This window comes from Arachis hypogaea, chromosome 16 (assembly GCF_003086295.3).
Source record: "Arachis hypogaea cultivar Tifrunner chromosome 16, arahy.Tifrunner.gnm2.J5K5, whole genome shotgun sequence".
In the NCBI taxonomy this organism is placed as follows: Eukaryota; Viridiplantae; Streptophyta; class Magnoliopsida; order Fabales; family Fabaceae; genus Arachis; species Arachis hypogaea.
The window spans coordinates 137,289,266-137,361,354 of record NC_092051.1 but is presented as its reverse complement, the minus strand read 5'-3'; the positions used below and the strand labels follow the sequence as shown (position 1 = coordinate 137,361,354).

At 37.8% G+C, this 72,089-nt stretch overlaps 2 protein-coding genes, 1 long non-coding RNA gene and 1 pseudogene across 3 annotated transcripts; 2 read left to right on the top strand and 2 right to left on the bottom strand.

The window, feature by feature from the left end:
* The first annotated feature begins 15,284 nt into the window (after positions 1-15,284).
* On the top strand, positions 15,285-16,001 carry LOC140180270 (uncharacterized). The gene is made up of 2 exons (XM_072220727.1): positions 15,285-15,541; positions 15,701-16,001. Exons 1-2 carry the CDS (start codon positions 15,285-15,287, stop codon positions 15,999-16,001), a joined length of 558 nt encoding a protein of 185 aa, XP_072076828.1.
* A 17,953-nt stretch (positions 16,002-33,954) lies between these two features.
* On the bottom strand, positions 33,955-36,210 carry LOC112754059 (uncharacterized). The gene is made up of 3 exons (XR_003178350.3): positions 36,009-36,210; positions 34,751-35,127; positions 33,955-34,644 (listed from the first exon to the last, which is right to left on the bottom strand). It is a non-coding gene; the product is annotated as an uncharacterized lncRNA (long non-coding RNA).
* Positions 36,211-51,420: 15,210 nt separating this feature from the next.
* Positions 51,421-51,511, top strand: LOC112761410 (small nucleolar RNA R71; annotated as a pseudogene).
* Positions 51,512-63,728: 12,217 nt separating this feature from the next.
* On the bottom strand, positions 63,729-68,855 carry LOC140180269 (uncharacterized). The gene is made up of 3 exons (XM_072220726.1): positions 68,453-68,855; positions 66,576-68,368; positions 63,729-66,320 (listed from the first exon to the last, which is right to left on the bottom strand). Exons 1-3 carry the CDS (start codon positions 68,853-68,855, stop codon positions 63,729-63,731), a joined length of 4,788 nt encoding a protein of 1,595 aa, XP_072076827.1.
* Positions 68,856-72,089: the final 3,234 nt, after the last annotated feature.

The window sequence follows — 72,089 nt, the reverse complement described above, 5'->3', positions numbered from 1 at the left end:
GTATAATATTTATATGCTTTAGAATTTTGAGCATATCCTATAAAAGTGCCTTTTTGTTTTTTGGCTCTTGTCCCAATTTGGTTCTCTTTTGATCAGGAACTCGATAAAAGGCTAAACACCCCCACACTTTAAGATAATTTAAATTAGGTTTCCTTCCTTTCCAAATTTCATAAGGAGAAACCTTTCTATGTTTTGATGGTATCCTATTATGGATATGACATGATGTCAATAATGCTTCACCCCACAAATTGTAAGGCAATTTTGCATTTCGTAACATTGAATTAACCATATCCACTAAGGTACGATTTTTTCTTTCTGCCAAACCATTTTGTAGCGGAGTATATCGAGCGGAAGATTCATACACAATACCATGTATTTCACAAAAGTTATCAAATTCATTAAAAAATTATTCTTCACCTTGTAGTGATTCAGGGATCACCACTCGAAGATCACGAACTCTACTTACAAGGATTTGTAATTCATGAATTTGATCCATAATATTATTCATAATAAATTCAAAATATTTATCATAATAAACTTATCTGTTCCTTGTCGTTTAGTATTGTACTTTTCTTCCAAAGATTTTCAAATCTCCAATGGTGATTGAATTAACATATGACCTCGATATACAATAGTATCTTCATCACGTTTCTTCTTCAATTGAACAATCTTTTCTTCCTCTTCCAGTGTGGAATTTCCAGCAGCATTGGCAATTTGTGTAATCTTTGAGTTAATCACATATGCAAGATTGATAACTGAAAGAAGAAACATCATTTTGTGCTTCCAACTATTGAAGTTCGTTCCATCAAAGCGATCTAACTTGACAAACTCTTGATTCATGACCTTGAACGTGGTGTTTTGATCTTGTGCCATCTTCAACTAATATCTCTCTAAAATTGTTGGGTTATATGGTATGAGAAGATGACAAAATCTTATATTTGTGTAGTGGTTTCAAGGCACGATTAGATCGCTTTTTTTAGAGAGATATTTGTCCCCACACTTAGTTGCTATAGGGTTGATTACAATACTCTCCCAGGATACAATGAAATCTAAGAATTTATTAATTAGCAATAGTAAGAAATTCTCAACTCTCTTAAACAAAGAAAATCTCTTAATAGTTGAGTAAATTATACACTTAGTATTTCTTTTTTTTTGAAATAGTGGACAAGGACTTATTTATACATATTGCACGTAGCAATTATGATTAGTTACGTATACAAATGGTTGTGTCTTTTCTATTGTCAATAGATACAATATTTTGAACGTACACAACTCTTAAAGAGTTGTATCCCTTTAGCCAATAGACACAATGTTTTGAACATACACAATCCTTAAAAGGTTATGTCCCTTCAACCAAATGATACTAAACGATTAGTAACCGTTTATTAATATTAATAATATTAATTAATCAAATTTGTAAATATCCTTCAGAGACACGACATCCCAAAGATCAGGGTTGGAGCGCGACCTTATTATCAGAATATCATGCTTAAGTCATGATATCGCTAATGGTAAAGATATTTTGTGTATCCACTATATTATTTATTTACATATCAATAGGAGCCTTTAAAAATTAAGTTTAAAATAGAATAATATTATATACGTTAACACGTGATGGTATTTAAGTATATCCAAATATGTATGGAGGAGTATTTTTTTATTAAAGGACAGTTGAAAGATAGAACATATACGTACGAGACAACTATAAACAAGAGCGGAGTCTCACTATGAAAAAGAGGGTAATCGTCCATTGGTCTCCTTAAATTTTAATTTTTCATATAAAATATATATAAATTTTAGTTTAGTCCTACCAATTTTTTTTATATTAGTCCTATTTTATTGTGAAATAATTTTTAGTCCCTCCTTTATATTTCATCTAACTCTAACTCTGTCTATAAAAGAATTGTCATGTTTAAAATGTATCTAATATATAAACACGACAATTTAACAAAATATTTGTACTTTATTTGAATAAAATTTCATAAAATTTTAAAATGATTTTATGCGTTATCTTACCAATTTATTTAACATATAATATAGTTTCGAGATCATAAGTAAATGTATGTCGAATATTAGATAATGAATTTATTGGTATTCAAATTTTCTAAAATTTGCTATGTTTGATTATTATGATAATATAAAGTAATTCAATACTGAGAAGAAATTCAAAATCTTTAAGAGGTTATTTAATAGCGTACGTCACCAACACTTTACATAGTTTGTGCGAGTGGAATTTTTATTCATCATATTTATTTTATAATATTTAAAAAATAATAAAAAAATCAATCTAAATAACTAAAAATTATTTTATCTAATATTTATTAATTATTATTTAAATAATATTATAATTTTAAATATAATAAATATATAATTATAAGAATATATGTATAAAATTATAAATATTAAATCAAATAAAATAACTTTAATTATTATTGTGTCCCGAATATTTATTATATTATTGATTGAATCCTCATTAATTGCACATTTGAACTTTAATAACCATATAACAACATCATAACACGAAGTTTGGCTAATTAAATTTAGGATTAATCTCTACATACAAGTGTTTTGTGCTTACAAGCTTTACAAATCTGAAAAGAACGAAACCCCTAAATGCGCTGCTTATGTTACGTGCCTCTTTAACAGACTTTTAAATCAATCTAAATCAATTAACGCGCGAATATATAACTTTCATTTTTTAAAAGATTTCGTTTCCTTTTTCGAATTTCTTGCCAAATTTGTTCGATCTCCTTCGTGTGTTCTCTCTTTGCCTTTTCATTCGTTGTTTTACCTGCGTTTATCACTGGTTTCTTCTTCGTCATTTACGTGCGTTTCTCTCTCTATATTCTTGCTTCATTTTTTTTATTTTCATGGTTTATGAAATCAAGCTTTGAAATCGTTTTGAAGATAATGGAACTTCAGAAATACACCCAAACGATTACAGAAATACACCCAAACGGTTACAGAAATATACCCAAACAGTTACAGAAATACACCCAAAGGATTACAGAAATACACCCAAAACAGGGGGAGACAGTATATTTCTGCTTGAAATCTTTTAATATTTTGCTGGTTAAAGATGAGGCACATGGCACAGATAATCTAGAAAAAAAAACCTAGAAGAACATTAAAACAGTACCTTGAATAATGTTTCTTTGATTTTTCTGGTGATTTTTGATGGAGATTTGTATCTTTTCTTCTTGATTTCTTCAACACTTCGCGAGGAGTTGGAACGTTTCTTCAAAATCGTAGTTTGTTTCGAATGTCGCTTGAATCTTGATGGTTTGCGTTTTGATTGAGGAAGAAGAGGAAGAGTGTGGCATAATGAACGTGTTGTGGAAAAACGCAACGGGTGATTAAGGCGCGTGTGTTGGACGCTCGATTCTAAAGGAGTGGTGTGCGTGTTTTTTTCTTGGACTTGGGCCAACTTGTATAGCTTGTAAGCCAAAAGGCTTGTATGTGTAGCAGGCCCCTTAAATTTATCAATTTAATGTTATTTATTTCTATTTTTTTATAAACTATTATTATTATTGCATCGTTCTAGTATACGAGAGTAAATTGTTATTTCTAACCATAAAAAATTTGAATACTGACAAAACTAACCATAAAAAATTTAAATTAACGTTATACCCATAAAAAATATATATTATTTGACAAAAATATCCAATTATTGAATTTGGTATTGACTATTTTATACAATTTCCAAATTGCTCTTTTTATTATCTTCTCCAAATCAACTCTTCAATTGCTTTCCAGAATCAAATTCAAAACCAAAATAAAAAAAATCCAGGATAAACAGCAGAGCAGGGTTCAGATTTCTCCTTTTTCACCCCTTCCCAGGCCAAAATCGGTTTCAGAGAGCCAACCTCCCCCCTTTTCTCTTCTCTCTCTATTACCTACTATTGTTCTCTCTGGTGGTGTCGTCGTCATCCGTGGTCTCGCGTCTCATCTTTCCGGTCCCAAGGGAAGACCGCCGTTGAAAGGTAGTGGCATAGCCATGATCAGAAGTTTGCGGCGGAACCCATGAGATCCGAGATCTTCGCCCTTCTCCATTGTTGCTCCATCAAGGTAAATAGAACTTGTTTTCGTCTTCTTTGCTCTGCTTCTCCTTCACAACGGCGCTGTTGCTGGCCGTTTGTCGCATGACACTGGTGTTCAAAGGGATTCTATTGTCGCCTTCTTCAGCCGAGTCTATTTCGCGCCGCCCACAACCGCCTTTGTCCAGAGAGCTTGATTCTACATCCAGGGAGGTTGGTACTAGATCCAAAAGCTCCGATTATAAATATGGAGTTTTTCTTTCTGAATGTTTTGAATGGATGTCGAGTAGTAGAAATTCTGAATTAGAAAATGTCTTGAGTTTATAACGAGAAGGAATAGATCTGGCAGGGACTAAGCTGGCGGCGACGATCTGGGGGAGTTGGAGATCACTGGAGGTGGCTTAGGGTGGCGTGCGAGGGAGGATGAGGGAGGTGATTATGGTAAGTGAGGCCGCCTCTGTGACTGAGAATGAGGTTGAGCCAGCGAGAGTAGAGATTAAAAAGTTAAAAGGATGAGAACGGTGAGTGAGGGAGGTGAAGGGGTTGAGGATTATTATTAGGGTCGTACGTTTGATTCAGTTATGTTAAAGAGGACTGTGATAGATATATTCAAGAGGACCGTGATAGAGAAGATAATAAAAAGGGCAATTTGGGAATTGTACAAAAGAGTCAATACTAAATTTAATGGTTGGATATCTTTGTCAAACAATATATATTTTTCATGGTACAACGTCAATTTAAATTCTAAATTCTTTATCTTTAATTTTATCAACGTTCAAATTTTTTATGGTAAAAAATGACTATTTATTCACTATACAAATATGAACTCATACAGATATAGAGATTGAGTTAATAGTCAAAATCGTCTCTAAAAGATACCCCGATCTCTATTTTCGTCCCCGAAAGGTAAATTTAATCAAAATCGTCCTCGAAAGATTTAAAATTACTCACGTTAGTCCCTCCGTCTATTCTGTCACTAACAACATTAATTTTGCTAACGTGGTACGTTAGTTTTTTTTTTTTTTTTGTCTTTTTGGTCATGGGCTGTTAAGTCCAAAAAACACAAACAGAACCCTAACTACCCGGAACCCGACCCACCCGTACCCACCCCGAGAATCCTCCTCAACCCATCTGAGTAGCTTCGAGCCTCCATTCCCGTCAAGCTGCAACACAATCCCCGCAATGAAAAGTGATAGAAAGAGAGCAAAAGAGTGTTACCTTTCTGTGATATCTGGCACGGATCCAAGTGGGAGTAACATGAGGCAGAGGGCTTCCTTCCACTGGCCTCGTCATCAAATGTGTCGACGGCAGCACCGAAATCACTCTCACGTCGTCGAAGAGCACGCTCTTAAAGTTCTCCAAATCAAAATATCACCGAATTCACTGCGCATCAATGGTCAAAATAAAATCACCATTCTAATGCTATAACAGGGAACAATATTTAATCAATACCAACAATGGAAAGAAATTGATTCCTATGTAGATACCTTTCATCGCCCCAAATGACATTGACTTGCAAAATGGGAACAACCACAGCAGCACCCAGAATCCTAGCATTAACAACAGCATCAACAATTTGATTCTTCTGTTGATTCATTTCACCAGAAACCACCACCATAAGATACTTTCTTCTGTTCTTCATAATCCCTTCATTCGCTCTTCTATAATCTCTTGAGAAACTCAAACATGGCTTGTATCCCAACCCATCCGGTTGCTTCCAAAACTCATTACTATCACTATCACCATTACCAATAGGCTCTTGTGCTTGTGCTTGTTCTTCTTCTCGTCTCTGCAAGATAACACCAACGTTTGAATTTGGATGAAGACTCTAGAGTGAGAGGTGTGATTTTTGTGATGATGTTATTGTTGTTAAGGGACATGGGTATGTTGAAAATGGGGTGAAGCCGAACTTAAACATGCTAATGAGTAGTGCTCTATGATGCGGCTAACCGAATTGGATTGGGGGTGGAAAGCGAGCACTATACCATTGATGCGGCAGTGGCAGCAGATGTGGAGCAGGGGCTCTAAGACGCTTGATAGCTGGCGAAGGTTGATGTTCAGGCAAGGCGTGGTATCTCTGCAACATCCGGCGACAACAGCGGTGGTTACTGGAGACAGTGCGCAGCGTGAAGCTTGAAGAACCACCATTGCGGGGGTTGTGTTGCAGCGGGACGGGAATGGAAGCTCGAAGCTACTCAGATGGGTTGAGAAGGGATTTTCGGGACGGGTACGGATGGGTCGGGTTCTGGGTAGTTAGGGTTCTGTTTCTGTTTTTTTGGCTTAACAGCTCATGGCCAAAAAGACAAAAAAAATTAACGTGCCACGTCAACAAAATTAACGTTATTAGTGACAGAATAGACGAAAGGACTAACGTGATTAATTTTAAATCTTTCGAGGATAATTTTGATTAAATTTATCTTTTGGAGACGAAAATGGAGATTAGAATATTTTTCATGGACGATTTTGACTATTAACTCTATAGAGATTCCTTTTTGTATAAGATACAATATATTGTATCTTATTTTAATACGTGTGATCTTACTTTTACAGATGTAGCAGTGTGTCAGGCATAAGGGGACGCTCATGAGAGACTCTCAGGCTCCGCTCCGCTGAGCTGAGTCACCAAGCTACATTCAAACGGTGAATTTTAGCCTGTGCCTGTTCAAAAGAGGCGTCTGAAACGTCTCGTATTTTCTGACATAGGTTTGTCGGTCATTTGTAAGTTTATATTCATTTTCAGTTTTGATCACTAGATATAGTACTTTTTGAATTTAGACCAATTTTATTATTAATAGTTAGAAAATAGCCCCACAATTTCATGAAGCTTTTTTTGGACCGTGACTTGCTCTTCTAGTTTTCTATAATAACGGGCCAGCCAAATTTTTTGCAACATTAAATAACTATTAAAAGTCTAGTTTGTACTTATCATAAAAAAAAAAAAGTCTAATTTGTACTTAACCAAAAAAAAAAATAGTCTAGTAGTATGTGAAAAAATATACTTCACATTAGTTATATGAATTTTATACATATAATTATATAACAGTCGTGCTATATGAATAACAATTTTTTTAAAAAAAATCATGAAATATATTATTTCTTTTTTTTTTAGAATTTTGCTATCATAGATTCTAAAAACAGTAGTTAAACATATAATAAAAGAAAATATTTTAATATTATTTATTATAATTTTTTTTACATTTTTAATATATTAAATATATCAAAAATATTAAAATATTTTTTTTATGATATACTTAACCAATGTCCATAAGATATAGGATAGCAAAACCCTTTTTTTTAAAACATGGAAAATGAAAATTAAAATATTGACATGCATTAATAACTAACTGGGTTTTATTAAGTAGACAATGGCTTTTGTAAACAATGCAAACAATAAGCTCTAGCATTGACCCAATAAAGTAAAAAAACACTCCACCCCAAATTAGCTCTTAAACTTTAATATTAGGATAACCATCTGCACACTTAGTGAATTGAACATCCAACTATTGTTAACTGTGCATGAGTAAATCGAATAAAAAAATAACCATCTAATTAAAAATAATGAACATAATCATCTGCATACCTATTGAATTGAACATTCGACATACCTATTATTCACATTATTTAGTATTTTCATTATCTACCTAAACTTTTCCTAACTAAAGCTAACCATTATTTGAATGCTTTCATTACATCAAATTGTTTTCATTTGCTTCATTTCCTTTAAATTTGATGGCTATAAATCCGTAGTACAAGAGTTTAGTTAGCATGTCTTATTAAGATTTTTATTAATAAAAAATTAATAGTCTTTATTTAAATAAATATAAAAATTTTTCAATTAATAAGTTTAATATATGTAATAAACGTTCGCTAATATAATCTTGGTGAAAACTATTTAAGGAAGTGGACAATTACTAGTTACATTTCCCGTAATAATTAATGTGTCGTGATTTCACTAATGCATTTTGGACGATAAAATGTTCTAATAAATACCATGCTCAAATTAGTATTCACAAATTCATGAACAAAAAAGGAGTTGATAACTACATAATATTGTTCTATAGAATTAGAATCAAATTTCATAATTGTTAAAATCATTTTTTTAAGTCAACTCCAAAATATAACTTATTAAAATATTTTATTTTTCGGTACTGAATAAATTATTTAAATAATTCTGCATTTTTTAACAAAATAACTTTGTTTTTGGTTAACATAAAACAACTAAATTTGTTTATGGCTATACACACAACAATCATTTAATTCTTAATATTTGCCTATGGTTCACTTTGTTACAATTTATCTTGTCCAATGTGCAAAAATATTCTCACAAAAAACGTATCACTTTTCTAATATATTCACACATTTTTTTTTTTGATTAAGAATATATTCACACATTTAAAGGACATACCTTACCAACCAAAAATGTATTCATACATTTAATCAGCCCAACTAAAAATTTTATTGGACCACCAAAAACTGAAAAATATGTTTACACATTTAACATCTAATATATGTATATTGCATTTTCACCACAAACACAAGAAGCCATAATGCAATTATAAAAATACAGAATGAAACTAAATGGAAGTTACATAAATACACGTTATTGTCGGGTTAATACTCAAATTCGTCCCCGAAAGATTACGCGATCTTCATTTTCGTCCCCGAACGATTTTTTTAATCAAATTAGTCCCTGAAAGATAAAAAATAAGTCAAATTAGTCCTCTTGTCAGTTGGGCGATGACGTGGCACGTTAAGTGCCACGTGGCATGATGACTTGGCACGCCACATGGCAGGTCAACACCACGGTCAACGCCACGTGGCATGTCAGCGACACGTGGCACGCCACGTGGCATGTCAGTGCCACGTGGCAGGTCAGTGACACGTGGCATACCCAGGTCAACGCCACGTGTCACTTGACATGTAAAAAAGATTTTTATAGTCAAAATAGTCCTTGAAAGTTCAGAAATAAGTCATTTTCATCCCTCAAATTTTAAAAATTAGTCAAACTAGTCCTTATATAATTTTTTTTTATTTTTTCTTCATAATATTAAATTTGAAATATTTTTTGATACTACTAATTTTAATAGAAATGTAATTGACAAACAAAACATTAGTAATTGTATCTTTTCTTCTTAAAAAATTTTTCCAATAAAATTATCTATCTCCTTTAATTCTTCTCAAAATCTCTCTTATTCTTTTCTATTCTAAAACATTTTTCTTACATACATTTTGCTGGAATATATATATATATATATATATATATATATATATACTCAAAATTGAAATGTATGTATTTATTAACCTAAACAAAGTTATATGCTCGAAATCAAAATTTATGTATGTTAACCTAAAAAAATAGTGGTATAACTTTGTTTAGCTTAACATACATGTACAAGATGTCTCTGGTACGGGTTGAAGGATGGATCGGGAACCTGCGGGTCGAGGTGAAGACCGGATCGCGTGACTGGAGCGATGGGGGGAGGTATCTGCAAAGACACTCCGACGCTCAAGTCAGAATGGATCTGAGAGGTGTAAAGTGTATGGAATGAATGAATACCTGGAGGGACCTGGGTTTTCTATTTATAGGTGATGGTGAATATCTTATCTTATCTTATTTGGCTAAGATAAGGGAGACGTTTGAATTCGAAAGTCGGTTAGGAGTTCTAGAGGGCCGTTTCCGGGCCTTCCGGAAGAAGGAGATGGGTCGGACCCGAGGAACCGGGTTCGGGTTTAACCTTGGGTCCAGGATCCGTGGGCCGGATCCGTAACAATACATAAATTTTGATTTCGAGCATATAACTTTGTTTAGATTAATAAATACATACATTTTAATTTTGAGTATATATATATATATATATTCCAGCAAAATGTATGTAAGAAAAATGTTTTATAATAGAAAAGAATAAGAGAGATTTTGAGAAGAATTAAAGGAGAGAGATAATTTTATTGGAAAAAATTTTTAAGAAGAAAAGATACAATTACTAATGTTTTGTTTGTCAATTACATTTCCATTAAAATTAGTAGTATCAAAAAATATTTCAAATTTAATATTATGAAGAAAAAATAAAAAAAATTATATAAGGACTAGTTTGACTAATTTTTAAAATTTGAGGGATGAAAATGACTTATTTCTGGACTTTCAAGGACTATTTTGACTATAAAAATCTTTTTTACATGTCAAGTGACACGTGGCGTTGACCTGGGTATGCCACGTGTCACTGACCTGCCACGTGGCACTGACATGCCATGTGGCGTGCCACGTGTCGCTGACATGCCACGTGGCACTTAACGTGCCACGTCATCGCCCAACTGACAAGAGGACTAATTTGACTTATTTTTTATCTTTCAAGGACTAATTTGATTAAAAAAATCGTTCGGGGACGAAAATAAAGATCGCGTAATCTTTTGGGGACGAATTTGAGTATTAACCCCGTTATTGTCACATAAAAAATATGTGTCTGTTGCATAGAAAGCCACAATAACAAAAAAGAACAGGCGTTCCAAACGCCTCTTTTAAACAGAAACAGGCTAAAATTCACCCATTCAAACAGGATTTTATTTTATTGGGTTTCGTCAGTGACTCAGTGCCATCTTTATGTCTCGGGCCTTATTGGTCGTTGGGCCATTTGATATAAGGACTCATACATTGATACCCTCAACATGATCTGGCCATTTGATTCAAACGTGGACAGAAACTTTTTATCTTCAATGTCATTAGTCATTACTCATTACTAACGAGTTGGAGAAAATCCATAAATTTAATATATTTAAATTTAAATGTATTACCTAAAATTATAAGGATTTATTATGTTTTAACTAGCGAATAAGCATGCACAAATAATATATTAAATTATTTTTAATAATTTTGCTACAAACAAATTAATATTTAAGAAATAAATATTAAAATATCTTTTCATGATATTTTATTAAATAATTTAATTTTAAATAATATAAAAAGAAAATTAATTTCTTGTTTTTTCTTTCAAATTTCAGATAAATTTAATTCCTTTATCATATTACCTTTAAAGAAGTAAATTAATCTTGTCGTTATTTAAAACATACTATAACTGATTAATTTTTTTATTAGAGACTAATATATATCTAATAGTCTAAAAGATTAAAAGCTAATTTGATATTTCTAGAGATTAATTTTTTCAAAAAAAATTACAAAACAATTTTGGATAATACTTTCTTATTTTCCTAAATATATGAAATACGCATTAAGATAAAACATATAATATTAAATATTTGATTAATAGTGCCATCCATTATTCATTAAACTACTTAAATTGTATAATTTGTACTTCAAACTGTTCTGGCCCAGTCCAATACGCTCAAGGTCCAGGTCCGGGCGCCCGCCTGACCCGGCGGTCTGTCCACAACCGATCGGAAGACGATCCGCGTTGTCACCCCTTCTGCATGATCACGGACAGCTGGAAAGGAAGTTTTCAAGAAAGAGGGATTGTCCATGAGGGGCCCACACACGTACAGGCTATATAAGGGGAGGGCCCTACTCCTCCCCAAGGTACGTCACTCCTTTTACCCTAATTGTCACCTCTTCGTGGACTCTTACTTGGGCGTTGGAGTCCTTGCAGGTGGCACACCCCCTACTCCTCAAATCCTCGGCTCGGCAGGACCTCTGTAACACCCTACCACACAGAGCTTTACACCTAAGATGTAAAACAGAGGTGGTGAGGCGCTACGACTGCTAAAATAAAATACATACATATAGAAAGAATATAATAAACTAGGAGCTTTGAAAAATGGGTAAAACAAAACTCGTAAAATAAAAAGCGCCAATGCTCCGGAACGGAATAACTTGCGTGCGAAGAAACCTGAAGATTACAGATATGAATAAGCAAAAGAATAAAAGAAAGCCAAGAATACAGTGAAACTAGCTCCTGACTCAGCTTGCGAAGCCAAGACTGGCCGGAGAATATTTACATATATATACATAAGTATCCCAACACCCGAAATACAGAAACAAGTCACTAACTCTCCTGTAACCTCTATGAGGAACAAAATAATCAAGTTTCTTGGAGAGCAAGCCAGTACATATACACATACATATACAAACTAGAAACCCAAAATACATCGGGGACTACTCCGCTTCAAGGAATCCAGACGCCTAGCGAGGAGCCTCTCGACCTGCATTTAAAAACAACAACACAGTATGGGATGAGAACCGAAGGTTCTCAGCATGGTAAAGGTGCCACGCGTATAATAAATAGGTCCTGGGAATGCCAGAGGCAATCCTAGAACTCCATCATTTAGTTAACAAACTTAGTTTCTAAACAGAAGCCATAAATAGGGGTAGCTAACCTAAACATCCCTGAACTTACTCATTTTCTAATCCTAACATAACTCCAAATCATCTCACTCTTCCTCCGTCCCTCCGTCATCCATAATTCAACAGAGACAAGCAACCAAACAAGTTCACGCACAAATAGTAAGCAGATAGTGCAAGTAGCAAGTATAACAGGTAGCAGGATGTATATATTCAGTTAGGCAATCCCAAGTAATGCATAGCAATCAAAACAAACAAATGCATATGATGTATGCCTATCCTATTGCTGATGAGGCTCATCTGTCGGTTATCCAGCCAACCCGACAAGTTCGAAAACCTTAAACTGTCCCCCGTCGCGCATCTCCAAGAGTCTATGCATAGATTTCACATTCATTCATTATTTAAATCACTCAATGGGGGCTATCCATACCCGGGAATTTATACGTGCCTGGTCACCCTTACGACGTAGAGTCAACAGAGTATCGAGGTTCAACCTGGAACACGTGGTGGCAAGCCACAGTTCTTACCCAGAAAAACTCGTGTCTCACATATCATTATTCACAAGACATTTCATTTTCACAATCAATATATAATCATTTATCAAGCCATGGCATAAAACTTCATTTAACATCCTCATCCTTTCATATAACTCATTATTTTACCTCTTACTTCATCTCTCATATCCAAGTTATCTTATTTTCCTAGCTCCAATTAGCTGCTGGACTTAGTACTATACCCTAAGTCTAAAAGAGAGAAAAATGGAGGTTTAGAAGTGAAAATCTGGTTTAAAACACCAAAAATCCAGTTTTGCAGCAAACAGAGGTCACGCGTGCGTGTGGGTCACGCGCACGCGTGGTAAGAATAGCACGTTACGCATGAGTCATGCGTACGTGTGATCATGCGCATTGGCTTCTCACGCGCACGCATGGCTACTCGCGCATGCGTCGTTAAAATGCCATGCCACGCGTACGTGTGGATGTACGTTTTTCAAAAATTGGCAGAATGCCCAGAAAGCTGCAAAACCAGTAATTCAGCACCTGCATAACACAATTTTCACACCAAACTTCCGTCGTCCATAACTTTCTCTACAAAATTCCGTTTTTCACAAAATTGATATCGTTCAAAAGCTTATAAAACCATCTTTCATTTGAAACAACTCGCATTTCCATCCAAAATTTGAGAAGCAAGTTATGGACTTCCAAAGTTCACCAAAATTCATTTTTTACCAAATAACAGCCAAACCTTATTTTCACCAAATTCATACTCCTTACCCATAAAACCTGCATATTCATAATATATCAAGCCCCATATCATTAATACTATCCACTAATACCTTAATATTCACACTAATACATGAACTCATACATTAATCATAAATCCACTCTTTCCAATCATAAGCTTCCATTTTAAAATTTATTAACCTATTTCCTCCATTCATTAATAACCACTTATAAATCACCTTTAACTAACTCAACAAGCCATAATCACCGATTTCCATTTACATATATCAATATCATCATCAACCTTTCATTAGCAATTCCAAGAACACATATCCAACAATGTCAACATCTCATGCTAAACATTTTCAACACAAGCTCAAGCAGTACTATAACCAACATCATCACAAAGCTAACCATTTAATACATTAATTTATCCAACATCACCACGAAGCTAACCATTTAATATATTGTACCATTTCAACTTAACTTATGGTTCCCTAGCCTAAGTTTTCACAAAACCTTATATGTTAAACGCGCGAAACCTAAACCATACCTTGGCCGATCACTTTATTTAATCCAAGGCAGCCTTACAAGCTAGAACACAGCCCCTCAAGCTCAAAGAAACCAGCCACAATCTAAGCTTCAATCACCAATAAGCCTCCAAATACTCACTTTTCAATTCCAATGCATGTCTATAAACCTAATTCACACCCAATACACATATATATTCCAAATTCAGATTTTACCTAATAGAATCAAAATTGAATTAAAGTTTAAGGAATCCTTACCGCTCCCACATGCGTAGCAACTCAAACCCAGTAAGCTCCACAAGCTAAATCGAATCTAGAACATCAAATTGGCAAAATCTCACTATAGGGTTTCAATTTCAAGAATAGAAAAGGGGATAGTAATTCTGAAATGAAAACGAAGCTTACCGATGAAATTGATTTGATAGAAATGTAGAGCTCGACGCGCTGGACGCGCGGCCGCGAACGGTGCGGCGATTGGAGCTCGAACGGAAAAGTTATGGTAGTGAGAAGATTTGATGAGGGTTATGGAGTTTCCCTTCCTCCCCAATCTGTTTGGCGTTGTGTGTATGAAATGGGGAAGAAGAAGCTGCTGTTTCTTTTAAGTTATGGGTCCGGTTGGACCCACAAACCCGATTTGGGCCCCGGTTCAACCGATTTGGTTCTTCCGGTCCAATTTTGGGCCAAATTTTTCAAAATTAGTATCAAAATTCTCGTTTTGAAGAGCTCTATCTTATTTTGATATTAGTTTTGCATTTTTAGTTTTCCTAATTAAAATTTGATTTATTGACTAATTATTTACTGATTTTTAGCGGGGTTTACAACCTCAATCCCGATCCAGCACCAGCTGCACTCCTCAATACCCAAAGATCTTGACCCGTTTGGCACACGACTGAACACAAACCATAATTAAAGAAAGCATATCTATAATGAATTTGACTTTATTATGTTTAATTAGTTTTTTAATTTAAAAAAATTTCAAAATTATAAATTAAAATATTATGTTCGATCAGCACGAAGGATGCTGTGGACACCATATCGGAGGGAAGGCGTTGGCCTGGAAGCTCGTCAGAGCTGGGTACTACTAGCCATCCATGATGGCGGACGCCCAAAAATTCGTGAAAAGATGCAAGAAATGCTAGGAGAATGCTAACTTCCACAAGTCCCCGGCAACGGAGCTCAGTGCAATGATGGCCACCCGACCTTTTGCCCAATGGGGAATCGACCTCCTGGGCCCATTTACCTCCTGGGCCCATTTCCAATTGGGCCAGGCCAAGTCAAATACTTAATAGTAGCCATCGACTACTATACCAAATGGATCGAGGCAGAGCCATTGGCAAGTATATCATCGGCTAATTGTCGAAAGTTCATGTGGAGGCAGATAATCTCCAGATTCAGAATCCCAGAAGTCGTCATTTCTGATAACGGGACTCAGTTTGTGGATAGGAAGTTCGGAGAGTTCCTCTCAAGGTTAGGAATTAAGCAGAAGTTCTCTTCGGTGGAGCATCCACAGAGCAACGGACAAGTAGAAGCAGAAAACAAGGTAATCCTTCAGGGCCTAAAAAAATGATTAGATAAGAAAAAGGGCTCCTGGGCAGATGAGCTGGCCTCGGTCTTATGGTCATACAGGACGACACCCCAATCTTCAACCAATGAGACCCCGCTTAGACTCACCTACGGGGTCGACGCGGTGATCCTGGTCGAAGTCGGGGAACCAAGCCTAAGGATTCTCCTCGGGGGCTCGGAGGAAGCTGTTGAGAAAGACCTAATTGACGAAACCAGAGAGATGGCACATCTCACAGAAGTTGTGCTAAAACAAAGGGTATCCTTGAGATACAACTCTCAGGTGTTGAAGAGGGATTTTGAAGCAAATGACCTTGTCATACGACGAAACGATATAGGGCTCCGACTCCAGGGGAGGGGATGCTAGCAGCCAACTGGGAAGGCCTGTATAGAGTAAATGAAGCACTCGGCAAAGGAGCTTACAAATTGAAACGCTTGAATGGGACCGAGATACCTAGGACATGGAATGCAGCGAACCTAAAGAGATTTTACCCCTGAGACAACCCTCGGAACTCATGGGTCCACTTTCCGTCATTTGCTAGTTTATTCCTTTCATTTTATTATCATTATCCTTGCATCATCTCGTTTCCTTTGTTATTATGGAGTTCGTTATTTAGGTACCTCATTCCATTATAAATACCAGTGCAGTACGGTTATCCTATTCATTCTTAGCGTTTACTTTCTTTCTTATACGGCAGACCGGGATTGATCACCCCGGTGACCCAAATCGCATTAAAGATACAACAAGCAAAGTCTACAGCCTACCTGGCCAAACCACGAAGCTAGAAAATGGCGAATCAAATATTTTGCAAAGGTAACTAATCGGCTTATATACGATAAAATAATAACACATGCCAACTACACGATAAAGCGAGTAAAGCAAAAGCTTTGTCATAATTAAAAGAGGCAATGCAACGACCCAATAAGTCAGTATTACAATCAAGGCAACACATCGGCCCAATAAGTCACAAAATATAAAGATACAATTTAAACTAATAAAGCTACTGATGAGCGGATAATTTATACCCTTTTTTGCATTATTTTTACATAGTTTTTAGTATGTTTTAGTTACTTTTTATTATATTTTCATTAGTTTTTAAATCACAATTCTGGACTTTACTATAAGTTTGTGTGTTTTTCTGTGATTTCAAGTATTTTTTGGCTGAAATTGAGGGACCTGAGCAAAAATCTGATTTAGAGGCTGAAAAAAGACTGCAGATGCTGTTGGATTCTGACCCTCCTACACTCAAAATGGATTTTCTAGAGCTAAAGAAGCTCAATTGGTGCGCTCTCAATTGCGTTGGAAAGTAGACATCCTGGGCTTTCCAGTAATATTTAATAGTTTATACTTTGTTCGAGATTTGATGGCCCAAACTGGCGCTAAAAGCTAGCCTAAAACTTTCTGGCGTAAAACGCCAGAACTGGCACCAGAATTGGATTTAAACGCCCAAACTGGCACCCAAGCTGGCGTTTAACTCCAAGAACAGCCTATGCACGTGAAAGCTTCAATGCTCAGCCCAAGCACACACCAAGTGGGCCCCGAAAGTAGATTTCTGCACTTAGTTACTTATTTTCTGTAATTTCTAGTAGCTAGTTTAGTATAAATAGCACTTTTTACTATTGTATTAGGGAGCTTATGCCATATTTCACGTTTGGAGACTGGCCATACGGCCATGCCTAGACTATTTTCACTTATGTATTTTCTATGGTGGAGTTTCTACACCCCATAGATTAAGGTGTGGAGCTCTGCTGTTCTTCATGAATTAATGCAATTACTACTGTTTTCTATTCAATCACGCTTGATTCTATTTCTAAGATACTCACTCGTACTTCAATTTGGAGAATGATATGATCCGTGACACTCATCATTATTCTCAATTCTATGAACGCATGTCTGACAACCACTTCTGTTCTATCTGAGCTCAACGTAGTCATTGGGCGATAGCTTGAGGGCGTATCTCTTGGGTATCTAATACACGGACCGAGTCCGTGAGATTAGTATCTTTGTGATAGAGGCTAGAACCAATTGGCAACCATTCCTGAGATCCAGAAAGTCTAAACCTTGTCTGTGGTATTCCGAGTAGGATCTGGAAATGGATGACTATGACGAGCTTCAAACCTGCAAATGTTGGGCACAGTGACAGTGTGCAAAAGGATCAATGGATCCTATTCCAATGCTAGCGGGAACCGATAGATGATTAGCCATGCGGTAGCTGTGCCTGGTATTTTTCATCCGAGACAAGAAATCCGACAGTTGATTAGCCGTGCAGAAACCGTAGAGGACCATTTTCACTGAGAGGATCCTACAACTTGCCATGGAAGGGAGCACGCATGGTTGGAAGAAGACAATAGGAAAGCAGAGGTTCAGAAGCAACAAAGCATCTCCAGACGCTTATCTGAAATTCCCACCAATGAATTACATAAGTAACTTTATCTTATTTTCTGTTTTATTTATCTTTTAATTATCAAAATCTTATAACCATTTGAATTCGCCTGACTGAGATTTACAAGATGACCATAGCTTGCTTCAAGCCGACAATCTCCATGGGATCGACCCTTACTCACGTAAGGTTTATTACTTGGACGACCCAGTGCACTTGATCGTTAGTTGTGCGAATATATGAAAAGTGTGAATTACGATTTCCCACACCAGCTACCACTACTGAGGATGAGCACCTCCCTTCATTGGAATCTCCACGATCTTGCCATCTAGGACCATCTTAAAGGCCCCAATCAAAGAGGCATCGAAATCGGGAGCCAAAAGTGCGATCTGGGCCTTGATCCCATCCTCAGTAACCTGAACAACCTTCTTGGCATTCTTCACAACGTCCTTATTTCTCCTTTTTAAAGCAACAACCTCCTGCTTAGCTGTCTCGGCCGACCTCTCGAGCTCTTCCTGCTGCTCCGCCAGCTTCTTCAATTTTCCCTCCAAGTCTTTAACCTTGGCCTCGGCAGAAGCAGCCCGGCCTTGAGCAGAATTCAAGTCCTTGGAAAGAGAAAGGTCGCGCTCCACCAGTTGATTAATCTTAGAAGCTTCCTCCTCAGCCTTTTTATCCTTTTTAGTAAGGCTGGTCATGAAGGCCTTCTCTTGGGACTTCAGGTCGGCAACCTCCTTCTATGCAACCCGGCGTTTCCCCTCCAAAACTTGGCACTGCGCCAGGATTGGTTCCACCTTCTGAGCAATAGTAGCGGCACAGAGGAGGCTACGATAGGTCCACTTCGCCTCGGCAGCAAGGTCTTCCTCCAAAAAGAACTCCTCGGTTCCCGGGAGAAAATGAGACTCGATGAAGCTTCCGGCATCGTAACTTTTCTCCATCACAGTCAGAACCTTCCTGGAATCCAGTTTTCGCTTCTTGGGGTTGGTGACAATGGACAGCTCGGGATCGATCTCAAAGGGAGATTCCCACCCCGGGATTGTTTTGTCATTAACGTCGGTCGGGGGGTTCTCGGGTGGAACCTCCCAGAAGGCTGGGAACCAGCATGATCCTCGGCAGCATCCCGACCACTGCCTTCCCTGGAAACCTCAGGGCCCAGACCCTCAGAATGAGTGGCAGAGGAGTCATCGTCGTCACTCTCATTAAGAAAGTGAGCCATCAAATCTGCCATAGTAGTTTTTCCATTAGCCATGGAAAATGCGGAAAAAATGCAAGACAAAGAGTCAGAAAACCAGTTATAGAGGAAAACAGAAAACAAGTTATCAGGAGGATGGTATAAGTTGAAGTGGTGACCTACCTACATGGACCTGACCGATTTCCCAGTCCCCTAACACTAGGTGGGGATTCAGGTTTCTAGAACCAAAGATCGCCAACAATACATCGGCAATCCGGCGATTCTGTTCATCCATACACTCATAAGTATCTTTTATTAAATAATTTGATCCCGCCCCGAAGGTCCAATAGGTCGGGATCCTTCTTACCCCCTCCAGCGTAAGCCAGAAAGGGTGGTATCCAGGGATGGATCTCACTTTGAAAAAGAAACTTTTAAAGTTGTGGAAAGAATCTTCAAAAAGGCCAAAAATCCTAGGGCCCTGAATAGCCCGAAAGGACATATAACCCTTTTTTGTTTTTCCATCACGAGAAGGGTTGGTGAGAAGGAAGAGGTACAAGAAGACATTCACAGAGGCAGGAATCTGCAGGTGTTCGCACACCAATTCGAAACAACGAATGGCGGCCTAGCTGTTGGGATGAAGCTGTGACGGGGCGACGTCGTAGCGGTTTAACAGAGACATCTCGAGAGGGAAAAATGGGAAACGGACGCCTAGGGTGGTAAACTTGGGTTTATACACCCAAAGCCAGTCAGCCACCCGAGGAGAAGCCAAGTTCTTATGACACACCCGCTCGCGATCTCCGAGAACATACGTTTGATAATTTTCTTCCTCGGGACCCCCCACACACACACACGAGGCGCCAGAATCCCGGAGAGCTTGGAGCTCTTCCTTAGTTACCCGGGACGGTGTATCCTTGACATCCGCAATTACCCAGGCATACCAATCGATTACGTTCAGAGCTGGAGGACGAGCCATACCTACAGGGGCACCACCCAAATTAACCCAAGAGGTTGCTAAGTCGTAAAATAAGCAAAACGGGAGATCGCTAAATTGAAAAAAATAAGCAAAATGAATCTACAACTATGTATGCCGCTAATCTACGACGCCTACAGCAGCGAATTCGCTACGAACACCTGAATGGAACCCCCCGGCAACTATCTACTATACCTATTCAACAACTGCGGATCGCAGCAAAAAGGCAAAAAGGTGTGCATGGCAAAAATAACAGTCACGGGGCAAGATTTCAGAATAAGAAGGTAGTAGAAGAGTAAGGAACACTTACCAAGGGATGCACAGGGAAAGGAAGTTGTGTAAAGCCTTTTCCAAAGATGATCCAGAGAAAGAAAAGTAGACAGGGGCGAATGCAAGAGTGTGCAAAAGAAAAATAGAAAGGAATAAGAAGGCCAGGGAGTTTTTAGAGTATGGGAATAGTAACCGTCAAGGAAGAGGCGCGAATGGGCAAGGGCTCGAAGGTCTTTTCCCTGAGCTTTTAAATCAATCAGTCATAATGAGCATTAAACGCTCCACGCGAGGATCGAGGCAGCGATTGACGTCCCCTAGGAACGGGTAAATAAGGCTAGCGCGTAGGGGGTACGCCTCGATGGCGAGCGGCCGACCTAGGGCCCTACTGAAGAGGAGTCGAAAGAACGCGCCACCCACGGCGATCGCGGCCGTAGTTGACGCATTGGGGACACTGTTCCGACCCAGCCTAACACGCTCAAGGTCCGGGTCCGGGCGCCCGCCCGACTCGGTGGTCTGTCCACAACCGATTGGAAGACGACCCGCATTATAACCCCTTCTGCATGATCACGGACAACTGGAAAGGAAGTTTCCAGGAAAGAGGGACTGTCCATGAGGGGCCCATACACGTACAGGCTATATAAAGGGAGGGCCCTACCCCTCCCCAAGGTATGTCACTCTTTTTACCCTAATTGTCATCTCTTCGTACGAACTCTTACTTAGGCGTTGGAGTCCTTACAGGTGACGCCGGGACCTCAATTCTGATCCAGCCCCAGCTGCACTCCTCAATACCCAGAGTTTCCAACCCGTTTGGCACACGACTAAACACAAACTGTAATTAAAAAAAGCATATCTATAATGAATTTGACTTTATTATGTTCGATCAATTTTTTCAATTTAAAAAAAATCCAAAATTATAAATTAAAAAATTTGTCAAACTTAAAATTTGTACAAAATATAATTTTAATATATATATTTTTTCTTCGTTACAAGTTATATACATTCTACCAAAGCATTATTTGAAAGTACAAAGTATACGAAACCATTATTTTAAAATTTAAATTAAAAAAGTTAAGTTCGACTTAGCAGAATTAAGTATCCTATCATATGAATTTAGCTTTGTCAATTTTAAACTCTCAATGTTATTAGGGTCAATTGCACCTATTTAGTTGCTAATTTTTTTTAATAAAATAATTTTACTGTTATATTAGATATACACTAAGCTTATTGTGATTCAATTTTTTTCAATCTATTTTAGATATCTATCTTCGAATATCATGTTAGAATTGAGGTTGAGTTGGTCCTTAAAAGGAATAACAAATCTATCAAGTATAATGATATTGAGTTAGAAATAGAAAATAAATACTCAACTATTTTTTTAATATAAAATATTTTTAATCAATGACATATGAATTCTAAACATTATGTTTGACGTAGAAAAACAATAGAATATACGCTTTTATGAATGAAATTGTTATCATCATAGTATTCATTTAATAGTAATATTTGCTAACAGATTCAATTATAATTTCTACTGAAAATCATCAAAGTTTGGTTTTTTGGTTATTGATAGCATCTAATTTATATAACATAATTATTTAAAGGAAAAGTTTAGGGGTCAGCAACTTTGTTAAATTCTTGCTAGCATATAACCAGCAAAGAAAAGTGAGCCATTGGATGAAATCTCACATCCATCTCACACCATTAAAACCATCATTGATGGCTATTTGATGGCTACAAATCACAAAGTTGCTGGCCCCTAGCATTCCTCTTATTTAAAATTTCAAAATATTGATTGCACTAGTAGTTTTCTTTTAACTTTAAAGACATTTTTAATAGGAAAGACAACACTACTCGAATTCGTGGATACCTATCCCGTTCTTATCCGCTTTAACAAAGTGCAAATGTTAGTTATTCAAAAAATGTTAAGTTAAAATATAGTGTTAGAAGGAAGTCTTTAATTTAATGATATTTTATACCTAATTTGTTGTTTGAACTTTTTTAAGGAGGCTATAGATAATGAGAGACTGAAAAATGCACTTACAATATTCTTAATTTAGTTTATTTGTAATATATTATGTAGGTGTTGTCTATGATGGCTTTATTAATTTGGTGACTATGGTGGCTAAGGTCCAGCAACCAATCCAAACTTGACATGTGGAATGTTTGAAATTATGAGAAGGAGAATTTGACTAGATGTAATGACCGTAAATGCATTAATGAAGCAAGATAAAAATTTTGAATCAATAAACAAATACTAATTAACATTTTGAGGAGCTTAGTAATTCATTATGAAATTTCAAAAACCAAAAATACAAAAATTGGATAAACTCAAAAAATTGAAAATTCTTCGATCCCAATTTCCAACAGTAAAGGTATAGTTTTATGAACCTGGAGAAACTAGAATTCCATCTGTAATTAGTGGATAAGAATTTGAAGGCACTCGTCGCTCGCCTCGCCTGCAGTTTTTGGCGGCCAGTTGTTCTCTGAGTTTGCTTCCGGGAGTAGTAGGGGAGGTCCTCGTTGGTGTTGAAGGTAGGAGGAAAAGCTGATTTCTCCATGGCCATTGAAGGTGAGAAGGATAGGTGGAGTCTCCGTTGGCGTTGAAGGTGAGAGGTGCAGCTAAGGTTCTCGTCGGCTGTGAAAGGGTGTGATCCTCACTACAAAGGAAGTGGAAAATAGCGGCGGTTATTGGAGTGATTTGCGGCGGTTTTATGTAACACCCTACCACACAAAGCTTTACGCTTAAGTCGTAAAACAGAGGTGATGTGGTATTACGACCTCTAAAATAAAATAAGTACATATAATAGCAGAAGAGTTATAATATGCTAGGAGCCTTGAAGAAAAGGGGGAAATAAAAATCGCACAATAAAGGCGCAACGCTCAAGGAACGAGTTAACTTACGTGCTAAGAAAACCATAACTATCAAACATAAGCTAACAGAAGTGGGAACAGAGTGCCAAAGATACAAAATATCAAGCTCCTAACTCAGCCTGCGAAGTCAAGACTGGCCGGAGAATATTTACACATATATATACATACATATCCAAAACCCAAAAGTACATATACACAATCCTGCCTCTCCATAAACCTCTAAGAGGATCAAAAAGAATAAGTCATGCGGAGAGAAAACTAAGTACATATATATACATCATAGCATAACAAAATGTCCCAGTAACCACTCTGCTTCAAGAGTCCAGACGCCTAACGAGATGCCTCTCGACCAGCATCTGAAAAACAACAACATAGTATGGAATGAGAACCGGGGGTTCTCAGTATGGTAAAGGTGCCACACATATAATATATAAGGTCCTGGGAATGCCAGAGGCAATCCTAGAACGCCGACACTCAGATTATAAAGTTTAAAGTATTAAACAGAAGCCATAAAAGGTGGTTTACTAAGGATATTTAGACCTAACTTAACTAAACCTTAAATCTAAATCCCATTTTTGCCATTCCTCCATACCTCTAACTCCATCATGCATTTCACAGACAGATAGACAGATAAAGGCAAACACAAGAAGGTTACAACTACTGCAGGTAACAAATACACATTTAGCATGGCAAATACAGATAGGCACACCCAATTAGAGCACAAGCAAGTAATTCAAGTAATATGCATATGATGCATGCCTGTCCTATGGCTGATGAGACTCATCTGTCGGTTATCCAGCCAACCCGACAAGTCTGAATTGTACTTAGACTGTCCCCCGACGTGCATCCCCAAGAGTCTATGCATAGTTTTTTCTCAAATAATCAATAATACTCAATGGGGGTAACATTCCCGGGAATTTATATAGTGCCCGGTCACACACTTACGTCGTAGGGTCAACAGAGTATCGAGTTTTCAACCTGGTACACGTGGTGGCAAGCCACGACACTTAATCCAGGAAATCTCGTATCTCAGATTATTCAAATTCATAAGCTATATAAATAATTCAATTATAATTCATCAGCATCAACATCATTCTCAATCGCATTTCATTCATCATCATACATCAATCATATTCAATCCTTATCCTTCATTATCACACCTCTCATTCCGTCCATCAATAGTTCCAATTCAAAACATAATTCATTCTTTTCTAAATGAATCAAACTTAAAGCATGCTCATTTTCTTAATAACTCTAAATCAAACCATATAACCTTTGAATCTAAATCTTTTTAAATAATCATATAAACAAAATCTCTAATCTCTAATTTTTATAAAATTTCGGCAGCATCTCCTCTAAAACTCGGACTTTGCCACCCTGTTCGGGTCCAAACCTGCATTCTTTTCAATTCAACATTTCCTTCCTCATTATCATAACAATCTCCACAAAAAATCTATCTCAGATCAACAATTAAACTCATACAATATTCAAATCCAACAACCAAAATTCAACTAAGAGTCATAGTTCACAAATCCTAGGCTTTTAACACAAAATACCTCAAATCAATAATTCATCGAATCATTAATTAATCAACAAGCACCAAACCAACCATGTTCACCAACAATAACATTCAACTATAATTCTCTCCAAATTAACATAACAACATTCACCATCCAAAATTAATAACTAATTATCCAATAAACTTCAACCAATTATATTCATCGACAAATTACTAAATATTAAATATACAACTGCATTCCAACTTATCCTATGGTCGTCTAGCCTAAGTTTTCACAGAATATTATATATTAAATGCAAGAAACCTAAACCATACCTTAGCCAATTCCCAAGTATTATTCCAAGAAAATTTTCCTAAAAGAACATAGCCCTCAAAACCTCAACTAATCCTCTTCCTCCAAGTTCCAGTATTCACAATTTCAAGCTCCAATTATTTATTTTAAACCTAATACACATTCATAACACATATATACCCAATTTAATACTCAAAGCTCAAATTTAATGAAATTAAAATAAAATTATCGTATCATCACCTTACCCAAGCTTCACATAAGCAAGAGCGAACGTTTTCCTCAAGCTAATTGGATCCTAAAACATCAAAAATCAAAGAAATTCAACACCCCTTCTCAAAACTCGAAAATTGGGGAAAATGAAGGCTGTGTATAAAATAACGAGTTACCTATGAAATTGTTCCGGTAGAAACGTAGAGCTCGACGCGGTGAACGCGTGGCCGCAAACGGTGCGGTGATCGGAGCTCGAACGGAGGAGTTACGGGATTTGGAACTTTGCCGTAAAGGTTCGGCGTTCCTTTCCTCTCCCTGGAGCTCAGCTGCGTCGTTGAGGAAATGAGGGAAAAAGAGCCCGTGGCTCTTTTTAATGGGCTGGTCCGGTTGGACCGACGGCCCGGTTTGGGTCCGGTTCAACCGGTTCGGTCTATTTGGTCCAATCTTGGACCGATTTCTTCGAAATTAGTGTCAAAATTCTCGTTTCGATGAGCTCTACCCTATTTTGATATAATATTCGCATTTCTAATCCTCCTTATTAAAAACTAATTTATTGACTAATTATCTACTAATTTAACCGGGGTTTACATCCTACCCACCTAATAAAGAATTTTGCCCTCAAAATTCAAATCTAGTTACCTGAAAAGAGATGTGGGTAGTTCTTTCGCATATCTGATTCGAGTTCCCAAGTATGTTCCTCGATACCAGCTCGACTCCAAGCTACTTTTACCAATGATACTTCCTTTCCGCGTAATCGTTTAACACTGGTGTCATCAATCCTCACCGGAATTACTGGGAGTGTTAGATCTTCTCTCACTTGGATTGGTTCTGGTTCTGGAACATGACTTGCATCAGGAGTATACTTCCGAAGCTGTGATACATGAAATACATCGTGCAAATTTGAAAGGTATGGCGGTAAGGCAATTCTATAAGCCACTGGTCCAATTCTTTTCAGAATCTCAAACGGTCCAATATAACGGGGATTCAGTTTCTTGGTCTTAATAGCTCTTCCCACTCCAGTGGTTGGTGTTACTTTCAGAAAAACATGTTCTCCTTCCTCAAATTCCAAAGGCTTTCGCCTCTGATCAGCATAACTTTTCTGGCAGCTTTGGGCTATAAGCATTCGACTACGAATCTTCTTTATCTGCTCAGTCGTTTCAGCTATCATTTCAGGCCCTAATAAACTCCTTTCTCCAGTTTCATACCAACATAGTGGAGACTGACATTTTCTGCCATACAGAGCCTCATATGGAGCCATTCCGATGCTCGCATGATAGCTATTATTATAAGCAAATTCTATTAATGGCATATACCGATCCCAGCTCGCAGGCTGGTCCAAAACACAAGCCCTTAGCATATCCTCCAAGGCCTGAATAGTTCTTTCTGACTGACCATCTGTCTGAGGGTGATACACAGTACTCAAGCTTAACTGAGTCCCAAATGCACGCTGAAAAGCTCCCCAGAACCTTGATGTAAAACGGGGATCTCTATCAGATATAATAGTAGAGGGCACACCATGCAACCTGATAATCTCTTTGATATACATTCGAGCCAATTCCTCCATTGTGCAACTTATTCGGATAGGAAGAAAATGAGCTGATTTTGTTAGTCGATCCACAACCACCCAAATAGCGTCACAACCAGATCGGGTTCTAGGCAAACCTATCACAAAATCCATTGCGATACTCTCCCATTTCCATTGTGGAATCTCCAAAGGCTGAAGGGTCCCTGATGGTCTCTGATGCTCAATATTAACCTTCTGACACGTTAAACATTTAGATACATGCAATGCCACATCATTCTTCATACCTGGCCACCAGAACATCGCTTTCAGATCCTGATACATTTTAGTGCTCCCTGGGTGAATTGAAAACCCGCTCTTATGAGCTTCCTTCAAGATACTTTATCGCAGGTCTCCAACATCAGGCACAATAATCCGGTTCTTGAACCTCCATAAACCATCCAGACCTTCTGACACTCTCCACTGTTTTCCCTGTTCAACTGCTGGTAATACCTTATGTAACGCTTCACTATCTCGATGAGCCTTCAGAAGTTATGATTTAAAATCACTTGAAATCTGCAACTGACTCAAACACAGGATTCCAGATTCTTCTCTAATTCCCAAATTCAAACCTTGAAATGCCTTTAGTAATTCTTCTTCCCGTAGCATCATCCAAGCTGCATATAAAGATTTTCGACTCAAGGCGTCCGCCACAACGTTCGCTTTTCCTGGATGATAATTCAATTCAAAGTCATAATCTTTCAGAAGCTCCATCCATCTCCTCTGACGCATATTTAATTCTTTCTGCTCAAAAAGATACTTCAAACTCTTATGGTCTGAGAAAACATGAAACTTAACACCATAGAGATAGTGCCTCCAAATCTTTAAAGCAAACACAACATCAGCAAATTCCAAATCATGTGTCGGATAGTTCATTTCATGCGGCCTTAATTGCCGTGAGGCGTATGCTACAACATTCTGGTGCTGCATCAGAACGCACCCCAAACCTTTCAGAGATGCATCACAATACACTTCAAACGGTTCACTTGGTTCAGGTAATACCAATACAGGTGCAGTAGTCAACTTGTGCTTCAATGCCTGGAAACTCTCTTCACATTCCGGAGTCCAGATAAAAGGCGTGTCCTTCCTAGTCAACTTAGTTAAAGGTAAGGCGAGCTGTGAAAATCCTTTAATGAATCTGCGATAATACCCCGCCAAACCTAAGAAACTCCTGATCTCTGTCACTGAAGTTGGTCGCTCCCAATTCATCACTGCTTCCACCTTAGCAGGATCCACAGCTATCCCCTGCTTACTCACCACGTGGCCGAGAAACTTCACTTCACTCTTCCAGAACTCACATTTAGATAACTTAGCATATAACTTCCTATCTCTCAAAATTTGAAGCACAATCCGCAAGTGATCAGCATGTTCCTCTTCAGTCTTAGAATAAACAAGAATGTCATCAATGAAGACAATAACAAACTTGTCCAGATACGGTCGAAAAATCATGTTCATATAATCCATAAATACTGCCGGGGCATTAGTTAACCCGAAAGACATCACTGTATACTCATAATGACCATAACGGGTTCTGAAAGCAGTTTTCGGAATATCCTCGTCTCTAACCCTTATCTGATGATATCCGGATCGCAAATCAATCTTAGAAAATATACCGGCACCCTGTAACTGATCCATTAGATCATCGATTCTAGGCAACGGATATTTATTCTTCACAGTGATCTTATTCAACTGCTGATAGTCGACACACAACCACATACTCCCATCCTTCTTCTTTACCAGTAACACCGGCGCTCCCCATGGAGAAACACTTAGTCGGATAAAATTCTTACCCAACAGATCTTCCAGCTGAGCTTTCAGTTCAGCCATTTCTAAAGGTGACATCTTATAAGGAGTAATTGAAATCGGACCGGCTCCAGGCACCAACTCAATTGCGAATTCCACTTCCCGGTTAGGTGGAAATTCATTAATATCATCCGGAAACACATCTGGAAATTCACATACAACGGGAATCTGCTCTAAACTCTGATCATCACCTGATACTCCCGCAGTTAATAACATAGTACCCTGACATTCGGTTCCAGAACAGTTTACTATCATAGAATTCAAATAGTAACTATTCACCACAACCGGTGCTTCTGACCCTTCCGGCATAAACTGTACTGACTTCTCAGAACAATCAAGCAAAACATGATTCTTGGATAACCAATCCAATCCCAAAATGAGATCAAGACCAGTCATAAGCAAACAAATCAAATCATGCACAAATTCACGCTGTTGCACTCGAAAAGGAACTTATGGACATTCTATCCTAGTCACCATAGCTTCATGAGTAGCATTATATACTTTCAAATCATAACCTAGAACCACCATTCTCAATCCTAATTCATGGGCCTTTTCAAATGCAATAAATGAATGACTTGCTCCTGAATCAAATAAAGCATTTAAGATTTTACCAGCCATTTCACAATTACCTCTAATCAGTGTCTCAGATCCCTCAGCACCAATGGTAGAAGTGGTGTATACTCTCCCCGGCTGCTGCACCCTACCAGTCTCATACTTCTTCTTCTCAGGGCAATTACTGGCTATATGCCCGGGCTGTCCACAGGAATAGCATACTCCAAGTCCGAATCTGCACGGAACTCCAGCGTGATACCTTCCGCACTTCTGACAATTCAGATCTTGCTGTGGCTGCTTCCCAAACCTTTTTCCTTGACTAGCATTGGTATTCGGCCTTCTGTAATTACCTTGACCCTGAGTCTGCTGCGAAGCAAAACCTCCACGCTTGAAATTCCTACCTCTCGGAGCAAAGTTCCTCCCTGAAGGCCTCTGAAAAGGCACCCTCAAACTCCCTTTCTCTGCTGCCGCCTTCCTCACACAATCCTCAGCCACCCTACTCTTATTCACCAATTCAGAAAATACCCTGATCTCCATTGGGGAAACGAAGCTCAGAATATCGCTTCGAAGACCTCCCTCATATTTAATACACTTCTATTAAGTAAAATCTTCAGGCGCACCTTGACAGATACGAGAAAAGTGACATAACTCCTCAAATTTGCTGGTATACTCAGCAACAGTCATCTGTCCCTGCTTTAACTGTATTAATTCAAGTTCCTTGGCATTTCTAGCTGAATTAGGAAAGTACTTCTTATAGAACTCTGTCTAATCTCCCAAGGAATCGCAGCACCATCAGGTTGCAGGATACGTCGTGTTCCCTGCCACCAATACTGAGCTTCACCTTGCAGCTGATAAGTTCCAAATTCAACCTATTGCTCTTCAGGAACCTGTTGTGCCTGTAATGCCCTTTCCATAGCCTGAATCCAATTATCTGCATCAGTGGGATTTGAGGTTCCCCTAAAAGTCGGAGGGCGAACTTTCAGAAATGTAGCAAGTGTCATAGGACCATCCTCATCATTATTATTCCCATGATTACCCTGATTTATCTGATTACCCAATGCCTCAGCTGTTGCCTGCATAGCTGCAGCCATATTTCCCAAGGTAGCCATAAAGTCTACTGGATCAGTCTCTGTGGGTACAGGAGTAACGGTGCCTGTCCTACCTCTACCTCGCCCGCGACCGCGTCCGCGAGTTGACATCTGGTCCCTATACACACCAAACAAGTGATATTAAGTTGATCAGTCTCAATATCGCAGGTCTAATGCTTTAAGTTCCAAATGCATGCTCACAAACGTTTATGCCATATATATCAATCAGATATCCTAATAGCACATAAACACATATACAGAGAATGCACAGAAGCACAATCAGTCCGTCTTTCAGGCTCTATAGGAACGAACTGCTCTGATACCATTAATGTAACACCCTACCACACAAAGCTTTACGCTTAAGTCGTAAAACAGAGGTGATGTGGTATTACGACCTCTAAAATAAAATAAGTACATATAATAGCAGAAGAGTTATAATATGCTAGGAGCCTTGAAGAAAAGGGGGAAATAAAAATCGCACAATAAAGGCGCAACGCTCAAGGAACGAGTTAACTTACGTGCTAAGAAAACCATAACTATCAAACATAAGCTAACAGAAGTGGGAACAGAGTGCCAAAGATACAAAATATCAAGCTCCTAACTCAGCCTGCGAAGTCAAGACTGGCCGGAGAATATTTACACATATATATACATACATATCCAAAACCCAAAAGTACATATACACAATCCTGCCTCTCCATAAACCTCTAAGAGGATCAAAAAGAATAAGTCATGCGGAGAGAAAACTAAGTACATATATATACATCATAGCATAACAAAATGTCCCAGTAACCACTCTGCTTCAAGAGTCCAGACGCCTAACGAGATGCCTCTCGACCAGCATCTGAAAAACAACAACATAGTATGGAATGAGAACCGGGGGTTCTCAGTATGGTAAAGGTGCCACACATATAATATATAAGGTCCTGGGAATGCCAGAGGCAATCCTAGAACGCCGACACTCAGATGATAAAGTTTAAAGTATTAAACAGAAGCCATAAAAGGTGGTTTACTAAGGATATTTAGACCTAACTTAACTAAACCTTAAATCTAAATCCCATTTTTGCCATTCCTCCATACCTCTAACTCCATCATGCATTTCACAGACAGATAGACAGATAAAGGCAAACACAAGAAGGTTACAACTACTGCAGGTAACAAATACACATTTAGCATGGCAAATACAGATAGGCACACCCAATTAGAGCACAAGCAAGTAATTCAAGTAATATGCATATGATGCATGCCTGTCCTATGGCTGATGAGACTCATCTGTCGGTTATCCAGCCAACCCGACAAGTCTGAATTGTACTTAGACTGTCCCCCGACGTGCATCCCCAAGAGTCTATGCATAGTTTTTTCTCAAATAATCAATAATACTCAATGGGGGTAACATTCCCGGGAATTTATATAGTGCCCGGTCACACACTTACGTCGTAGGGTCAACAGAGTATCGAGTTTTCAACCTGGTACACGTGGTGGCAAGCCACGGCACTTAATCCAGGAAATCTCGTATCTCAGATTATTCAAATTCATAAGCTATATAAATAATTCAATTATAATTCATCAGCATCAACATCATTCTCAATCGCATTTCATTCATCATCATACATCAATCATATTCAATCCTTATCCTTCATTATCACACCTCTCATTCCGTCCATCAATAGTTCCAATTCAAAACATAATTCATTCTTTTCTAAATGAATCAAACTTAAAGCATGCTCATTTTCTTAATAACTCTAAATCAAACCATATAACCTTTGAATCTAAATCTTTTTAAATAATCATATAAACAAAATCTCTAATCTCTAATTTTTATAAAATTTCGGCAGCATCTCCTCTAAAACTCGGACTTTGCCACCCTGTTCGGGTCCAAACCTGCATTCTTTTCAATTCAACATTTCCTTCCTCATTATCATAACAATCTCCACAAAAAATCTATCTCAGATCAACAATTAAACTCATACAATATTCAAATCCAACAACCAAAATTCAACTAAGAGTCATAGTTCACAAATCCTAGGCTTTTAACACAAAATACCTCAAATCAATAATTCATCGAATCATTAATTAATCAACAAGCACCAAACCAACCATGTTCACCAACAATAACATTCAACTATAATTCTCTCCAAATTAACATAACAACATTCACCATCCAAAATTAATAACTAATTATCCAATAAACTTCAACCAATTATATTCATCGACAAATTACTAAATATTAAATATACAACTGCATTCCAACTTATCCTATGGTCGTCTAGCCTAAGTTTTCACAGAATATTATATATTAAATGCAAGAAACCTAAACCATACCTTAGCCAATTCCCAAGTATTATTCCAAGAAAATTTTCCTAAAAGAACATAGCCCTCAAAACCTCAACTAATCCTCTTCCTCCAAGTTCCAGTATTCACAATTTCAAGCTCCAATTATTTATTTTAAACCTAATACACATTCATAACACATATATACCCAATTTAATACTCAAAGCTCAAATTTAATGAAATTAAAATAAAATTATCGTATCATCACCTTACCCAAGCTTCACATAAGCAAGAGCGAACGTTTTCCTCAAGCTAATTGGATCCTAAAACATCAAAAATCAAAGAAATTCAACACCCCTTCTCAAAACTTGAAAATTGGGGAAAATGAAGGCTGAGTATAAAATAACGAGTTACCTATGAAATTGTTCCGGTAGAAACGTAGAGCTCGACGCGGTGAACGCGTGGCCGCAAACGGTGCGGCGATCGGAGCTCGAACGGAGGAGTTACGGGATTTGGAACTTTGCCGTAAAGGTTCGGCGTTCCTTTCCTCTCCCTGGAGCTCAGCTGCGTCGTTGAGGAAATGAGGGAAAAAGAGCCCGTGGCTCTTTTTAATGGGCTGGTCCGGTTGGACCGACGGCCCGGTTTGGGTCCGGTTCAACCGGTTCGGTCTATTTGGTCCAATCTTGGACCGATTTCTTCGAAATTAGTGTCAAAATTCTCGTTTCGATGAGCTCTACCCTATTTTGATATAATATTCGCATTTCTAATCCTCCTTATTAAAAACTAATTTATTGACTAATTATCTACTAATTTAACCGGGGTTTACATTTTAAGCCGCCACGAAACTGGATTCCAACGGTTTGTTAAGTGTCGCCTATTAAGGGGTGGTTATATGATTTTACGGCGGTTCTCAGGAACCGCTAGCACAACCACCACAAAACCCGGCAATTTGCATCGCAATGTTTAGTGGTGGTTTTAAACCGCCGCAATTTGGACAGCAGTGATCCATACGAAATGTTCGGCAGTTTGAAACCGCCGCTGTTTAATGGCCACGGTTTTGTTCAAATTTAATTACCGGCGGTTTGAAAACGTTGCTGTTTAACGGTCAATGTTTTTTGAAATGTAACTGGCGGCAGTTTAAAACCGCCGCTATCTCCCAACCTGAATTTTCAAATTTCTAACAGCTAGTTCGTAACCGCCACTATTTTCCGGTTGAATGGTCGCAAAAATACTGTACTGTACACTGACAAACCACTCTGTTTTTTATTTTAATGTACATTTTTTTCGTTTTTATTAATCCTTCTTAATATTAGTAAGTTAAATTATTTTATATCCTGAAAAATAAATTGCAAGGTAAACGACAATAGAAGAAAAGGTTCCATAATTTAATTAATATAATTATTCAAATATCAACAAACTGTACTCCTTACTAAGAGTTGCATAATCAAGAACATAAAAGTCTATAACTAAAAGAAGAAAAGGTTCCATAATCCTAAGATCTACTTTCTATTCTGTCCCTCCAATGCACTCATCCATGCAGTGACGTTTGATGGCAGCTTCCTACCTTGCCCTTGAAGTAGACATATCAAAGCACCTTCCATTGCCTGCAACCTGACCTTCCCAACTGCTACTTCATCCTCCACTGCCTGTCTTTTGGTCTTCTCGGCTGCTACTTCATCCTCCACTGCCTTCTTTTTCAATTTTTCTGCTGCCAACTCTGCTTGTAGTTCAAGTAGCACCCTTTGGGTTTCCTCCCTTTCAAAATCATTGATCGGCTGATGGAAATTCATACCGAAGACTTGACTAAAAGTCAGCCCCAACCCCATGCCACGCATCCTACCCGGGTGCTCCTTTCTGAGAGCTTGAGCAAGCGAATCATTTTGAGACAACAGTCTAGAGGATTCATCACATTACTCAATAGCCTCAATTCTTTCCTGTTTCATCCCCAACTAGTTGCAGTGCACTGTTAAACCCGAGTACGACCTTTCTTCCGTTAGGTGGCTTCATAGCTTCCTTCACACTCAGTTTGACCTGTTTGATTGTGCCATCGGATTCTATAAAACATATTAATTCTTAGTTAGCTACCATTGAAGTCAAGCTGCAAATACATCATAGAAAAATAGGGCAATGAAAAGTAGAATTAAATAAGTTCTCTTATACCAATTGTTTTAACATCCCAAAATTCTGTGGTCTTGCGTCCCTTGCACTTCTGAGCATCCGATGCAGCAAAAAAGATTATCAACATGTTGGTCAAAAGAATCTACCTCATCTGCCTCTGGGTCTACCTCTTCGGCGTCCGGCTCCGAGTTTTGAACATCATTCATGGAAGCCTGTGGAGCAGGCAGTGGTTCGGTTCGGGGCGGACGAAAGGGGCGTAAAGACGAGGATGTGGGGGCACTATTACCACTGGGCAGCGGAATTGGGTAGTCCGCTCTCTGCGAAGTTGAAGCCGCATGACCTCCCACTTGAGGCTGCTGACATGCTATGCCTACACGGGCTTTCTTCGTGAAACGACCTACCCGGGGCATCTTTTCCAACTGCATTCGGATTAAAACGAAGTAATAACAATTAATATGTACATAATAATATAAATTAACATGCAAAAAGGACACCGGCATACCCCAGTTACATGAGTACATGAGTACATGAGTTGAGAGACCATGTTAACAAAGAAATCAAATATGTGGGGCATAAAAAAAATATTGATGTATTCACAATTTCTCTATAATGCCTAGAATCAAATTATTAATTTATGTTAAATATAATTATTCATGTTAAATATAATTATTTCATGTTAAATATAATTATTCATGTATCATTTTTATTAACCCGAATATAGCTTAGATAAAAAAATTAATAAGCTGGAAATAGCGCAGTAATAACAATTAATATGTACATCATAATATAAATTATCATCTTTCCCAATTGCATTCGAAAAATACGAGAGTACATGAGTACATCAGTTAAGAGAGTATATTAACAAGGAAATCAAATATGTTAGGCATAAAAAAACATTGACGTACTCACAATTTCTCTATAATGCCTAGAACTATAATAATATTCTGCACTATTGGAAGTTAATTTTAAGCTTGGGACTTATGAGTAGCATGTTTAACAAATTAAAAAATATCATACTTAGTTATAATAGAATAGAGTTTCATAAAAGTTGCAATCAATGAGTTGAACCAAGATGTTGGAGCTTGGAACATTTGTAGGCCTACTTTAAATTTGGATAATCAAACATGAATTTCTATGGACAATCAATTTAATCAAAGATTTGATAAGATTGTTAAGGGGTTCCATTCAGTCTAATGAATTTCTAGGGACCCTTACATACTAAATGCAAACTAAACATATTGTCGTTAATAGTATTGCCTAAGTTGGATGCTGTAAAGGAACTAGGATTAATCGTGCTTACCTGCAGCGGGATGACTGGAGTGAGGGTGAGAGAGGAACCACCGGGGATCGGGCAGTGAGAGAAGGGGCTCCAGGACGCTGACAAACCGCATAGACGGACGTGGAGGAGATGAACCTGGACGAAGCAAGCTACAATAAGGATTATTGGTATTAGGGGAAAAATAAGGATTCAAGGGGCGGTGGCTTATCTAATTTAAAATTTAAAGTTTGTGTTTTTTGGTTTTTTGTAATTTTTTTTAAAAGCATTAGTAGGTATTGAAAGAAAAATTACAATAAAAAATAAATACTTAACGAATATATTAGTTTGTTATGTATATATTTATAAACAAATATTTATGTTAATTTTATTAACTGATTTAAGTATATAAATAATATTTTTATATAAAATATAAAAATAGTTGAATGAAAATATGTTTTTGTACATCTGTGTTGAATATTTTTTTTTTTTGGTAGTGTTATTAAAAGTATTATAGGTTATTAATTAAAAAATTACAAAAAACATAAATACTTACCTCCCATATTATTTTGTTAAGTATATATTAATTTTTAAGAAGTATTTGAGACTATTTGCCTGAGAGGGGCATTGGAGATCTTCTCGGCATTGAAGGTGTGCAAAGTCAACAACAACCCATCCATCGTTATTAATTGTCTTCAACCACGCACAAAGTCATTTTCTTCCTTTTCGTCATAAATTATCAACCCATTATCCACCCCCATCGACCTCCACACGAGGTCATACCTATTAGTACTAAGCATACATCAATCCACACATAAACAACTGATTATTGCATTTTTTCCAATGACAACAACTTCACTATACCCCATCTTGGCACCGGCCAGCGACTACTTCAGTCCTTCAAAATCATTGGAACTAATTGACATTTCTAACATTGAGAGATCACTCTATTTACAATATTATTTGCATAGTAACAAAGAAAAATATTACCGTGCTTAGTATCTGTTCTGGTAAGGATACTCCTTTCGAGTTATATGTCAGCATCGCGTCCTAGCCTTGCGTCAATCCTAAGGCGCCTTATAGCCTGAACCGAACTGGGAGTATCCTCGTGAACTCGGACCCGAACGTGGTACCTTCAAAAAGGACTCTGACGCCCAAGTCAGTAAAAAGAATCACTTAAAAAATAGAAGCGAGTATATGATCGGAGTATTGTTTTTTGGTGTGTTGTTGTGGGGATGAATTTCTTGTGTGTTATATCGTCGGTACCGTGCTTGATTTATAGCCTGGTTAGTGTTGAAGTAGTCGTTGATTTTATCCGAGATCTTCGCGACCGATCTTGTGGCGAGATTATGGGGAGTGTTCCGTTAAGATAGAGCCGTTTTCATGATAAGTCGTGTCGAGGTATAACTCGATTTTATCCGTGAGGTGTGGTACAATACAGTATCTAAATTATAAGTTAATAAAGACAAGATAGAGTACACTTGTCATCTTTTTATTAGAGGTACATTTCATAGCCACCGCCACGACCACCAAAGGCTTGGCCTATTATGTATTGTAACATGCTAATTTTTATTAATTATATATTGTAATATAAATTTATATATTTTTAGTAATTATTGAAAAATACCTATGTACAAAAATATAATATGTATTAAATGATGGAACATATACAGATTAAACAAATTAATAAAAATAAATTTAAAAATATAAATTCAATAATTTTTTTTGTGTATTTCAAGAGAACATAAACTAATTTTCTTTACATAACATGCATTACAAATTTATTTTTGATAACATAACCCTTTTTGGTATATTAAGTGATAAATATTAATTCTTCTCATTCTTAAATATCATTGATTAAAAAGAGTCACGTAATTAATGTTGACAATCTCACGATAGATAAAATTTCAAATTCTAAAGTTAACGCATGATTCAATTTTGTTCTAAACACTTAGGGTGAATGTTTTGCAAAATATATATATATATATATATATATATATATACACACGGAACATATTCACAGAAAATTAATAATTTACTATATATCAAAGATTCACTAAATATCCTTCTTTTTCTTTTTTTACGGGTCTAAAATCTAAACTAAATATGCTTTGACTCAGTTATGACCATTTTCCAATTCAATTAATACTTAAGCAGTATATATAGTCAAATCCGTTAATATACTCACATTTGTCTACCATAAATCTATTAACAACCGAAAAATTTTGTATCATAAATCTATTGAGTTCAATAAGGCATACAAAAAAAAGGAGTCCAAGAAGTAAAACTACGCTTATAAGGTTGCCAATTAATCACGTCAACTAAGCTTCGGCTCTATCACAAGCCACTCATGACACATACCACAACAAGCTCTAACAACCTCTGCTAAACTGCTTCCTCCCAACTAACATAGTGCTAGGTGTCAACATGCCACTCAATCAATGAGAATATCTTTATTATTATTATTCAAAGACAAAAATATATTTCATTACCAACGTTGCTGTTATGAAAATATTTTTTTTACCAAGTGAAGAACTAATATGAAGACCATTGTTACTTGATGTACTAGTTTAGCAATTAGTTAATTGATTTATTAGTTATAGCAGCCAATTAGTTAGATAAGTAGTCTATAACAGAATTTTTAGTTAGCCCGTAATTATTTTAACTCAGTTGGTATATATATGATTGTTGTAACAGTGTAAAGTGTGGTTCATCATTTAGTACATTGAAAAAACAAGAACTCTCATTTCTTCTCTTTGTTTCCACTTCTGTTCTATTCTCACACTCCCCTTACGCACCTTCAACATGGTGTGGTGAGCGTGGAACACAAAGGGGTGAGAATAGAAAGAACAGCAATTGAGGAAAGAGAAGCTCAGAATTCAAATCGAAGCACACATCAAGTGCACGATCTGAAACTTAGTGATGGATCCAACTCAAAATTCAGAGCAATTCTGAATGAACCAAGGCAATTCCTTCCAAGGCCTCGATCCTCAAGGTATCGCGGCGTTCTTGAACAGGATCTCATCGATCCAGGCTCACCTCAACAGGAATAGTAGCAACACTAGCCAAAATTCATCGAACCACTTCTACCTTCATCCTTTCGAAAATACTGGTATTCCCCTCATCCCTACCATTCTTGATGGCAAGAATTACAGTAGTTGGAGCAACGCGATGTGGTTAGCCCTAAAATTGAAAAACAAGCTGAAATTTGTTGATGAAAGTTTAAAAAAACCTGATAAGAATGATCCATTGTTTGAACTGTGGGATAGATGTAATACATATGTCTTAACCTGGATTAAAATCTCACTGAACCCTAAAATCACCCGAAGCATAATGTGGAATAAGGTTACATATGAGCTATGGGAGGACCTGAAACATAGGTACCATGAAGGTAATAGATTTCGAATTGCAGAACTGCAGGAGGAGCTATACGGAACAAGACAAGGAGAAATAAGCGTGACACAATACTTCACAAAACTGAAGTCGCTGTGGGAAGAATTTGATGATTTCAGGCCTATTCCACCCTGCAATTGTGAATATGTGTGTACTTGTGGATTAGGAGAAATGGAAAAATATAGAATGGAAGATTATGTAACTAGATTCCTAAGAGGACTTAATGAACAGTTTGCGAATGTTAGAGCTCAGGTTATGCTAATAGAGCCACTGCCAGATTTAAAGGTTGTGTTTTCCATGATGACTAGACAAGAAAGGTAAAACCAAACCATGGATGATACCATAGACCCCAAGATCTTATTATACTCTACCAAATCCTTCAACACTGCTGAGGTCTCACAAGGTAGAGGGAGAGGAAAAGGTAGACGAGGTAGATTCCTAGGCTTTGGGAGAGGACAAACGGGAAGAGGTAGAATGTAGTGTTCATACTGTGGTAAAGGAGGCCACACAGTGGATGTATGTTACAAGAAACATGGTTTTCCCTCTCATCTTAGACTGAGAAATCTGAACTCGAACGGAGGTTTGGGAGCAGTGAATTTCAGTGCTAAAATAAATGGCGATGGCATTGACGATTCTGGTTGTGTGGAAGAAAATGGAACTTCCAATGTTGACTTTACTCCAGAGCAGAAATTAGCCCTACTAGCTTTACTCAAAAGAGGGGAGAGGCAAAGCAGATCCACAGTGCTAACCAAATCACAACCCTAGAACAAGTACCTCATCAAAGTAACTTGGTGCATATCATGCATTTTAAGTCAAGCGTGTTCATTTGAAACATTTCTATATTAAAACATGGTTCTTGGATAATAGATACAGGAGCTACTATTCACGTATCCTATTGGCTAGAAGATTTTCAAACTCATTTCAAGATAGCTCCTATAATCATTCGGTTGCCTAATGGTGCATAAACCATTAGCAACATAGCTGGAACTATCAAATTTTCAAATAAATTGTACCTCACAAATGCATTATACATTCCATCTTTAAATTTCAAATTGATATCAGTATCAAAAGCCACAAAACATTTGCATTGTAAAATGAGTTTCACTGATGACAATTGTAAGATACATGACTTACTCTCGAAGAGGATGATTGGAGTAGCTAGAGTGTGTGGTGGCCTTTATACCTTGAACTGTGATGCTTCACGATCAGAAATTACACAGGTATCAAATAAAACTCATGTAGACATGCCAATACTGAATATTTCAAACACAAAGCTATGGCATTTTAGGTTAGGCCATGCACCATCTCATAGAATGAAAAAAATGAAGAAAATTTTCAGATTCATTCATTGTGACACTGATGTACAACCTTGTGACTCATGTCACCTAACAAGGCAAAAGAGATTACCATTCAATAATAGTAGCACAGTTTCATTAACTTCCTTTGATTTAATTTATGTGGATGTTTGGGGCTCGCTAGCTATTCCCTCCACGGGAGGACAAAGATATTTCTTAACCACAGTAGACGATAAAACAAGGTTCACTTGGGTATTCTTCATGAAAAACAAAAGTGAAGTTGCTGATCTCATTAAATTTTTTGTAAAACTTTTTAAAACATAGTACGACAGCAAAATCAGATGTATAAGGTCCGATAATGGAACTGAATTTTTGATGCACTCCTTCTTCAATGAAACTGGTATATTACACCAAAGATCATGTGTTGAAACTCCTCAACAAAATGGTATTGTTGAATGAAAACATCAACACATTCTTGAAATAACTAGAGCAATTTTCTATCACTCAAATGTCCCTAAGTGTTTTTGGCAATATGCAGTTTCATATTTAGTTCACATCATGAATAGATTACCATCAAATTTTCTGAACAATTTATCACCTTATCAAGCTTTGCATAACTCTTTACCTGACATATCTCATTTAAGGGTTTTTGGGTGTCTGGCATATGCCAGTACACTCCAAGCAAATCGAAAGAAACTGGATTCAAGATCCAAAAGATGTGCATTTTTGGGTTTCAAGGAGGGTACCAAGGGATATCTCTTAATTAATCTAAAGACTAGAGAGATCTTTACTTCAAGAGATGTGTCTTTCTATGAAGATCATCTTTCATACTTAAGCACACACCCTGACCAAAGCACACACACTGCATCTTCTATTCAGTTCAAAACTGACCTTTTTGCATATGACATCATTCTCCAACCTCACACATCACACACTAATTATCAAGCATCGCATGCATCCAACTCACACACTGAGATTTCCAACAATAATAATGATGCCCCATAAAATTTCAATTCAGCACATACACCACTGGTGCAGAATTTATAACCCACAAACTAACCGGCAAGTGCACCGGGTCGTACCAAGTAGTACCTCAAGTGAATAAGGATTGATCCCACGAGGATTGATGGACTAAACAACAATGATTGCCTGATTTACTTAGTTAGATAAACAGCAAAAGGTGTTTTGAGAGTTCAAAAGCATTAATAGTAAATTCAGAATATCAAAAACCAAGCAGTAAATGGTTTGTGAAATATATGGAGAAAGTAGTTAAGGTTTCAGAGATATTTATTTTCTGGATTTACTTTTCTTACCAACTACTTTAATCATGAAAGATTCAATTCATGGAAAACTATATGTGACTAAACCCTAATTTCTTAGACCTTTTTAGTCTCCTCTAACCTTCATCAACTACCAATTCCTTGGTCACTTGATTCCAATTAGAGGGTTAAGTTCAAAACTAGTTTATGTGCTATATAAGAGGATTATATGTCACGTATCCCGTTAAGTCAAGATAATTAGTGATTTAGGAAAATTTTTTTTCAAGTTGTTGTTCAGTTATATTCCAAGGTTTACAAGAACTCAATTAGAATAAGGGTCATACTTCCGTTCCACCCAGATTCATAAGATAAAGAACGAAAACAATTCTTGAAATTGAAATTAAAACATGAATTAAAATAGAAAGGTAATAGTATTAATTCATAGAATAAACAGAGCTCCTAACCTTAACAATGGAGGTTTAGTTGCTCATGGTTCAGAGAGAAAACAAGGATTCTGAAAAACTGTAAAGTGCGAAATGAGGTGGAAGAGAAGAGATGAACCCGAAGGACTGATTCTTTTCCCTTTTATATCAAATCCTAATTAACGTAAAAATATATTTTCTAAAACCAAATAATATCTTTTCCTATTTATAAATAAAATAAAAGTTTAATCAAAATCACCTAATGTCTCGTGTAGGTATTGATGGATGAAAGGGGGACCACTTTGCTTCTTATAGTTGGCGCCTAACTTGGTGAAGTGTGGCGCCTAACTTGAGCATGGCCGAATTGCTTTGAATGTTGTAGCTGGTCCTGGCACCTAACTTGGGAGGATATGGCGCCTAACTTAGAGGAGGCAGCAAGGATTGGCGTGACTTGCTTGACCTGGCGCCTAACTTGGTGAAACCCAAGTTAGGTGCCACCTATGCAGCATGCAATTGATGGATTAAGTTTGTCTCGGCGCCTAACTTGGAGAATGCCAAGTTAGGCGCCACCCTTGCCAAATTTCTGGGGAAGAAGTATAGATAATTGTTGGAAAGCTCTAGAAGTTAGATTTCCAACGCCACTGGAATCACGTCAATTGGACCTCTGTAGCTCAAGTTATTCATGTTAGAGTGCAAGGAGGTCAGGGTTTACAGCATCATTCGCTTTCTTCTCTTTTTCTACAAAAACTCCATCAAATCCATCTGAATGCCACCTGAAATAAACAGAATTGCACACAACTCAAAGTAGCGTCCTTAGTGGCTAAAAGATATTTAATTCTTGATTAAACTCAACAATTTGAATGCAAATTTACTAGGAAAATATAGGAAAGATGATCACGCATCACAACACCAAACTTGAGTTGTTGCTTGTCCTCAAGCAACCAAAACTAATACAGGTTTAAAATGTGAATTTGCATGAGAAGTGAGAGTTCAATTAAGCTCATGTCTCTTCTTAAAGTGGGGTTTACCTATTGCAATCCTGAATAGTTTTGGCATCTCATTCTCCTTTGAATAAGAGGAATATCACTGTCATTCGGAATTAGAATCCGGATAATATTATGAATTCTCTAATCTTTTATACTTCAGTTTAATCCTTGAACACATCAAATTTCCTTTAATTCTCTTTTCTTTGGTGCTTTGCACCCTGAACCTAGCCGTATCTTTAAATGTTTTGTCTCAAGGATTACTTGACACAAAAACACCACAAGCACTTAACTGGGGAACCCTCTTTAAGTTCTGATTTTTCTTTCAGTTACTCCCAGACAGTGGGGCTCAAAGCCTTTGGCATACTCTGTTAAATGCATTTGATCTCGACTTTTAGTGTTCTGTCTCAAGGATTACTTAACACATTTACACCACAACCATATGACTAGGAAAACAACTCTTTGAGCTTTTAATCTTGTCTGACCTCCCCAGTCATTGATGCTCAGAGCCTTGGACCTTGCTTTTATTTTTATTTTTTTGCTGTTTCTTTTTCTTCAAAGATTAAGCTTTTATTTAATTCAGAGAATTCATAATACTTCTCTAAATTTCTGTTCCTTATACATCAACATCCTTTGATTCAAATTCAAATATGCACGGTTCATGTCATGCATTCAGAATCACAAAGAATACCACCACATTTAAGTAAATAAGACTACTCTTTGTTATAAACTCTATTTCTCATATAATACATCTTTTTCTTTTCTTTTTTCTTTTGAATTCAAGCTCAGTGACCGATACCTGAGACACTTTTCAGAATTAAAAGCAAATAACGGAATTAAAATAGCAAATTAAACTAGAACTTAGGAATTGAAATAACAAAGGATCATGCAGAAAGTAAGACAAAACAGCAAAAAACAGGAACATGACATAGTAATGGCAAAATAATATAGGAAGTGAAAGGAACTAAGCCAACTCAATCTCCATGGTGGGGATCTCTCTCTTCTGTCTGTGATCCATATGTTCTTCTCAGGTGGCTATAATCCCGTCTCAGCTGGAATATCTTCTGGTGCTGAGAGTCCTGAGCAGCTCTCATTTGATCAAGGGTGGTGGTGATATACTCCCAACGGTTGTTTTGTGTCACCCTCATTTCCTCAATAGACGCAGTGTACTGCTGCCAGCGGCTATCCTGCGTGATCCTCATCTGCTCAATAGAGGAAGTGAGCTACTTCTAGTATTCCTGAAGTGGGAAGTAGTGTCCCTGAGGCAATGGTGGCTGGCCCTGTTGAGCTTCCTCCTCAACTTGCTCTTCTCTGGGGACCCTGTGCTGTTCCCTATGAGTCTCCATGGTCTTCTTAGTAATTGATCTCTCAACAAGAATGGGAAAGTTATTCTCCACCTTTACCGCTGCTGCTTCACACAAGCGGTAAATCAGATGTGGAAAACCAAGCCTAGTAGGCATGATACAATAAATCATGACAGCTCGGTCCACAGTACATTTGGATCGGTTGCTAGTAGGCATGATAGACCTTCGGATGAGTCTAACCATCCCCTAGCTACAGGAAGAAGATCAGTGCTCTTTAGTTGGTTTGGCTTCCCCTATGCACCTATCCTCCACTGAGAACCCAGAATGCATAATTCTTCAATGACTTGGTCTAGTTCCTGGTCTCTATGCATCCTCTCACTGTAATAGGCAAATAGCTGAGGTGGACGCAGCAGATGGAGGGCCTGTCGGATGCTTCTTGGGCTGAAATCAATGACCTTACCTCTCACATAACTCTGATAATTCTTCTCATTGACCCACTCAACATCCTTGTACGTGACCCAGAGATTTCCATAAAATTCTTGGACCATCAGTTGTCCAACCTCCATGTGCGGGTTACATAAAAAATGCCACCCTTTTCTCTCAATTTCAAATTGAATTTCTGGATATTCATCCGGTTTCAGTGCAAATCTCACTTTCGGAGTCACATCCTTCTTGTAAGTATGATCATAAAAGTGTTCTTCATGGATTTTGGATTGAAACCTGTGTGTATCATGAGAACTGGCGGCTGGCTCTTTGCCTTTCCTCTTCTTTGAGGCGCACTAGTTTTGGGTGCCATTACAGAAAATAGAGAAAACAAACAAGTAAAGCGACAACACCAAACTTAAAACTTTTTCTCGTCTCCGAGCAAATTAGAAAAAGACAAAGGGGAAGACAGAGGGGAGTGAAAGAAGAAATTGCAAAAGAAGAAAATAAAAATTAAATTTAAAATTTTCTTTTTTATTCTATTTTTTTTACTGAATGAACACAGAAAAGGATAAAGAAAAGAAGAGGGGATGGACAGAATGGGGTTAGTGGAAGGGGTGTAATGTGTATGGAAGGGGGTGAAGGTTGGGACAAGGGAGCACAGTTAGGATGGGGAGAATGTGTTGTGTTTATAGAGAAGGGGGTGAGGATTGTTGAGAGGGGTTTGTGTTGTGATGAGGGAAGGGAGAGTTATTGTGTGTGTCTGGAGATGGGATAGAGGGGGGGCTTATATAGAGGGTTGGGTGGGGATTCGTTGGGGTGGGAAGTGTCACGGGTAGTGGATTGGGAAGGAGAGGGTGTCACGGGTAGGTATGGGGAATGGAGCATATGTTGGGAATGGAAGGGGGCAGGGGTCACGGGCATGGTGCACAGGGTTGAAGGCTTTGAAAAAGGGAAGGGAATATAGTGCAATTAGTGGAGATTCAGTGTATTAATAGGCTTGATTTGGTTTGGAACTAGTCAAAGTTAGGGGGCTGGCGCCTAACCTGACATAAACGGCGCCTAACTTCATGTGCTACTTCTCCTTGGGTGCCTAACTTGACATCCCTGGTGCCTAACTACATTTGAAGCCCCAACCTAGCACTTAACTTGACATCCCTGGTGCCTAACTTCAGGCCTCCCGAATTGGATGCAATTCTAACGCTTGGTGTGGCGCCTAACTTGATGGAGCCAAGTTAGGCGCCATCCTTCCCGAGAGTAACACCAAACTTGTATGCAGCATTGGCGCCTAACTTCAAGGGGTGAAGTTAGGCGCCACCCCTCTAGTGAGTAACACCCAAATTGAGCATAAATGTGGCGCCTAACTTGAGGTTTTGAAGTTATGTGCCACCCAATCTGAACCAAGCTACTCCAGGGTGTCCGAAACTCTGTCTTCAGGTACCTATTTCTTTTCTAATTATTCTGCATGATCCAAACACACGTAAAATAGAGAAAAAATAGTAGAAACTCAAATAAAACCAAACAAATAACAAAATCAAAGTAAAAGAAATCAAACTAAGGGATACAAAAATATCGCGTTGTCTCCCGACAAGCACTTCTTTAACGTCACTAGCTTGATGGTCAGTTATGCTAGGTCAGCAGATGAGTAGACCCTTGGCGATCAATCTCACCTCCAGAATAGTGCTTCAATATCTGGCCATTAACTGTAAACCTTCTGTTAGAATTCTCTTCCTAAATTTTCACATGACCATACGGTGATGCTCTGGTTACCACAAACGGTCCTGACCACCCGGATTTCAGCTTCCCGGGAAAGAGTTTGAGCCTTGAATTGAACAGAATATCTGATTTCAGCACTCTCTGACCTGGCTCAAAGACTCTGATGGCAATCTTCTTATCATGCCATATCTTAGTTCTCTCCTTATAGAGCTTGAAATTCTCATAGGCAGAATATCTGAATTCATCAAGCTCATTCAACTGAAGTATCCTCTTTATTCCTGCAGCTTGAGCATCAAAGTTCATAAACTTGATTGCCCAGTAAGCTTGATGCTCCAGCTCAACTGGCATGTGACAGGCTTTACCATAGACCAACTGATAAGGGACATGCCAATAGAAGTCTTGTATGCTGTCCGGTATGCCCAGAGAGTATCATCAAGCTTTCTAGACCAATCCTTCCGTGAGATACTGATGGTCTTCTCTAGAATCCTCTTGAGTTCTCTGTTAGAAACCTCAACCTGTCTACTTGTCTGAGGGTGATAGGGGATTGCCACTTTATGACGGACTCCATACCTCTGTAGAAGTGAGTCCAGCTATCTATTATAGAAGTGAGTCCAGCTGTCTGTTATAGAAGTGACTTCCACCATCACTAATGAGTGTCCTTGGGACACCAAATCGGCTGAAGATATATCTCTGAAGAAAGCTCATCACCACTTTGGCATCATTGGTGGGCAGAGCCACAGCTTCCACCCACTTGGACACATAATCAACTGCCACCAGGATATAATTATTGGAATATGAGGGTGGATAAGGTCCCATGAAGTCAATACCCCACACATCAAATAACTCAATCTCAAGAATCCCTTGCCATGGCATCCCATGGTTGGCAGGGAGATTCTTAGCTCTTTCACATCTGTCACAGTTCTTCACAAATGCTCTTGAGTCCCGGAAGAGAGTCGGCCAGTAAAAACCACTCTGAAGGACCTTTGTAGCTATTCTTTCACTACCAAAGTGGCCTCCATAATCAGAGCCATGATAGTGCCAAAGAATCTACTGTGTTTTCTCATCTGAAACACACCTCCAGATTATACCATCTGAGCATCTTCTAAAAAGATATGGTTCCTCCCAAAAGTAGTACTTTGCATCAGTCAGTAGCTTCTTCACTTGTTGTTTACTATACTCTTTTGGAATGAAATTCATGACTTTGTAATTTGTAATGTCCGTAAACCATGGAGCCTGCTGAATGACAAAAAGTTACCCATCCAGAAATGTTTCAGTCACAACTGTGGGTGGTTGCACGCCTTCTTCAGGTTCAATCCTGGAAAGGTGGTCAGCCACTTGATTTTCTGACCCTTTCCTATCTTTGATCTCAATATCAAACTCCTGAAGGAGCAGCACCCATTTGATTAATCTTGGTTTAGAATCCTATTTGGTTAGAAGGTACTTCAAAGCAGCATGATCAATATAAACAATAACCTTAGAACCAATTAAATAGGACCTAAACTTATCAATAGCATACACAATAGCTAATAATTCTTTTTCTGTAGTTGTGTAATTCTTTTGAGCATCATTTAATACACGACTAGCATAGTAAATGACATGCATAAACTTACCGTGCCTCTGTCCTAAAACAGCTCCTATAGCATAATCACTAGTATCACACATTAGTTCAAATGACAAATCTCAGTCAGGGGGAGCTATGCTAGGAGCAGAGGTAAGGTTTGCTTTCAGAGTTTCAAAAGCATGCAGACATTCAGTATCAAATACAAAAGGAACATCAGCAACCAATAAGTTGCTCAATGGATTAGCAATTTTAGAAAAATCCTTTATAAATCTTCTATAAAATTCTGCATGACCCAAGAAACTTATGACTGCCTTAACATTAGTTGGTGATGGTAATTTTTCAATTACCTCCACCTTTGCTCTATCAACCTCAATTCCCTTGCTTGAAATCCAGTGTCCAAGAACAATACCTTCTGTGACCATAAAGTGACATTTCTCCCAATTTAAAACAAGGTTTGATTCTTGATATCGTTTCAAGACCAGAGATAAATGCTTAAGGCAGGATTCAAAAGAATTACCAAAAACAGAAAAATCATCCATAAATACCTCAATAAACTTTTCAACTATATCAAAAAAATTGAAAGCATACACCTTTGAAAAGTTGCTAGGGCATTACAGAGTCCAAATGGCATTCTCCGGTAAGCAAATACTCCAAAAGGACATGTGAATGCCGTCTTCTCTTGATCTTGAGGGTCCACTGCAATTTGGTTATATCCAGAATATCCATCTAGAAAATAATAAAAAGCATGACCAGCTAACCTCTCAAGCATCTGATCAATGAAAGGCAGGGGGAAGTGATCCTTCCTTGTAGCAATGTTGAGCCTCCTGTAATCTATGCACATTCTCCATCCTGTGACGGTCCTTGTAGGAATTAGCTCATTCTTTTCATTTTTGATCACTGTCATCCCTCCTTTCTTGGGAACTACCTGCACAGGACTCATCCAAGGACTGTCAGAAATAGGGTATATAATGCCGGCTTCCCATACTTTCATTACCTTTTTTTGGACCACCTCTTTCATAGTTGGATTGAGTCTCCTTTGTGGTTGCACAACCGATTTAGCATCATCTTCAAGAAGGATCTTGTACATACACTTGGTTGGACTAATCCCCTTTAAATCATCAATGGTCCACCCAAGAGCTGTTTTATGACTCTTAAGAACTGTAATCAACACCTCTTCCTCAGCAGGCTGTAAGGAAGAGCTAATAATCACTAGATATGAATCATTTTCACCTAGGAACACATATTTCAAAGAAGGAGGCCAGGGCTTTAGCTCAAGCTTAGAGATTTCTCCCCCCACCTTAGGCGTGCTCACCATGTCCTTCTGGGGTGGTGAATCATCAATCTCAAGTAATTCATAATCAGAGAGAGGATCCAGAATATCATCAAGTACCTCAGCTTCTAATACCTCTTGAACAAGTGGTTCAACAACATCAACGCTCATACACCCCTCAGAATCATTAGGGTGTTTAATAGCTTCAAATACATTAAGGATCACCTGTTCTTTATTGACCCTTAGGGTTAATTCACCCTTTTGCACATCAATCAAAGCTCTACCTGTAGCTAAAAAGGGTCTTCCAAGAATAATAAAGGACTTTTGATCCTCTTCCATATCCAATATGACAAAATCAGCAGGAAAAATAAATGGCCCAACTTTCACAAGTAAATCCTCAAAAACCCCCCACAAGAATTTTAATAGAAAGATCAGAAAGTTGAAGAGAAATATGAATGGATTTTACCTCCTCAATTTGGAGCTTTTTCATCACTAAAGTGGCATGAGGTTGATGCTAGCTCCAAGATCACACAAAGATCTCTGAATAGTGACATCTCCAATGGTGCAAGGAATTACAAAGCTTCCTGGATCCTGCAACTTCTCAGAAAGGTTATGTTGAATAATAGCACCGCATTCCTTAGTTAACACCACTGTCTCATTTTCCTTCCAATTCCTCTTGTTAGTCAACAGTTCTTTCATGAATTTAGCATAGAGAGGCCTTTGCTCAAGAGCTTCAGCAAAAGGAATGTTGATTTGACGCTTCTTGAAGACTTCTAAAAATCTGGAAAATTGCTTGTCTTTGGAAGCCTTTTGAAGTCTCTGAGGATATGGCATTTTAGGCTTGTACTCAGGAGCCTTAGGCAATGTAGGATGAGTGTCAAGAGAGACTGAGAATAGATTATCTGCACGCCTAGAAGGGACGTGCTCCACCTCTTCTTTCTTTTCCTCTGGAGCTTCATTTTCAACTAGCTCCTCATTGACCTTAGTCTTAGAACCAGCTACTTTACCACTTCTCAATTGAATGGCCTTGCAATCTTCTCTTGGGTTCACCACTGTATCACCAGGAAATATACTTGGAGGCCTCTCAGGTACTTGTTTGCTCAACTGGCCTACTTGCACCTCCAAGTTTCTGAGTGAAGCTCTAGTCTCCTGCATAAAACTAGCTAGTAGTGCTTCCAAATTAGTGTTCTTCTAGGGTTGAGAATTTGCCTGCTGAGGTGGTTATTGTTGATGAGACTAAAATGGGCGGTTATTATAACTATTCTACTGGAAACCGCCCTGAGAATTATTATTAAAATTTTGTGATCTCTGAAGTTGCTCTCTCCACCCCAAATTTGGGTGATTTCTCCATCCCTGATTATAGGTCTTAGCATATGGATCATTATTGGAGTTTCTAGGAGCATTCCCCATGTAATTGACCTGTTTAGAAGGAGATTGAGCATAATCATAATTCTCACCTTGCATATAGCTACCAGTCATGTCATAAGGAGCCTCTTGAGGGGCATTCTGAGTATTAATAGCTGAAACCTGCATCCCACTCAATTGTTGAGTAATCAAATTCATCTGCTGAGACAAAATTTTGTTCTGAGCAAGAAGAGCATCCAAAGCCTCTACTTCCAAAACGCCTTTCTTCTGAGGGGTCCCAGAGTTCACAGGATTCCTGTTAGATGAGTAGAGATATTGGTTGTTAGCAACCAACTCAATAAGCTCAGTAGTCTCCTCAGGTGTCTTCTTCATGTGCAATGAACCATCTGCAGAATTATCTAAACACATCTTGGATATTTCACATAAGCCCTCATAAAAGATCTCCAACTGATTCCATTTAAAAAACATGTCAGGAGGGTATTGCCTGGTCAGCAGCTTGTATCTCTCCCAAGCTTCATAGAGGGTCTCACCATCTTTCTGCTTGAAGGTCTGAACCTCCACCCTTAGCTTAGTCAGCTTTTGTGGTGGGAAAAATTAAGACAAAAATCCAGTGACCACCTTATCCTAAGTGTCCAAACTCTCCTTGGGCTAATAATCTAACCATGGCTTTGCTCTATCCCTCACAGCAAATGGGAAGAGCATGAGTTTGTAAACTTCAGAATTCACTCCATTCATCTTCATAGTATCATAAATCTGCAGAAAATTAGAAATAAATTGATTTGGGTCTTTCTGAGGAAGTCCGTGATACTGCCAATTTTGTTGCACAAGAGAGACTAGCTGAGACTTCAGTTCAAAGTTGTTTGCAGCTATAGGAGGCACCACAATACTTTTTCCATAAAGATCTGCATTGGGGGCAGTGTATGAGCCAAGTAGTCTTCTAGGTTGTTCATTCTCATTCAGATTTGCCACATTGGCATTAACAACACAACTATGATCCATAGTGGACTCTGCAGCTTCCTTTTCAAAAGTCTCACTCAAATTTTCACTAGCCTTGTAAAGTCTAGCTTATTGCAAGTGCCGCCTCAGATTCCTTTCAAGTTCAAGATCAAAATCTGTAAGAGGTTCCTTATCTTTGTTCCTGCTCATAAACAGACAGAAAATAAGAAAAGTGGAATTCTCTACGTCAGAGTGTAGAGAATTCCCAGTGAGGTAACCTGTGTAAAGAAATAGAATAAAACACAAACAAATTAAAGTTAAAAATTTTCGAAAATGATGACAAAAATTAAACTAGGAATTTCGAAATTTATATATAAAAAATGACAAGAAAATTAAAGTTAAATTAACTAGGAAACACCAAACTTAATTTCAGAAATTAAGGAAAAATAGTAGCTAAAAAAATTCGAAAATTAAAGGGCAAAATTAAATAAAATCAAAGCTAAAATGCCTAATCTAAGCAATCAAACAACTAATAGTTGTCAATCATAGTCAATCTCTGTCAACGGTGCCAAAAACTTGGTGCGGAATTTATAACCCACAAACTAACCGGCAAGTGCACCAGGTCGTACCAAGTAGTACCTCAAGTGAATGAGGGTCGATCCACAAGGATTGATGGACTAAACAACAATGATCGCATGATTTACTTAGTCAGACAAACAGCAAATGGTGTTTTGAGAGTTCAAAAGCATTAACAGTAAATTCAGAATATCAGAAAGCAAGCAGTAAACGGTTTGTGAAATATATGGAGAAAGCAGTTAAGGTTTCAAAGATATTTATTTTCCAGATTTACTTTTCTTACCAACTACTTTAATCATGAAAGATTCAATTCATGGCAAACTATATGTCATTAAACCCTAATTCCTTAGACCTTTTTAGTCTCCTCTAACCTTTATCAACCGCCAATTCCTTGGTCACTTGATTCCAATTAGAGGGTTAAGTTCAAAACTAGTTTATGTACCACAGAAACCCTAATTATCCAAATATAAGAGGATTATATGTCATGTATTCCGTTAAGTCCAGATAATTAGTGATTTAGAAGTATTTGTTTTCAAGCTGTTGTTCAGGTAAATTGCTTTTCCAAGGTTTACAAGAACTCAATTAGAATAAGGGTCATACTTCCGTTCCACCCAGATTCATAAGATAAAGAACGAAAACAATTCTTGAAATTGAAATCAATACATGAATTAAAATAGAAAGGTCATAGTATTAATCCATAGAATAAATAGAGCTCCTAACCTTAACAGTGGAGGTTTAGTTGCTCATGGTTCAGAGAGAAAACAAGGATTCTGAAAAATTGTAGAATGCGAAATAAGGTGGAAGAGAAGAGATGAACCCGAAAGGCTGATTTTTTTCTCTTTTATATCAAATCCTAATTAATGTAAAAGTATATTTTCTAAAACTAAATAATACATTTTCCTATTTATAAATAAAATAAAAATTTAATCAAAATCACTTAATGTCTTGTGCAGGTATTGATGGATGAAAGGGGGACTACTTTGCTTCTTATAATTGGCGCCTAACTTGGTGAAGTGTGACGCCTAACTTGAGCATGGCCGAATTGCTTTGAATGTTGCAGCTGGTCCTAGCGCCTAACTTGGGAGGATGTGGCGCCTAACTTGGAGGAGGCAACAAGGATTGGCGTGACTTGCTTGCCCTGGCGCCTAACTTGGTGAAACCCAAGTTAGGCGCCACTTATGCAGCATGTAATTGATGGATTAAGTTTGTCTTGGTGCCTAACTTGGAGAATCCCAAGTTAGGCGCCACCCTTGCCGAATTTCTGGAGAAGAAGTATAGAATATTATACATCGTTGAAAAGCTCCGCCACTCGAATCACGTCAATTAGACCTCTGTAGCTCGAGTTATTCATATTAGAGTGCAGGGAGGTCAGGGTTGACAGCTTCATTCACTTTCTTCTCTTTTTCTACAGAAACTCCATCAAATCCATCCGAATGCCACCTGAAATAAACAGAATTGCACATGACTCAAAGTAGCATCTATAGTAGCTAAAAGATATTTAATTCTTGATTAAAGTCAACAATTTGAATGCAAATTCACTAGGAAAAGATAGGAAAGATGCTCACGCATCAACCACCAATTCAATCTCCATCACCTAATCAAACAAATATGCCACAAAATCACACACTTGCACCTTAACATGCATCACCACTGCCCCTGTTAAAAAAATCAACAAGAATTCGCAGAGCACCATCACATTTGCACAACTATCATTGTCTAAATGCTACCACTTCTCAGCTTCCACTCAAAAATCTGAAAGGTACCCTTTATCGAATTATTTGTCATATGAAAAATTTTCTGCATCACATACTGCATATTCTCTAGCCATCTCTTCTAACATTGAACCCAAACACTACAGTGAATCAATTACTCAATCTTGTTGGGTTGATGCTATTAAGAATGAACTCCAAGCTCTTAAGCAAAGTCAAACTTGGAAGCTCACTTCACTTCCACCCGCCAAGAAGGCAATTGGCAACAAGTGGGTTTTCAAAGTGAAATACAACCCTGATGGCAGCATCAAATGCTACAAGGCACGATTTGTGGCGAAGGGATTCACCCAAGTCCCTGAGATTGACTATCGGGATACATTTAGCCCTGTGATGAAGCTGGGCAGCTTGAGAGTTGTCTTGGCTGTGGCTGCGGAAAAGGGATGGTTCCTCAAGCAAATTGATGTCAATACCGCATTCTTGCACGACGATTTGGATGAGGAGGTGTACATGAAACCACCTCAAGGGTTAGACGTCAAAGCTGGCCAAGTGTGCAAGCTTGAAAAGTCGCTTTATGGTCTAAAACAAGCGAGTCGACAGTGGAATACAAAGCTGAAATCTGTTCTGGTTGAGTTGGGTTTTGTTTAGTCAAAGGCTGATTATAGTTTGTTTACTAAGCACACTGAATTTGGATTCACCGCATTGTTGGTTTACGTTGATGATTTTATATTGGTTGGAAATGATTTGGGAGAAATTAATGTAGTCAAAACAGTCTTGGATGATAGGTTCAAAATCAAGGACATTGGAGATTTGAAATTCTTTATTGGGATGAAAGTTGCACAATCGAAAGAAGGCATTCTTCTTAATAAAAAAAGTATGCTATGGACATCTTGAAGGATGCTGGTTTTGAGAACTGTAAGCCTGCTTCTACCCCTATGGACTACAGTACCAAACTTAGCAAAATTGAAGGCATTCCCCTCTCAGATTCTACACAATATCAAAAGTTAGTTGGCAAATTGCTCTATTTGACCAACACCCGACCTGACATTAGCTTCGCCATTGAAAAGTTGAGTCAATACCTTGACCACCCCACTACTTCTCACCTCAGTGATGTCCATCGAATCCTCTGATACATGAAAGCTTCACCTGTCACTAGCATAGTGTTCTCGGCCACCTCTGATCTCTGTGTCACTGGATTTGCTGATTCCGATTGGGCAGCATGTCCTGATTCAAGAAGATCTATGACATCCAACTGCTTCTACATCAACACTGCCCTGGTTTCATGGAAGAGCAAAAAGCAAGTGACAGTTGCTTGCAGTTCAGCCAAAGTTGAATATCGGGCGCTCGCTGCTGCTACTAAGGAGGCTATTTAGCTCAATTTCATTTTGAAGGATTTGGGAATGCCTCTCACCAAGCCCATCAGCACCTACTGTGACAGCCAATCTGCAATTCACATCGCCTCCAACCCGGTGTTCCACGAGCGCACGAAGCACATAGAGGCCGATTGCCACATTATACGTGACAAGTTTCAAGAAGGTCTTATTCATCTTCTTTCCATCTCTACCACTGAACAGGTTGTGGACATCCTGACCAAACCGCTGCCTCCGTCCATGTTCTCCACACTCTTTGGCAAGTTAGGATTGGTCAACTTACACATTCCTAACTTGAGGGAGGGTGTTACTTGATGTACTAGCTTAGCAATTAGTTAGTTGATTTATTAGTTATAACAATGAGTTAGTTAAACAAGTAGCCTATAACATAATTTTTAGTTAGCCCCTAATTATTCTAACTCAGTTGGTATATGTCTGATTGTTGTAACAGTATAAAGTGTGGTTTATCATTCAGTACATTGAGAAAACAAGAACTCTCATTTCTTCTCTCTATTTTCACTTCTGCTCTATTCTCACACTCCTCTTACGCACCTTCAACAACGCATATTGTTGTTGTTAGTTTTGTTGGAGGTAATTTTTAATGTATTTCTGTTGAGATAGGACTGTAATTTTTTAAAAAATTTGTTAATGATTTGTGTTAATCTTTACAATTCTTAGTAATTAACTAGCAGTGCACCCAACTGCAGCCAATTAGTAAAGAAAGAGTTGTTAACGAAAAAGAAAAAAAAAAGCAGTGCTCCAACTCAAGAATGACTCTAATTTTATTTTTACCCCATTCACCGTAAAAAAAAAATAAAAAAATTGTAACAAAAAAAATCCAAAATTATTGTTAAAGATTTTTCAAAAGACTTTTAATTATAATAAAGAACGAATTAATTTCGAATATAAAAACATCTAAAACCTAACAAAAGAGAAATATCTAAAATTATTTTTAAAAATTCAAAACTTAATAAAACGAGATATAAAAAATTATTAAAAAAAGAACATCTAAAAACTAAGAAAAGAAACTTCTAAAACTATTAAAAAAATTTATCAAAAAAACTAAAAAGAAAAAACATTCAAAACATATAACAAAAGTACATCCAAAACCTAAAAAAAATAAATCCAAAACTAATAGAAAGAATAATCCAAAACTTAAGAGGAAAAAGAAGAGAAGATTGTGGGGAGAGGGGGGATGCGGCGTTGTTGGACGATAAGTTGCCAACGGAGGCGACGAAGCACGAGGAACTGCAGGGAGAGATGTGCGTCGCAACGAGAGGGTTCGGGGGAGGAGGTCGCGGTATCACGGGACGAAGTGTTGCATGGAGAGGCACGATATTCCAACGATCAGGGTTGGAGTGCGGAGCTGCGAATAGAAAAGTTGGAGAATAGAAAAGTTGGAGAAAGAACGCGGCGATGCGCGATCGACGATATATGATCCATACGCTATAGCTCGTATCCATCAACCTTATAAATCGATAAAGTGTTAAATAAAACAAACTATTTATCTTAACACAAAAAAAAGGAGGATATTCCCATAAAGACGTGTAAAACATCTTTTTATAAAGATACTTATGTGTCGCATTATTATTAGACGTATTAATGAACTGGTTATTTTTAAATTTCTTAATAAATTAGAATAAAACCGATTTTTTATAACAATAACAATAAACCCAATTATTATCAAATCCAGTTAAACCGACCAATTTACATAACCTACTGGATCATAGTTTTTTTTTTAACAAAAATTAGAAATATATTTATCTTTTTATCAAAAAATTTAAACATGATTCGTTTTAAACTGTGTAAATCGATCAGATCAAATCAAGTCTAATAATGATAATGCAGACAACTGAATTTATTATTATTAATATAATAAACCAATTTTGTTCTGATTTATTAAAAAATAAATTATTAACCGATTTAATAAAGATGTCTAATAATATCATGATATTTATAAACATCGTTAAAAAAAAATATTTTTAGTGTCTTTATCAAAATAGTCTAAAGACAAAAATTGTTACAAATAACTTTTACACCACGCTGAGTGAGCAGAAAATTAAGTCAAACGAGTTACCACACTATAGTACAGAAAAGAGTTAATTTATTTGATAACAAAAAAAAGAGAAAAGTAGAAATGTACGTTAATCACACAGAATTACATTATATCTTACATTTTTTCTAACTTAAACACCCTTTACAAGTGTCTTTCACCGTCTTTCTTTGAAAGCCGATACCTTATCTAATCAATGCAGGAGCGAACTCAACATTGAGACGGATGAGCTATACCTCTCCTAACAAGCTCACCACACGAAAACAATATATAAATATATATATTGTTTAACTTATTTTTAATATATATTTTATATTTTAATATATATTATATTAATAGTTAATTTTAAATATACACCTACCTGAAAGATAACACATATAATACATGGTCTACATTTTATCTTGCCATATCTTTGTACTCCATTGAATAATGAAACATCGTAAACAATTAACAACCAAAAGCGTAATTTTTAAAGTGATATCATACATTTCTAAAGTGATGCAGATAAGTCTAATCTATTCTTTTGAAATAGCTTTTGGTTTTTAAAGGCATCATTTGATTCTAAATACCAAAAGCGTAATTTTTGATACCGCTCCCACTAAAGCCAAAATAAAAAACATAGCCTTTGTTAAAACTTAAAAACATCTAATTTTTTCTATTGTTAGCTACACTTTGTACGTAAGAGCAAATGAACACATTTTATTTCACAATACAGACAAAAAACTATATTTAACAGCATAAATTAACACATAGCATAGGTTGATCAACATATATACATTATTTTTGGTCAAATTTTAAATTCTAATAATAAAAACAATAACATATTAGACTAAAATATCAACTAATATTTATAAAAGTGGTGATCCGTAACATTTGTCATCACTACTTTCAATTTCTTAATCGATGCTCTTACCAATGTTTTTCTTTCGGGGTTGAGCGGGGATCAAGAAGCAGCAACGCTTGCCGATCCTCATTTTCCCCACCACCGTAGGGATCTCCCCTTCGTCTTGGATCGAGAACGCTTGAATTTCAGCAGTGGAAAACAAAACCCCTTCTTCTTTGACCTTAAACTCCGCTTTCTTCTGCTGGTACTTTTCATTGAGAAGCTTCGGCCCAATTTCTTCATCAGAGACGAAAATCCAGAGCGTCTACTTCTTCCTCCTGTGGTGAGCATCACTTCTGACGGTTTCTATTGTAAACAATTCGTGATCCTAAATCCTAAATTCTCTAGAAGCGTCCCTGATCTTAATAATCGTAGGTACTAAATTCACTTAAACTTTGTTAATTAGTACGTTGCTCGACTTAGCTTGCTTCATGGTCCATGAACTTAGATGGGTGTGGAAAGTGGGGACAGAAGGGGTCACTTATCTTGGATGTTTTCTTTTTGTTTGATAGTATTAGTATGTAGAGTGTTGACATTTGTCCCTGGAATTTTTCTTTTGAATTTCTGAATGTGTTGTGCTGTACGAGTTACAAGTTCACACGAAACAGAAATGATTTTATTCAGACACGTATTCTCTATCTACACCGTAACGCTTACCACGTCGTGACTTACTGACTTTAATTGTGGTTCAACGTATTGGTCTAATCTTGGACGGTGATTAATCATATAGTACTGGATAATGCTGGGTCCCACAGTTGAACTGAAACCAATCTAGCTTAAAAAAATAAATAAATAGTAATAATAATAATAAATCTTAATACGGTTAAAATTAAAAAGTAGAAGAAATTATAAACACTATAAATTATTCATTAGTTAAAAAATCAATTATTATGTATTTATATATATATGTTATTTTACATAATTTTTTTAATAAATTAAACTAGACAACTACTAAAATAAACAAATTTTTCTCAAAGACAAAATCAAATTTTTTATAGCATAATAATTGTATATTTTATGAACACAAAATATTGATCGTTATTACATTTTTTTTATATTTTGATTTTTGTCTCAATTATATTATTTATAAAATTTGATTATATTATTTACAAAGCTTAACTATAAATAAATATGTAAACATTCCATACTTTTATGTATATTTCTATAAGAATAATTTATGGTAGTTAAATTTTTATATTTATGATTTAAATAATTAAAAGGATTATCTTCTGGGAACCCAGCTAAATCTCAAATGCGGAAACCATACATGAGATGCACACACCAGAATTTTAATAAATTATTTATATAAATTAGTAAATTTAATTTTAAACTTAAATAATATATTACTATAATTTAATCCTTTAAACTATTTAAATATCTAATTGAACAACCTATTGATTTAAAAGAAATAAAGTGAATCGATAAAAAATGACCAAATGAGTTTTTCTATAAATTAACCTAAAAGGATCAATCTGTTTGGCTCATCAAAAGGAAGTCAATAAAATATATATTAGAAATTAGGCTCTAAATAAATCATTATTATGTATTTATATATTTATATTTATTATTTTATATATTTTTAATAATATTATCAAATACTAAAATAATTAATTTTTCTCACAAAAATTATCAAAATTTTCATGGAAAAACAACTAGATTTTTATTTTTATAATTTTATTTGTATAATTTAATTATAAATTTAAATCTGGTTTAATTATATTATTTATAAAACTTGATTATAAATGTGAGCCGCATTTGTTTATATTATTTATAAAGTTTGATAATATTACTTGTACTACAGTTTGATTATATATATGTAATGATTCTGTGTTATTCCTATATGGTGATTAGTGACTAATATTTATATTCATGTAACATTGTTGAAAATAGATATATGTTGCTTTAAATTCAAATTTCTTTCAAGATTAATTAAAAAATTATGTCATTCCAGAAATTCAAATAGTGAAAGCGCACGTGCTTATAGAAAAGTTAAATACAATCTTATTTTTCTAATAATAATGAAGCAGAATCGAAAATAAAAGACACAAATTACACTAAAATTATTCTAAAAAAAAGTTGTCCCAATAATATCAGCATGAAAATATAAGAAAATATAAGATGGAAGAGAAAAATAAATATGACACCTGATCTTGCCTGGGAAATAGGTCGGCTTCAACTCCTCAAGGTCAGCCGAGCTATACGCTGCAAGATTGGACGTCCACTCCTCAGAGTCCGAATTCTCCTTTCTCCTTGTAGATGTGAGGGTGTGAGTAATACAAAAGGGGTGGAGTGTACCTGCAAAGGCACTCCAATGCTTAAGTCAGTTATGGTGTTAATTCGGAGTGAATGAGAAAAGATACTTTACCTTGCTTTTATAGATATTTAATCGTCCGTTATATTCTAGATGATTATTTGACCGTTCTTGATAATTGGTTTTGTAACCGACTTTATTCATACCGTTTGAGACGTCAGTTATAATGTCATTAATTTTGCCGAGTTATAATTCATAAGGGCCGAACAATAACGGCAAAGACGAGTTATGATGATGGTCGGTTATGATTTGTATTAATGGTGACCATATCACAACCCCCAAGCTTAGCCTGAGGAGGATTTTAATGAAGCAGGTTGAGCTTTACTTTTTGATGAGTTATAACTCGGCTTGTGTGGGTTAGTGGATGAGCCCCCAGATCAACTTACTTTATTAAAAGATGGTTCAGTGGTTTGAAATGTGGGTACGTGGGGAGTCGTGTCCGTTATTTCCAGATGAAAGAGAAGGAATAATGGTTGCATTTAATTTTCACGGTTTCCCAATGTTTGGCTCACTGTTTGATGTGGCTTTGGGAGTGGGGGGGGTGATTATTTGGAACGTTTTGTTCCTTTAATTCTTCGAATCTCTTCAGATTTTTCTGGGTGTTTTGTTGGCTGTTTGTTATATGCTTGCTTTCTTTTGAAGAATGAGTAAGAGAGGTATGAGTCTCTTTTTCTGTTTCTGATCCATTTCTGTGCTTTCTCTTGTGTTTTTCCTTTTTTCGTTTCTTCTTCTATTGCTTTTCGATCTAATGGGGTTTGGGAAAGAGAAGAAGGATAGGGTGGATTAGTCGTATGATTGGGTAGGGGAAGATGTTAAATCACGGGTTTCACTTTTTTCTGATGAAGCGGCGGTGAGGGAGGTGGATGTGAATAAAATAGTGAGGGTAGGTTCCGGAGTCAAGGTGGAGTTGTTATCATGTAGTGTGGATGATAGGGTTTATCACCGAGAGTGGGGGTTTGGGTTCTTTTACATGCATAGCTGTGTGCTTGAAGAGTTGCGGGTTAGGCTTCCTTTTACGGAGTTTGAGTGTCAAGTTCTTAAGCAGCTCAACTGTGCTCCCTCACAGCTTCATCTAAATGGATGGGCTTTCCTTCGATCTTTTGAGGTTTTGATGGAGTTTCTGGAGGAAGTGCCGTCTGTGGATTTGTTCTTTTCCTTATTTCAAGCTAAAGGTGTTTGGAAAGGAGGTTGGGTAAATTTCAATAGCACTCCGGGTTTTGGGATTTTTAGACTGTACAAATCTTCTTTTAAAGACTTCAAGGAGATGTATTTTAAAGTTAAGAGTTCAGAAGAGGATTTTCCGTTTTTTATTGATGAAAACCTTGCTGAGAAATTTCCCCTCTTTTGGTGCTCGGAGCCGCAAAATATACTCGGTCCGGAGGTTATATCGCCGAGGAATGAGTGTCTGATAGAATTTTTGGTGGAGAATGTTGATCGAAAAAATTTGATATCGATGTATGAGTTGCTGAAGTGGGAAGAGGATAAGGGTGCTGTTGTAGAGTATCTAGGTGAGTTTCTAGGGTTTATGTTAATGTTTGTGTTTCTTGTTGAAAAATTCTAACACGATATGTTTTCTTCAGGTGGGAAGTATCCTGGCGTTTCTGCTGCATCGCTAAGGACGCGGTTTAAGAATAAAAATTTGGAGAAAGAGGTGTCGTCATCTAATGCTGAGAAGGTTGTTGGTACTGGCGAGGTTTCGCAGCCTCGTCAAGGGCGGAGGAAAGTTATCGCGAAGAAAAGGAAGAAGTCCAAGCTTGTGGAATTATCAGATGATTCTGATGAGAAAGAGTTTGGGGTTCCTCTTGAAGAGTTATAGGCTTTTATGGGGAATCAAAAAAGGCTGCACGAGATTTCTGAGGAAAGTGAGGCGTTTTCGGTGTGGGGAAAGGAATATCCTTACATGGCTATTGTGGATGAGTATTGCCAATCGTCGGCCGATGTAACTCTTGCCAAGGAGGTCGGGGATGTGGCTGTTGGGCAATATATGCAGGTAACAAGTTACTGATGTTTTCCTTATTTTTCCTTTTGTTTTCTTATGAGTTTGTTTTGCCATCCAGGTTGTTGGGTTGCGCCTTGCAAGTCTGGGTCGAAGTCAGGAATTGAAACATAAGGGAGTGGCTGCTGAGAAAGGTGAGGTGTCTGTTTTGAAGGAAGAGTTGATTAAGTGTGAGAATCTTGCTGCTGAGCTTCAAGCTCGTTTGACTGAGACCGAGAAGTTGCTGAAGGAGACTAAGGAAAGTTATGCTAAGGATGTTGAGGATTTGAAGAAGAAGGAAAGCGATCTGGTGAACGTGCAAAGTCGGTTGATTGAGGTGACTGCTCAGCTTAAGGATATGGAGCAGAAAAAGGTGGATGAGATTTTGGACTCGTTTGTTGAAGGTTTTGAAAGGGCAAGGTTGCAGGTGAAGTTTTTGGTTCCCGATGCCGATCTTTCTGGCATGGACCCTGGGAAGATAGTTCGAGATGGTCAGTTGATTGAGGATGATGGGGATGCGGAAGATGAGGCCGATAATGTTTAGGTTGTTATGAAAAGACCTTTGTGAATTTGTTTTTTGTTCTTGTAATCTGACTGTTTTTTGTAAGCGGATAATAGTATGGCTCCTGTTTTTGAGCCTTTTAAAATTGACTTGTTTGAAAATTTGGTGCTTTTTGTAAAAAGCTGTTTGCATTGTTCGGATATATTTCCGAGTTTATTGGCGTTTAATTTGATAATTGCCGTTTGGAGCTTGGACGAGTATTGGCATTTGTCCGAGCTGGATTGATAGTTTGATAAGATCGGTTTGATAGAAAGGATAGGACATTTGTTCGTCCCTTGTATATTCGGAATTGTTTCATACAAAGGTGCAGGTAGGCTAGCCTCGTTAAAACCTCTCCAAGCAAAACCCTTTGGGATAAAATCTTGGCAGTAGGAAAAAGAGTACAAGCCTGTCCCTGTCTTTTTAACTATAAAATTTCTTTAAGGAAGATACATTCCATGTACTAGGTAAGAGGTTACCATCTAGTGTTTCTAATTTGTATGCTCCTTGGCCGAGTGCTTGGGATACTCGGTATGGACCATCCCAATTGGCTGCGAGCTTTCCATGTGTTGGTGGTTTCCGAGCAGTTTCGGTTTTGCGGAGAACTAGATCTCCTGTGACGAAGTTTCTGTTTCTCACCGCTTTGTTGTATTGTCGAGCTATGGCTTGCTGCGCTGCGCGTTGCCTCAATGTGGCTATGTCTCTTATTTCTTCGATCACGTCGAGCTCGGATTTCCGAGCCTCGTCCTGATTGTTGATGTAAGTTCGGATAGAGTTCTGGGAGATCTCCAGGGGTATCATGGCCTCTGAGCCATATACCAATCTGAATGGTGTCTCCTTTGTTGATGTTTGTGGGGTGGTGTTGTATCCCCAAAGTACTTCAGGTATTAATTCGGCCCAGAGTCCTTTGGCCTCGTCTAGTTTCTTCTTTAGTGCATGTAAGATGACTTTGTTTGCGGCTTCAGCTTGGCCGTTCGTTTGGGGATGTTCCACAGAGGCGAAGTGTTGTTTTATTTTTAGATTCTGCAAAAAAGCTTGAAATTTTTGATCGGCAAACTGGCGACCATTGTCAGTTGTAATATGCTGAGGTATGCCGAAACGGCAAATAATGTGCTTCCAAACAAATGTGATTGTTTGTTGTGATGTTATTCTTGCTAAAGGTTGGGCCTCCACCCATTTGGAGAAATAATCGATTCCGACAATAAGATATTTTACCTGGCCCGGTGCCGTAGGGAACGGCCCGAGTATATCTAGACCCCATTGGTTGAATGGCCAACTGATGTCTGCGTGATGTAACTGTTCGGCAGGTATGTGTATCAGGGGTGCATGTCTTTGGCAATTGTTGCATGTCCTGATTTTCTGTTTGCTGTCGTGTGTTAAAGTCGGCCAGAAAAATCCAGCCCGGAGGACCTTTGATGCTAGGCTCCGAGCTCCTGTGTGTGTCCCACAGATTCCCTCGTGTGCCTCGGCTAAAGCTGTTTCTGCTTCGGACTTGTTGAGACATTTGAGTAGTGGCCGGGTATAACCTCGTCGATACAGTTCTCCATTTAGGATTGTGAAGAAGGATGCTTGCCGCCGAAATTTTTTACTGTTTTCGACCCCTTCTGGTACAACACCTGTTTCTAAATAGTGTATAAAGTCCGTCCTCCAATCTGTTTCCTGTGAAACACTTAATACGTTTATCAGAGTAACAGTGGGTGATGTTATTGTGAACTGGTGTAGTGTGGTTAGCGTAGACTGAGTACTGCCGAGCTTAGATAAGAGATCTGCTCTCTGGTTTTGTTCTCGAGGAATATGTTCTATTTCAAATTTGATAAATTTCTTTGAAAGTTTCTTTACTAGTAGCAGGTATTTAGAAAGTAGAGGGTCTTTTACCTGGAAGATGTCATTTACCTGCTGTACGACTAACAAAGAGTCACAATATACCTTGATCGTCGATGTTTGAAGATCTGAGCAAAGTCTGAGTCCGGCGAGTAGTGCTTCATACTCGGATTGGTTGTTGCTTGCTTTGAAGGCTAAGTGTATTGAGTGTTCCAATATGAATCCGTCGTCGGCTTCAAGACGAATTCCTGCACCACAGCCTTCTTGATTTGAGGAGCCGTCGACAAATAAAATCCATTGTTTTGCATGATCTTCTTCAGATGGTATGGTAAGTTCGGCAATGAAATCTGCCAGGAATTGTGACTTGATTGGTCCTCTGGATTGGTATCTGATGTCGAATTCAGACAGTTCGACTGCCCATTTAATTAGTCGTCCTGCAACTTCTGGTTTGTACAGCACTTGTCTTAGTGGGTGATCTGTTCTGAAATGGATAACGTGGCTCTGGAAATAAGGTCGGAGACGTCGCGCCGAGAATATGAGTGCCAACGCGAGCTTTTCAATCCTTGGATAATTAAGTTCGGCATGCTGTAGAGTTTTGCTAACAAAGTACACTGGATGCTGAACTTTGCTTCTTTCTGTAACAAGGGCTGAGCTTATTGCCCAATCAGTTACCGATAAATATAGAAATAAATCCTCCCTTTGTAGGGGTTTTTGTAGAATCGGCGGTTGTGAGAGTGTTGTTTTTAATTTTGAAAAGGCCCTCTCACAATCGTCGTTCCACTCGAATTTACTTTTCTTTTTAATTGTTTGGAAAAAAGGAACAGAAGTTGAAGCTAAACAGGGAACAAATCTGGAAAGTGCGGCAAGGCGTCCTGTGAGGCGCTGAACTTCTTTTACTGTTTTGGGGCTGGCCATGTCTAGCACTGCTCGGCATTTGTCTGGGTTTGCCTCTATTCCCCTGCACGTCAGCATGAAGCCTAAGAACTTACCCCTTTGGACGGCGAAGGCACATTTCTCGGGGTTGAGGCGCATGTTGTATCTGCGGATTTGGCCGAATATTTCTGTTAGGTCTGTGATGTGGTTATCTCCGGTTTTTGTCTTGGCGACCATGTCGTCGACATAAACTTCAATATTCCTGCCGATTTGTTTGGCGAACACTTTATCCATAAGACGTTGGTAAGTTGCACCTGCGTTCTTTAATCCAAATGGCATAACTTTATAACAATAATTGCCGAAATCAGTGATGAAAGCCGTTTTATCTTGGTCGGAGGGGTGCATTAGTATTTGATTATACCCTGAATACGTGTCCATAAAACTTAAAGTAGCGTAGCCCGATGCGTTGTCTACTAAAGAGTCTATGGATGGTAGAGGGTAAGAATCCTTTGGACATGCTTTGTTTAAATCAGTGAAATCGACGCACATGCGCCACTTACCGTTTTGTTTCCTTACCATTACCACATTGGCTAGCCAGGTAGTGAATCTGATTTCTTTGATAAATTCGGCGTTGATGAGCTTTTGTGTTTCCTCCAGTGATGCTTTCCTTTTTTCTTCGCCGAGTTTTCGTTTCCTCTGTTGGATTGGTCGGACTGAGGAGTTTATTGCTAGTTTATGACTGATGACTTGTGGGTCAATGCCGGGCATGTCAGCAGGTTTCCAGGCAAAAAACTCGGCGTTTTCTTGTAGGAAGGATGTTATGGCCTGTAACTCAGCCGTGTTGATTGATGTACCTACATATGTAAATTTGTTAGGGTCATTGTTGAAATATACTTTTTGTAAGTCGTCGGATGGTTTCGGGCGCTCGAGGAAATCAGCTCTTGGGTCGAGGTCGGCCAGTATGCCTTCCTTCTGGTTGAGGTCGACATTGTTGACTTGTTGTGTTGCACGGTTTTGGAATTTTAAACTGATGTTGTAACACTGTCGCGCCTCCTTATGGTCTCCATGGATTGTTGCGACCTGATCGCCCTGCACTGGAAACTTCACACAGAGATGAACTGTAGATACAATGGCGCCGAATTTATTCAAAAAAGGTCGGCCAAGAATAAGGTTATATGGGCTGAAACAATCCACTACTAAATATTGAATATCATTAGTTTTTGAAAAGGGTTGCTCACCCAGTGTGGTCTGTAACCACACTGATCCGAGTATTGGAACTCGTTCTCCTGAGAAGCCGACCAAGTCGCCTCCTGCGGTCTGTAGCATGTTATCGCTGAGCTTCATCTTTTGAAATGTGGAGTAAAACAGAACGTCGGCACTGCTCCCAGGATCCAAGAGGACTTTTTTCACTAATAGGTCTCCCAGCTGGAGTGTGATTACCACAGGGTCATCCAGATTTTGTATGTTAGAGTTAAGGTCGGCCTGTGTGAAAGTGACCTCTGGTTGTGGGTTATTGATTGCTACATCTTGCTTTGGTCCTTCTACCGAGCATATTGCTCGGAACGACCTTTTTCTTGCCGAGTTTGAGTATCCCCCACTTGCGTATCCTCCTGAAATACAATTGATTATACCTCGTGGCCTTTCATATTGGTTTGAAGCTGCCTTCTCTTTTCCTCGGTTTTGTTCAGAGAGGTCGTTTGTTGTGGAACTGTGGCTGCGCTTTTGGATGTGACCACTAATGTATTTGTCTAGGTGTCCTTGTCTTGCTAGTCGTTCTAAGAGGTCTTTGGCGACCACACAATCATCAGTGTTGTGGCCGTGTTTTTGGTGGAAAGCGCAGTACTTTGATTTGTCCACATGCTTTGCATCCTGGTATGTGCCGGCCTTTCTTGGTGGCTTAATTAGTTTGGAGTTCAAGATCTCCTTGATTATGTCCTCCCTCTTGGTGTTGAACTGCGTATAAGAATCAAATCTGGGTGTTAGTTTAAAACTTTTCTTAATGGTTGAACTCTTATCTTCTTCGCGGAAGTGTGACTTGTCAGATTTCCGAGCTTGTCTGAGCTCCTCGATGTCAATTTGTCCTTTTGCTTTCTTTCGAAATTCTGCTAGGGTCTTCGGTTTTGCTACTGCGATTGTTTCCTGGAATTTCCCAGGTCGGAGGCCGCTTTTAATTGCGTGTAGATGGACTTCGGGATGGAGATCTGGTATGTTGATTGCGACCTTGGTAAAGCGAGTCATATAGTCCTTTAGGCTTTCGTTCGTTCCTTGCTTGATGGTGTTCAGGTAATCGGAATCGTGCAAGTATATTGCAGATCCGGCGAAATGTTCTTCGAATAACTTCGCCAGCTGATAAAAGCGCGAAATGGAACCTGCAGGCAAAGCACACAACCAATCAAGTGCAGGACCGTCTAAATAATTCGGAAAACAACGACATAAAACTGTATCTGATGCACCATTGACGATCATTATTGATCGGAATTTCTTTATGAACTTCCTTGGGTCTCCGAGTCCATCGTAGGGCGTGAGGGTCAACGGCAGAGTGAACCTCTTTGGCAGTTCGAAATTCATTACTTCTTCTGTGAAAGGGCCTACAAGGTCCTCGGATTCTTCTTTCTTGTCTTCGTGCTGCTGCTCTTCATGTTGAGCGGTTTCTGAAACATGGGTCGGTTGGGATTGATGTTCCTCGTCCTCCGCCTGTTGGCGATGAGCATCATTGTGTTCAATCTGAGCATGATTTAGTTCGGCAATTTGAGCAGCCATTATTTGGTTCTCGTTAGCCATCCGCTGATTAGCTTGTTGTAGCTCAGCTACCATTCGCATGAGTTCGGACAGTGATGGAGGCGGTACGTCAGCCATGGATGTAGATGGAAATGATGAGACCAAAAGAAAAAATATGATTTCCTCGGTCCCACGGTGGGTGCCAATTGATCTTGCCTGGGAAATAGGTCGGCTTCAGCTCCTCAAGGTCAGCCGAGCTATACGCTGCAAGATTGGACGTCCACTCCTCAGAGTCCGAATTCTCCTTTCTCCTTGTAGATGTGAGGGTGTGAGTAATACAAAAGGGGTGGAGTGTACCTGCAAAGGCACTCCAATGCTTAAGTCAGTTATGGTGTTAATTCAGAGTGAATGAGAAAAGATACTTTACCTTGCTTTTATAGATATTTAATCGTCCGTTATATTCTAGATGATTATTTGACCGTTCTTGATAATTGGTTTTGTAACCGACTTTATTCATACCGTTTGAGACGTCAGTTATAATGTCATTAATTTTGCCGAGTTATAATTCATAAGGGCCGAACAATAACGGCAAAGACGAGTTATGATGATGGTCGGTTATGATTTGTATTAATGGTGACCATATCATTATTCTATTAAAATTATTTTATAGAAGATTGTTTTTATAATTTAGTTCTTAATTTTTCAGGTTAAGACCGAATGGCAAAGAAGATGGCATCTCAAGGTGACACATCAAGTAAAGATAATTTAAGATGGACTGAAGAAATGGATGTAGCTTTCTTTGATGCTTTGATTGAGGAATGTAGCAAAGGAAACAGAGTTGACGGTACTTTTACAATAACTGCATATGACAACATTCTTGCAACTCTAAAAGCTTCATTCGCGAACCATCTTCGTAAAGATAATCTTAAGAATAGACTGAAGATTTTGAAGGATCACTTTGGAGTTTGATATGATCTCTTTCATAACTTAAGTGGATTTTCATGGAACCAGACACCAAACTCTTCACCGCTAAACCTAAAGTTTGGGCAAATTTAATTAAAGTAATTAATATCATGATAAGTTGCTACTAAAGTTTATAGATTCTTTTGCGCATGATAAGTTGCAGTATGAAATTATTTTGTCCTGTGATTCTAAATGATTAGAATTCTTCACAAGAGTCAAATTTACACATAATATATGCTTCCTTCATCTAAAAAATTTATACAAATAACTAATATGTGAGGACTAGATTTTCATGAAGCTATTTCTTTTGTATATATTTATTTATGAAACTACTCACAACGTAAGGAAAGAAAACCGTACAATTAAATTAATATATATGCATCTATTTTTTTATATAGGCAAGACCAAATGCAAAAAAGTGGATGCGAACTCCCATAAAATATTATGATAAATTATATTTTATATATGGTCAAGACAGAGCAACTGAAATATTGTTGGAAGTGTCAAAGAAAGAAATAAAAGTATGGCCAAGATAAAGGAAACAATTAATTTGAATGATGATAAATATCAGGGGTTTGACTGTGAGTGGAATGATTGGCTAGCTTTGTTGCAGAGGAAAGCCCTAATTTAGATAACTCAAACCAATCTAATGGAACACAAGAGAATCATAGAGGTTCTAAACGTAAAGCACCAATGAGTGGTTTATTTGAAGCTGATATGAAACGAATGAGTAAAGGTATTCAAGGATTGACAGATATGTTGAAGGATGGGAATAATTACTATGATAAATCACTTGATATTGCTACGAAGCAAGCGTTAACTACTGAAAGGTTATGCTAGCTGAAAGACAAGTTCTGATAGCTGAAGAACAAATTCAAGTTGTCAAGATCCAAGCTCAAGCTGTAGATACCAAACGGACGCCGGGGCGTCGCTTGGGCCACCAATCTTGGCGAGGTTAAACCAAGGATGCACCTCTTACTCTCAAAGAGTCTAGAGGAAAATAAGCACATAGATTATTTAAATATATAACTCAATTAATTCAACTCACAAACAAAAGAGGTACATATGCATATTTACACTAGTAGGGGACGGGAGACCTTCATGACTCGGGCGATGTGGGACTAACTCATAGCACAATATAATAATATATACTAAACTAGACTACTTTAGCTAACGACACAAATATAAAGATACATGTTCCTGCATCATTCTCCTGGGTTGGAAAGAGCTCCTGCATTATCCTCCCTGGGTTGAAAAAGGCTCATCTTGTATTGGCGAAAGATTCCATTGGTGAGTGCCTTTAGTCTTGAAAGATGTGAAATGGCACAGGTCAGTTTGATTCTTTTGACCATCTACATGTCGTAATGGAGTTAAAACGATCTTCTTGCCATCTATGATAAAAGATTATGTATTTTTAAAACCATCATGAATAGCTTGACTATCATATTGCCAAGGACGTCTTAATAGTAAATGACACGCGTCCATCGGGATGACGTCACACCATACTTTATCATTGTATTTGCTTCCCATAGAAAATTGGACACAACATCGCCTTGTTACTTTAACTTCATTCTCCTTTTTTAACCAATGCAACTTGTACGGATGAAGATATAACTCGGTTGGAAGCTTCAGTTTGTCTACCATATAATTTGAAACAACATTTTCACAACTTCCGCGGTCTATTATAACCTTGCAAACATTCTCTTCAATAGTGCATCTTGTGTGAAAGATGTTGTGGCGTTGCCAACTCTCGTCTTCTATTACCCTTGTCGTATTCAAGTTTCGACAAACTATTAAAGCTTCTCCACAATCGGGTGGAACTTCTTCTTCAATAGCATAGTCAACCTCACCTTCCTCCTCTTGCTCCTGAATTGGTTCTTCATTAACTTCTTCCTCGACAAGAGTGATAACCCTTCAGTTTGGACAATCAGCAACAATATGCCCAAAACCTTGACATTTGAAGCATTTCCTACCTGATGATCAACGCTCCTTGTTGCCTTTAAAATATCCTGTCTTCACTTCTTGTTGAACATCAAGGATGACTTTTTTGTTCTTTGGCGACTGAGTGTTATTCTTTTGTGTTCTTTGCTTTTCAATATTTAATGACAGCCTAATGACATCATCCAAGGTCCAATATGGTTGCAGTTGAACGACATCAGAAATTTCTTTGTTTAGTCCTCCAGGCTCCAAGATAACGAGCAATTGTTTGTTCTTCGGGCTCTTGAATGTCACACTTCATAAGCAGCTCTTCGAAGTCCATTGTATATTCTTCCACAGATAATTACTTTTACCTTAAATTATGAAATTTGATGAAGGTGTCTTGCCTGTAATGTTCAGGAAGGAACTTGCGCTTGAGCTCACGACGCATTTTATCCCATGTCTTAATCTTTCTTCTTCCTTCTCTTTCTC

What these genes read in the sequence shown, in the direction of transcription:
- LOC140180269 (XM_072220726.1), bottom strand. Translation starts at nt 68,855, where the DNA reads ATGGCTGACGTACCGCCTCCATCACTGTCCGAACTCATGCGAATGGTA. An exon ending in ATCAATAATGATCGTCAATG is followed by an intron (nt 68,369 to 68,452) that starts GTGCATCAGATA and finishes CTTTGCCTGCAG; the next exon opens with GTTCCATTTCGCGCTTTTAT. An exon ending in GGCTAGCCAATGTGGTAATG is followed by an intron (nt 66,321 to 66,575) that starts GTAAGGAAACAA and finishes TTTGGATTAAAG; the next exon opens with AACGCAGGTGCAACTTACCA.
- LOC140180270 (XM_072220727.1), top strand. Translation starts at nt 15,285, where the DNA reads ATGGGGAATCGACCTCCTGGGCCCATTTACCTCCTGGGCCCATTTCCA. An exon ending in TTCGGAGAGTTCCTCTCAAG is followed by an intron (nt 15,542 to 15,700) that starts GTTAGGAATTAA and finishes ATGGTCATACAG; the next exon opens with GACGACACCCCAATCTTCAA.